The following is a 60,262-nucleotide window of genomic DNA, read 5'->3' as shown; positions in this document are numbered from 1 at the left end:
CTAATCTTTTGATCCTCATTCAGTGAATTCTAGGCGTCACGGTTCACTGGCATTTCAGGTGTGAACAACATTTCGTATCAATTGTAAACGGGAGTCAGACAAAGTTTCAGACACATGAATGTAAAAAAAATTAATTAAAATTAATTAACGGGAATAATAAGATCGCCCAATAACTGGATAGCTGTATATTTTTATATTTTGCATAAGATCACTTTTAATGAATTATGACTTTTGATTACTTTAGTAACGATAAAATACTGAATTATTTTAATTGAAGAATTTATAAATAAAAATAGCCTTCTAAACACGAGTTTATGAACTAAAAATTGTACTATTTCAAATAAGGAACAGCAGCCTTAAATATTTCAAACAGATCATTAACAATTGCAATTATATAATTTAGTCCATCCAAAGTGATCTTTAATTACCTATTTAGGAATTAAACTGCTCATCAAAATATTTTAAATCTCACAACACATGAATACTTCAGATATTTGAAAAAAGATGTTTTAACAGATTGACAGGAAATTAAAGGATCTAATTGGAATGGAATCAACAAATTACGAACAGATATGCTTTTCAAGTGTGAAAAACATCAACAAAATTTATACATAATCGGGAATGTCCTTCTTAAAATACTCTTTGTCTCACATCGTAACTATATAATACTTTAGCTATTCAGATGCCATTGGTGATGAATACCATTACATTTTTAATTGTTCAGCTTTTGATAATTGTAGAAAACAATGCATTGCATTTTACTATAGAAATAGACCAAACTCATTGAAGTTTTATGAATTAATGAATTCTAAAAAATGTACAGAACTAAACAAACTATGTAAACTTATTAAGGAGATAAATAACAAATTAAACTTTTCTGGGTGAACAATTGTGAACGCCTCTATCTACTTTCGTACATTATTTATTTATGTAATTGTAATAATTGTATTGAAATATGTAATTATCTCTATACCTTTGTAATTTGGTTTGTGAGAAATAAAGATATATATATATATATATATATATATATATATATATATATATATATATATATATATATATATATATTGACCAACGATGTATTAAAAAAAAATGAACGAATTAAATGTCATCTTTCCCTATTTTTTAATGTAATTATAAGTCTGTTTCAACTGGCAAGAATACCACTAAAACGGACAAGCAGTTTATTCTTTAAATTGCTGTCATTGAATATCAAGAGAGAATATAAATCCCGAAATTGATTTGAAACTTTGATACTCTATAGTTTTCCTTGAAAATATTCACATCCCTCGGTATAAGTGTACTTCCAGTTGCGTATATATTACATGCATGTCGGAACAATTGTGATGATGGCAAATTTCTTCCTTCTTTCGAGAACAATCTAATTGATATATAAATGTCCATAACTTCGATGAGCCAAATAAAGTTATATATCGACCTGTATTTAAATCTCTTCTTCTTCTTCTTTTGGTATACTATAGTCTATCGTCATTTGATGATTACATACTGTTGGCATACGTGGATTTGTCATTTTACAAAACTTTTACCCCAATTTACGCAAAATGTATGTTTCTTTCTTATGTTCTATGTATACATGTTATTGTATATGTTTTAATTTGCTCTATAGGTCCGTAACTTATAATCCAGGCGTATATACGAATGGTCGACAAGTGCGTACATTTTTTTAAATCAATATTTCTGGCCTTCACCATTGACAACGGGTATATATTACATTTTACCAAATTTACCCTTGGAAAAAATACGTATATAGATTTTTATTTCATCAAATCTGTTTGGGTTTTTTTTGGTATTATTTATATTTTTATAAATAATTTTCTTTTCACCAGAAATGTTATTCATAAACAAGCGTATGAGTTTAGTAATATCACTTTCGGACACGCAAGATAGAGATGTATATTATACACCTAATAGTTCAAAATGGAAAGTTATAAGTTATCGGCCGTGTACACTTATCAACACACTAAGAAGTGAAACGATGCATGAATTTGCAAACTCGACAGGAAATCGCTTGAATACCTGGACGTGTCACCTCACACCCCCTACAATATCTTTGGGAGTAATACCTTTAGCCATGCGGGTGATCAGTGGAGCGAAGATCCTAATTTATTTGAATAAAGTTTATTACATAAAAGAATTATGAACTAATTAGATTTCCGAAAACAATTCAAGTTTCACGGAAGACTTATTTATGATTTGAAATTTTGACTTTTTCACTATTAAATTCCTATATTATCAGTCTAAAAATAACAGATCATGGTTATTTAAAAAGAAAAGAAGAAAATTTTCCGTATCAAGTTAATTAACTAGTTAACTAGTCGGATAAAACAACCGTACGATTGACGAGATATCGACACGCAATTACGACTACATCGGGTTACTGTAGTTTTGGTCCTTAGACATATCGTGACTGCAAATCGGAGAAGGTGACAAAATGGCTGACAGCAGAGAATTGATACTCTTAATTTAAAATCTCTTATCTAGCAGAATAAAACTTTAATATCTATGAATTTGAGCATTTTTATACAGAATAAACATAATATCAATTTTTTATTTTTTTGCGAAGTTTCCCTTTAATATTTGACTGACTATATTTAAATTTCATATACTTAATAGAATACAAATACAGTTATCAAATTTTAACTTGTTCTTTATCAATCATTAACAAAAATCAATTAATCAGCAATACCATAATTCCTGCAAAGAATTCTTCACTTTCTTGAAAAACTGTAGGCACGGAATTTGGAAACAAACGAGCTCTGACTGAACATTTAAGCTGAAAATAAATATTGGAACAAATATATAATCATTATGAATAAAATGATTGCAATCAAACAGATCAAATGAAAGTTTTTTTTCATAATCATAATTGTAGGTTAAAATCGATGTTTTTACTTTTGTTTGTAATGTATATTCTTTGAGCAAGTGGTCTAACATCAATTTTATATTAACAAAATTATGTTACGTTAAAATATTACTTAATTTTTAGCTTAGTATTCTTGATATATTGGTATGCAATTAACTGTTTGTATGAAATGCGTAATTAAAAAAAAATCAGATTGTTTTTTTTTTATTATTATAATTCACTCATCCAGACCGGTTTCCAATATTTTTATTTATTGCACGTCGGATAGATTATGTATTATGATTGGTTTAACGCGCTATGTGTGTCGGGTCATGACCTCACGTTTAATATTGATGGTGTATCAGTGTTGTCTTTGAATTTTTCGAAAAACTAAGGATTTTCTTACCCCAGGAGTAGATTACCTTAGCCGTATTTGGCACAACATTTTTGGAATTTTGGGTCCTCAATGCTCTTCAACTTTGTATTTATTTGGCTTTTTAACTATTTTGATCTGAGCGTCACTGATGAGTCTTATGTAGACGAAACGCACGTCTGGCGTATAAAATTATAATCCTGGTACTTTTGATAACTATTGTATCATAAATCTACAGGAAAAGTCCCGTGTGCGATAAATTCGTTATACGGTTCACTACTGCTCCCTTTCAATACCATAGATATTTACAACAAATCATTGCGGGTATTTGATAGATAACATGTTATACATTATACAAAACTTACTTATTTACAGAGAATCTGTACTCGTCAATGTTCATTATCATTAAGTTAGAAATTGAAAAGTTTTTAGTTTTTATTGCATGATTTTGAAACAGGATTTTATAAAAACTCTGTAAAGAGAATTCTCTTAAACCTTGGTTATTTGTGTGGGGAAGTAAACTGTTTAATTGGTTAAGTTTTATCGTATAAAGATTAATTGCATTTAAAAGATACAAAAACAAATGTAAGATATTTAGTATTAGAAATACCGATAAACAGAATATCATTGGTCATCTCAACGATAATCTATAATAACATTTGTAGATTTGTGTTCGCTTCGATGTTAACCACAGCATGATCATAGGCAATACGTCCGATGATTTTATATATCAGAATGTCAATCGAGAACCGTTTAACAAGTTGTGATACATCACGTCAAATTGTGATATGATGCCTTTTATCTGATCTTCTATATAATCTTTTATTGATGAAAAGTGAACACTTAATAAAGGAATTTCTGTTTTGAATTTTCCTTGGATTCCGGTATGTTTGCTATTTCAATTTTTCGGGAAACCTGTATATTTTATTTAATGTCAGTGGGCTATAGTCAATTTTATACTTTTGTAAAGTGGCTCGTTTTCGTCCCATGTGGAATTTTACTAATCATGTATTAGGTCACAAGTAAATTATGTTACTAAGAATGTTTGAGATCTTTAATAATGTGACCAACAAGTAAAGACATACAAAAATCGGATGACAGATCTTGGGAATCATACTTAAAAGCGTCCTTACATATGGATTTGTATAATCTCCATATTGCATGATTGTGTATTTAAATGTAAGAGAATGTAATCAGCGTACAATTGACAATCAAACAAAAACAAATATGAAGCTTAGAAATGGAAAAATATTAAATACTAAACTCGTTCAAAGGGTATCTACACGTCTCTATCTTCAAAGTCGGTTATCTAAAAATACTACCATCGCTAACATTTTTACCAATAAAAATCGTGGTTACCCTTCTATCGATAAGTGTCATGCCAAATAATTACTTACATGTCCCCGTCTTTCCACCAAAAAATACGATAAGGTCCACGTTTAATGGTCGCACATTTTCTTTAAATTTTGAAACTTATATAACTTGAAAAACAAACAGTATTATTTATTTACTCACATGAAACAAACCGGGATGTGGTATTCAGTACGTAAGTGAAACTGGACGATATTTATCTAAACGCACTCAAGAACATCTGTATCGTTTCAAAAGACCCAATAAATTCAAAAGTATCATTTATCAACACCTTAAGAAGCACAATCATCCTATTAAATATTTAGTAGTTCAACCTTTAAAAGTAGTAAATAAGCAGCCTGATGAATCTCATTCAAAGTTTGTACGATCACGGAAAATAATTGAATTAAATTGGATTAAAAAATTACAGACAGTCTACCCTCTCGGTCTTAATATAATATCATGGGAATGGTAATATAGCAAGAACCGATTCCGTTAACTATTTAGTTTCTAAAACTGTTCCATGTGTTCGTAAAAACCGTTCTCATGGTCGTAGAAAAAATCGCAATCAATGAAAATTTCGGACCAATCATACCAATATTTAGGACCTAATTTCAATTTCAAAAAACAACGGCAGACATTAACTGTTAACAAAGCTTTGTTCATTACCGGTTAATAAGTTAAATAAAATTTTGGAGGATTGCAACACAATTTCATATAGCAGTCCTAGGTATGAAATTGTTCAAATTATTATAGCATATTGTTATTCTAAACTATTTCCCAAAATTGATCGCCCTGAAGATCATAAAAAACATTTTATTAAAATAAAGTATGTCAATGAAGGTTTTGATTTTGTAAATATTGCCGGTATTTTTAACGACCATTCTGTTAAAGAACAAAATCCTGGATATTTTGATAATACTGAGCTCCCTCTTATTTGTTATATTTACAAGAAATCTACCCGGAAATTTGTGTTTAATTATAGCCGATTGTGTAAAGATGTTAATATCAGTGAAAATACACCTACTTCATGTAATTTTATTACTTCCGAATGGACCCATTTCCCATGTTATACCAGGAGATTTCAACATCGTTCAAGACCGAGAGTTAAAATCATTCCTCAGTAAAGGACCTAAATATCGTCCCCCGTCAATTATTAATTGAAATGAGTGTCGTAATATCATCCACGACTCACTCCGTACTTACTGTTTGAAATGGATAAAACGTGAAAAAGCTGACAAAAAATCGTTGGACTCTTTATTTAATTCAGTATTGAACATAGTTGATATACGTATTCAACATCCAAGGAATTTGTTTTTGTCCCCGTCGATAAAGCTGCTAATAATATTATTATTGTTTGACCTAAATTTTACATTGGGGTTCTGTAAAAAAAAAATCACCAATTCACCAACATTCCAACTGACTCCATTTTCAGAAAACGATATCTGTAACAAACATAAACTTTTAGCTACCGCTTTACAAGCAGAACCAAATACAATGAAAGTCCCAACTATGTATTGGCTTCCGAAGCTACACAAAACACCTTACAAATATAGATTTATTTCGTCTTCAAGCAATTGTTCCACTACTAAATTGTCTATTCTTCTTACCAGTATACTTGGTACAATCAAAAACCTGATAATAAAATGTTCAAATAAGGCCTTCGAAAATAGTGAAATAATTACTTTTGGAGTGACAAGAACTCGTTGGAAGTACTTGATAAGTTGCATGCTTATATGTGTGATTTTGAATCTGTTCTAAGTTTAGATTTTTCTACCCTATATACCACATTGCCTCACATTCTCATTAAGAAAAATTCACACACCTAATTAAATGGGCATTTAAAAAGTCAGAATGTGAATATATATGTTCAAACTCTTTTAGGTCATTTTTTAGTAGCAATAAACAAAAAAACTATGTCAATTGGACATGCTTTGATACTATATCTGCCCTTCAATTTTTACTAGAGAACATTTTTGTTCGCTTTGGAGATTTCGTATATCGTCAGGTTATCGAAATTCCAATGGGGACTAACTGTGTACCTCCTATTGCGGACCTGTTTTTGTATTGCTACGAGTTATAATTCATGACAAAAATCAATAAAGACCCATCAAAACAACATCTGATAAACAAATTTAATAATACTTTTAGATATTTGGATGATATTTTGACTCTCAATAATGACGACTTCGGTATGTATATTGAAGAAATTTTTCCTGTTGAACTTACTTTTAATAAAGCTAATACTAACAATGACCACTGCCCTTTCCTCGATCTTGATATCTATATCACTAACGGGAAGCTTAATACTAAAATTTATGATAAAAAAGATGATTTTTCATTTCCTATCGTTAATTATCCATTTTTAGATGGTGACGTTCAATTGTCACCATCTTACGTTGTTTATATATCTCAACTTGTACGATTCGTTCGTGTATGTAATAATGTTTTAGATTTTAACGAGAGAAATTTATGTATTACTGAAAAATTATTACACCAGGGTTTTCGATATCACAAACTAGTAAAAACATTTACTAAATTTTATCTTTATCATCGGTATAAGGACATCGTTCGTAAATATAGCTCAACATGCAGACGTCTTATACGTTCATGTATTTCTCATCCATTTTTTTAATGGAAATATTCTTTATAAAGCACAAAAATGTCAGTATTCACCTCAGAAACTAACAAAACCTTTAAATAGACTTATTAAGAAGGGATATAGTAACGATACGGTTGTCTGGTCATTAAAGATTGCATATTTTGGCGTTAATCTTGATTCACTTATAGGGTCTTTGCATCGGAACTAAACACATTTATTCAAAAACCAGTTGTTGGCATGATACGGGTTATGTTCTTCTCATATATGTTATGATTGTATGATACTAAACCCCTAACGGGAAGAATTGTGCCTGATATTCATATGATGAAATCATAATCTTTCAATCAGTTTAATTGAAGTGTGGAGCTGGCATGTCAGTTAACTGCTAGTAGTCTGTTGTTATTAGTGTATTATTGTCATTTTGTTTATTTTCTTTGGTTACATCTTCTGACATCAGACTCGGACTTCTCTTGAACCGAATTTTAATGTGCGTATTGTGATGCGTTTACTTTTCTACATTGGCTAGAGGTATATATAAGGGAGGGTTGAGATCTCATAAACATGTTTAACCCCGCCGCATGTTTGCGCCTGTCCAAGTCAGAAGCCTCTGGCCTTTGTGAGTATTGTATTATTTTTAATTTTAGTTTCTTGTGTATAATTTGGAGTTTAATATGGCGTTCATTATCACTGAACTTGTATATATTTGGTTTGAGGCCAGCTGAAGGACGCTTCCGGGTGTGGGAATTTCTCGTTACATTGAAGACCTGATGGTGACCTTTTGCTGTTGTCTTTTCTATGGTCGGGTTGTTGTCTCTTTGACACATTCCTCATTTCCATTCACAATTTTACCTCATTACCCATAATTTTACAGGTTGTTTTTTTATTACATATACCTTGAATCCCATTGTAGTTTGGTTTTCACGTTTTAAATCATCTGCTGTCAGTACAGCTTGTTGAATAAAGTCCTCCTCCTTTATGTTTGTTGTATTTGTATCATTTGCGAGAATTGTTTTTCCATTCAAATCCCACTTCAGGTCAAAGACATGTCCTTTGTTTTCGACTGGAATATTGACATTGCATCTGAATTTAAGCATGTGCTCATCGTTAGAATAAACATCGTGGTTTGGTTCTATTGGTTGTACTCGAGCAATGCCTTTAAATGTAATATTAATAGCTGTAAAAGAAAAGTAACAGTAAAATATTATTTCTTATATCTATCATCATGTCAAAAATGAAAATTGAAATTAAAAAGGATATTACTTTAACGATCTGTATAAGATTCATCAGAGGCATGTGAATCAGAAAAATCAAAAGTCAAAGTCAAGTGCAAAGTTGTATAGCAGTTTAAAACATCGTTTATGTAAATGTTTTTAGTATTATGTGCAAAAACTTTTTTTCATATAAATATGACTACACGTTTAGTTTTTGTTTTTATCAGTTGTTCAAAGTTTGTATAATGATTTTAATATTTTTGACTCAATGCCAACTTTTAAAACAGGTATTATTACTTTTTTAGGGGTTTAATTCTTGATCAAACCTTTCCAAACTTGTTTACGATTTGTTCTTATGACTTATGCAGTTACATCAATGTATCATGTAAGGGAAAGATGGAGGAGAACTTGCATAAGGATTAACCACGCCACCTTATGTATATGTCTTTCCCAAGTCAGGTGACCATCATTCTCCGGTTTTCGATTGTTGTTGTATATCACATTTTATTTTCGTTTATTACAAAAAATCAGACTGTTTGTTTTATCAGTTAATCTGTATAGTTTTTTTTTCATTTTTGTAAAACCGAAGCATTATATGAAGTAACTTACGTTCACGTTATTTGGTATCTTGTTGATAGTTGCCTCAATGGTGATTAAACTGCTGGTTTTTTCTTCAATTTCACATTAATTTTCTAAATGCGTATCGTTTGTATAGTATACAAAATGGTGAAGGAACAAAAGTTTACTTACGTTGGCAATTTGGCTCATATCCAGTTCTAGAACTTTCACCTAGAGGACAACGTATGCGCTCAGCTAAAATTGAGTTAAATGATGAATTGATAAGAGCAATTCGCATCGGATCAGCATGCAAGAAACCAAATAATATGCCCTGAAGAGCTCACGGTGTGAATTATGAAAAAAGAATCCCGAAACTTCAACTCATATATAAAATATCATACGCTGCATGGATATCATGTACAAAACGTTAAAAGTATAAGTCAAAACTGCAATCATAAACAACTAACGCAGAACAAGCTATTTCGCCTAATATTGCAAAAGATATATTTCATGTTACAGATGATGTTCTTAGAAAATTGCCAAAATATCAATATTTGCTTCCTTTAATTCATCATTTGCATTTGACCTATAGCTAGATTTTAAAAGATCTTTTAATTGAATGAGATGGTGAGTATATCTTCAACAACTATACAAAAATTTTAACACCAAATGCATGGACATAAATCAAAACAAATCTGAATATTAAACAAAATTTCCTAGCTTTACTATATTTTGTTCTATTAGGCAATACGAAAACTGTTTGGCGTCCTCTTCAAACATTTTACTCGATATTTCCTGCTTTCTATTTCACATACTTCGCGACAATAACATTTCTTATAAAAATGTTGCTTCGTTGATTGAATTAAAGATGGAAGTAAATAGCCTTACCAACACAGTATCTGGCATTGCATGTATCAACAGGTTTAAGCAGATAGACGTTGTATGTTCCACAATTTTTCAACTGAATTTGTGTCCTCTTTTCACAACAATCCATAAATCCTCTATAGCAAACATCCAAGGAAACGACGTCATTCTCTATCTCAGGTAATGTCCCTGTAATTTGTATAAATATAGGCGGCTGTAGAAAACGTTTACGATTTCATCATACAGATAAAATTGACAAATGTTTCGCCATTAAGAAACCATTTACACTTGGTCTGTTTCAGGGTGGTTTTTTTACATGTTTTAAGAAACCTTCAATTTTTCCAAAATAATAAAAAATAAGAGAAATCATTTTCTTTTCTTTGACGAAAAATTCATGGCAGTATATCAATGTCGATGTATGTGCATTAAACTTAAATGTGTATGTATTTCTCTGCAACATATTTAATCATATATAGTGTTCTATTCCAAAACAAATTACAAATACTAGTAAAAGAGGAAATCCTGAATAATCATAGGTCTGTCCTATGTTCCTTTAGAATTTCAACCAAAGATGAAGAATTGGATTTCCCATCAGTGTATTGGATACAAAACTACATAAGTGTTCTTACAAAAAACGGTATAGTGCTGGCCGGGTTTTCCAAGTGCACCACGTAACCTCTGTCTTAATTAACCTTAATTATTAACATTAATTTCATCAGCAATCAAACTTCATACAGGAACTAAATAATTCAAAATTTGGGGACTATGTTGAACGCATCTATCCCATCGAACTAGAAATAAAGAATACAACAGATACAGTCAAGCCTATCTCATATCCTGACTTACATCTATAAATTGACAATGAGGGTCGATTTTAAGCAAACTTTACGACAAAAGAGATGAAATCAGCTTCTTAATTGTGAACTTTCCATTTCTATGTAGCAACATTCCAGCAGCACCTGCATACGGAGTATATATCCCCCAATTGATAACCAGACACAAGTTGTTTCCTTTTTCCTTTTTCCTTTTTCGATATTCAAATTTTGAAAAATATTTTAAGTCCAAACTGAAACACAAAATTTTTTTTCCTCAAATTTTTTTTTCCTCAAAATTTTTTTTTCTCCCAAATTTTTTTTTCCTCAAATTTTTTTTTTGTCCAAATTTTTTTTCACCTCAATTTTTTTCCCCTCATTTCTTATTTGGTTTTTGTTTCCTAATTCGATTTTCATTTCCTTATTCGGTTTCTATTTCCTTATTCGATTTTCATTTCCTTATTCGCTTTCTATTTCCTTATTGGGTTTTCATTTCGTTATTCACTTTCTATTTCCTTATTCGATTTTCATTTCCTTATTTGGTTTCTATTTCCTTATTCGATTTTCATTTTCTTATTCCGTTTCTATTTCCTTATTGGGTTTCTCCTATTTTCTTATTCGGTTTCTATTTCCTTATTCAATTTTCATTTCCTTATTCGGTTTCTTTTTCCTTATTCGATTTTTATTTCTTTATTCGGTTTCTATTTCCTTATTCGATTTTCATTTTCTTATTCGGTTTCTATTTCCTTATTCGGTTTCTGTTTCCTTATTCAGTTTCTATTTCCTTATTCAATTTTCATTTCCTTATTCGGTTTCTATTTCTTTATTCGATTTTTATTTCCTTATTCGGTTTCTATTTCCTTATTCAATTTTCATTTCCTTATTCGTTTTCTATTTCCTTTTTTCGATTTTCATTTCCTTATTCGGTTTCTTTTTCCTTTTTCCTTTTCATTTCCTTATTCAATGTTCATTAATTTCCTTATTCGGTTTCTATTTTCTTATTCGATTTTCATTTCCTTATTCGTTTTCTATTTCCTTTTTCGATTTTCATTTCCTTATTCGGTTTCTTTTTCCTTAGTTGGTTTCTATTTCCTTATTCGGTTTCTGTTTCCTTATTCAGTTTCTATTTCCTTATTCAATTTTCATTTCCTTATTCGGTTTCTATTTCCTTATTCGATTTTTATTTCCTTATTCGGTTTCTATTTCCTTATTCAATTTTCATTTTCTTATTCGTTTTCTATTTCCTTTTTCGATTTTCATTTCCTTATTCGGTTTCTTTTTCCTTTTTCCTTTATTATTTCCTTATTCAATGTTCATTAATTTCCTTATTCGGTTTCTATTTTCTTATTCGATTTTCATTTCCTTATTCGTTCTCTATTTCCTTTTTCGATTTTCATTTCCTTATTCGGTTTCTTTTTCCTTAGTCGGTTTCTTTTTTCTTTATTTGGTTTCTATTTCCTTATTCGATTTTCATTTCCTTATTCGGGTTCTGTTTCCTTATTCGGTTTCTATTTCAATAGGCTGGTCAGACAGTCCCGGATCCCAAAAAAATATTGATGTGGGACATAGCTTGTGTCAATCCCTTTCAAAGGCATTGACATAAGCTATTTCCCACTGAAATATTTCTTTGGGATCCGGGCCTGTCTGGTCACCACAGATGTTCCAAGTTGTCCATTTACGTATTTTCCATTTCGACCACACATTCAGTACTCTTTTAGCATATTCCTACGGAAAAGTTTTGAACTAGACTTAGCTCATTTCAAAGGTATTGACCCATGCTATTTCCCACTTAAATATTTTTCTGGGGTCCGGGCCTGTCTGGCCACCACAGAGGTTCATGTTACCCTTAACGTAATTTTCTGTATTAACCACACATTCGGTACTACTCGGCATGTCTCTACGTCAAAGTTCTGAACCGGATCTATCTCATTTCAAAGGTACATGTATTAACTCAGGCTATTACCCACTTAGATATTTTTCTGAGATGTGTCTGGCACCACATAGGTTCAAAGTTGCCCTTTATGTAATAGATGTGTTTTGATGTGCCTGATTAATTCCCCTTAATTTGGACAGGTTAATTATTTAGTATTTAAATGCTTATTTCAAGTTAAATTTGATTAAAACATGTGGAGATAAAAGTAAGGATTGTTAATTTAACCAAGGATTTGTATAGTAAGATCTAACTATACAAATCCTTGATTTAACTGTTTTAGTATTTAACTTTTGATGTTTTTATAATGTTTAAAAAATATTCATTTATTCAATTTGTCTTCAATACCTTTTCTGTTAAAGTCAGCCTGATTAATGACAAGTTTAGAATATCATTTAGATCCGACCGTGCGATGGCTGTATAGCCAGTCAAGGTCGTTAAACACTTCCGTTTGTTGTTGACAATCAGTCGTAGTCGGCCTTGCACAGGCCTCCAAATACTCGCCGGACTCATCAGTCAACCCGAGTTCAGAGTTAGTCACCATTTCGGTGCAATTCGCCAGAGATTGACACCCCTTTTTTGGTGCATTTTCACTACTTTAATAACACAACGGGAAGCAAATTTAATTAACTTTTAAGACTAACTCTGGGAACACTTTATTTTTCATTTTACATTTGAAATTACTCTATATTTGAACTCCATTTAAGAAAGTTTTCTGACTCCTGTTTATTTCCGACTTTGTTTAATACATGCAATTATTGTACATTTGTGAATAAAATATAGTTTCATTTGATTTATTGTCTGTTGTTCAGCCATAATCTGGTATCAGGTATTCCGAGGATCGAATAAGGGGCGAAGTACTGGCCACTACACGTCCCGGGAGGTGTCGTCTCTGACCCCCTCCGTTACATTTAACATAAATACAATACCCAGAACCCAAGTTCCTTTTTAATCACGTTTGTATCTACATCCATTTGGTATAAATTTTAAATAATACAAAGTCTATTATTTCGTCGAATTTTGAACATTTAAAGACCGGGGGTTCTCAACATCAGCTAAGCGGTCTACAGTAGGGTTTCGCTGTATATTTCTTTTTTTGGCTTTCCATAAATATTTCTATTTATGTTTCTAAATATCACTGGAGTGATCGGTATTTGATTTTGTTTTAGATATCATATATTAAATTACATCTTTGATGTCGTTTTTATTTATAAAATTCTATATTACATATTAAAGACAAATATTGAACTTATATAAGGGTTATCATTCGAGGTCAACGAGAATTCACGACAGCTTGAAGAGGTCATAAAACGATTTCAGGCGTATCTTTTCACTTTTCTTAATTATGAAGATCATGCTTTTAATGTAATCATTTTTTTTTTATGATTTTCAACTAAATTTGAATATTGAACCAACTCAACTGCTTGCAGCAGGTTGAATATTAAAAATTGAATATCAATAATCGAAAAACGAACCGGCTGCTGACTATACATGCATATTAAAACGGAATGGAATGCTTTTAAAATCAGTACAAGCAGTGAAATTGCCGAATTCCACTGATAAATTATATTTAACTTAGATTGAGCGATTTTTTTTTTTTGAACTTTTGAGTCTCATGCAGTTTTTGGTTTTTAGACACAAAATTAGCTGCTGAAAAAAGTGACTGCTATTTTGATCGGCTGCTAATAGGCTTTAATTTGGTGTATACTTTTTACTTTAATTTTGAGCTGATGGGTTAAAGCGGTCCGTTCAATCATTCAAAATAAGCCATTCATCAAAATTCATGCGTATTTCGATATTTAAGTCCGTCGGTACTATTCTAATATACGTTGCGGAACATATTGACTATATACCTTTTGTTCCTCTCTTAATACGCTTTCGAATGAGGTATAAAGTTTATCTGTAATTACGGACTGAAGGGTCACAGCAGTCAATTCAATTATTCAAAATATACATTCCATTATTCAAAATTGACCTATTCTTACGTGTGTTTTGGCATTTAGGTCCTCCGTAACCCCTCGAATGGTCATTGCAGCACATATTGTTTATTCTCAGTGTATTCCTCTATCAAAAAGCTTGAATTTAATGTATAATTTTTTCCTTAATTAGGAGCTGACGGGTTGTAGCAGTCAGTTCCATTATTAAAATTAAGCTATTTCTCAATGTTCACGCGTATTTCGACATTTTAGTCCGTCGGTACTCCTCTAATATGCGTTGCAGAACATATTGACTATATACCTTTTGTTTCTCTCTTAATAAGCTTTCGACTAAGGTATAAGCTAAGGTTTATCTGTAATTACGGGCTGAAGGGTCATAGCAGTCCATTTCCATTGTTCAAAACATCCATTTCAATTTTCAAAATTGGCTATTTCTTCATTTTCACGCGTGTTTTGGCATTTAGGTCCTCCGTAACCCCTCTAATGGTCAATCCTGCAGAATCAACTTGTTATATCTTTAATCAGAGGATGGAGAATAGCAAAGGTCCAGGGAAAATCAAAGAAAGACAACGTAGAGTATTTTAATTTTGATATATATGTTTTGGTATTGAGGTTGTCTATACATGGAATTTCTTTTTAAAATAGTTAGGGAAAAGCCATTAGTTTATCCACCGAAACTAAATAAATAAATGAAATTAAAGATTTACAGAGTGTTTTTTATAATAATTTGAATGTTCGTTTGATAACACTTAAATGACGAATTTAGAAATACGGAATTTAGTTATAATATTGTAAAGGACACATCTCCATTAATTCTTAGGGAGTGTACATGGATCCGCTGTACCCTTGCAGTCAATCAAGGGGTCTATACTGGCGGAATCTCGAAGTACATACATACAGTGTCAGTTATTTTTTAATTTTTTTATTTCACTATTCACCGCTCCAACTTGAATAATGAAACCTAAACTATTTCATCATTCATTACTTTACATTGAATAGTGAATAGTGAACTATTTCATTATTCATTATAATTAAATTTTGAATAATGAAAAATGAATAATGGACGTTCTTCAGCGCGGTAAAAATGACATGTATGATGGATTTTTTTCTGTGCTCGGTAAAAAGACCACCGACATAATGTAGTGTACTAGTACCTCACTTTCCAAATCTATGGACAAACCGACAGGCAGGACGGAACACACTTAGTTAATCATATATAAATACCTGCTGAAACTTCATTTTTGAGGGATTATATTTATATATATACAACCTCTAGTAACTTACCCTGTATTAGTCGGGCAATATATGACATATTTGTTAGCCTTTCTTTGCCAGCTGTTCATATTAAATTGTCCATATTGCCTCGCATATGTGTGTCTTCTATGCCATGTACAACTATGACAATATTGACTTTAGCAAACAATTCTGCTCAAACCGGTGCTAGGGGCTGTCTTTCAGTTTTCATTGAGACGAGAATGATTTCTCTGTATTTTGTCAAGATGAAGAACAGCAATGAAGACGCTGTTTCTTTGCTGCAAATTTATTGTGTATATGTCTTGATTTTGGTGTCGGGCAAACTTATGTAAGAAAACGGAAACAAAAAATTCAGTATTTTTTTTAATTTGTAAGGCGCATAACCCTAGAATGGTATGAATGACGCCACCAAAATTCAAAAGTGATCTGTATTTGTTGTAATACGGATTGTGTATAAGTTTCATAACATTTTGTTGAGGCAAACTCAAGATAAAAGTAAAAGAACGGAAACTAATTTCTTGACGTACGGACACACACAAGGACAAGGCTGGCAAAACTTTATGCCCCCTCCACTCATGATAAGTACTATTTCATTGAGAAACCCGATGCTTTCATCCCTTATTAACGATAATTGCTATCTATATCCTATTTTTTTTATATAAAGTTCCGGAAAAAATGTGCCTAACCGATATTAATCAGAGTCTTAATAACTAAGAAATTCCGATCTATAAATAGAAAATTATTGACCTGGCTAGTGAGGTTGTTATTTGTCGCTTAAAATTCTGTAAAAGAAGTAAAAAAACGGGGCATGTGAATTCCAAAATCGGGAATACGCTGGCATTTCATAATCTACCATGTATTGTTTCGTAGGGGACATTTGTTCTTACGAAACAGCTTTAGGGGCGGTTCCAGCCATTTTAAAGGGGCCGGTCCCAACCCAGGATAAAGGGGGGTCCAACTATATGTCCCCATTCAAATGCATTGATCGGCCGAAAAAAGGGGGGTTCCAATCCCCGGAACCGCCCTTCTGGATCCGCCACTGTTATGTCATTTTGATGTCTCATAACTGAGACTTTCCAGTTCGTTTTTCATTGTATACTAGAAAGATCTTTTTTTTCTGAATTAAAGAACCATCAGTTTTTAACGATAAAGATTAGGCAGTACATTACATAAGAAGAAACAACTCAGTCTCGTGCTACTTAGTGGACATTTTGATGAGTTTAGTAGTTTACAAAACCGTTTCGTAGTGGACAAATTGTGTCGAAGTCGAAAATCGAATAAGGAAATAGAAACCGAATAAGGAAATAGAAATCGAAAAAGGAAATAGAAAACGAGTAAGGAAATGAAAATCGAATAAGGAAATAGAAACCGAATAAGGAAATGAAAATTGAATAAGGAAATAGAAACTGAATAAGGAAATAGAAACCCAATAAGGAAAAAGAAACCGAATAAGGAAATGAAAATCGAATAAGGAAATAGAAACCGAATAAGGAAATAGAAATCGAAAAAGGAAATAGAAAACGAATAAGGAAATGAAAATCGAATAAGGAAATAGAAACCGAATAAGGAAATAAAAATCGAATAAGGAAATAGAAACCGAATAAGGAAATGAAAATTGAATAAGGAAATAGAAACTGAATAAGGAAATAGAAACCCAATAAGGGAATAGAAACCCAATAAGGAAATAGAAACCGAATAAGGGAATGAAAATCGAATAAGCAAATAGAAACCGAATAAGGAAATGAAAATCGAATAAGGAAATAGAAAGCGAATAAGGAAATGAAAACCCAATAAGGAAATAGAAAGCGAATAAGGAAATGAAAATCGAATAAGGAAATAGAAACCGAATAAGGAAATGAAAATCGAATTAGGAAACAGAAACCGAATAAGAAATGAGGGGGAAAAAAATTGGTGGAAAAAAATTTTGAGGAAAACAAATTTTTGAGGAAAAAAATTTTGAGAAAAAAAAATTTTGAGTGAAAAAAAATTTTGATGAAAAAAAATTTTGAGGAAAAAAAATTTTTGGAGACGAACAAATTTTGTGTTTGAGTTTGGACTTAAAATATTTTTTCAAAATTTAAAAATCAAATAAGGAAATAGAAACCGAATAAGAAAATAGAAACCGAATAAGGAAATAGAAACCGAATTAGGAAATGAAAATAGAATAAGGAAATAGAAACCCAATAAGGAAATAAAAATCGAATAAGGAAATAGAAACCGAATAAGAAAATAGAAACAGAATAAGGAAATGAAAATCGAATAAGGAAATAGAAACCGAATAAGGAAATAAAAATCGAATAAGGAAATAGAAACCGAATAAGGAAATGAAAATCGAATAAGGAAATAGAAACCGAATAAGAAAATAGGGGAAACCAATAAGGAAATAGAAAGCGAATAAGGAAATGAAAATCAAATATGGAAATAGAAAGCGAATAAGGAAATGAAAATCGAATAAGGAAAAAGAAACTGAATAAGGAAATAGAAACCCAATAAGGAAATAGAAACCGAATAAGAAAATGAAAATCGAATAAGGAAATAGAAACCAAATAAGGAAAATGAAAATCGAATAAGGAAATAGAAACCAAATAAGGAAATGAAAACCCAATAAGGAAATATAAAGCGAATAAGGAAATGAAAATCGAATAAGGAAATAGAAACTGAATAAGGAAATGAAAATCGAATTAGGAAACAGAAACCAAATAAGAAATGAGAGGAAAAAAATTGAGGTGAAAAAAAATTTGGACAAAAAAAAATTTTGGTGGAAAAACATTTTGAGGAAGAAAAAAATTTTGAGGAAAAAAAAATTTGTGGAGAGAAAAAAATTTTGTGTTTCAGTTTGGACTTAAAATATTTTTCAAAATTTGAATATCGAAAAAGGAAAAAGGAAAAAGGAAACAACTTGTGTTTGGTCAATTAATACAATATTCCCGGGCTTGTATTTCATAAAATGATTTTCGTGATATAGGCTTGCTTCTAACAAGGAAGCTATCAAACCAAGTTCGAAATGGTGAAATTGAAATCATCCACTCGTAAATGTATGTTACAGATGCCATCACCAGTTGGTTGACCGTTACGAGATATCCGTTTCATAGATGATATCGGATATGTTCCTTATACCGTTACTACAATCCCCTTCCCTTTTCACGACTATGACCTACCGAATTAGACTTTTTACCGGGTTTGTAATAACATGAGCAACACGACGGGTGCCGCATGTGGAGCAGCATCTGCTGATCCTTCCGGAGCATTTGAGATCACCTCTAGTTTGTGGTGGGGTTCGTGTTGCTAAGTTTTATTTTCGATCTATGAGTTTGAATGTCCCTCTGGTATCTTTAGTCTAACTTTTACTGATAAATGAATATGTCAACATCTTCGAAAATATATTGTATATCAGATTCTTATATCAAATGTCTATTCACAATAAGGAATATATGAAATTTACCTACCATTTAACCATATTGGCATTGACGATCCACACCGGAACACGTCGATGCATGATGTTGGCATGTCTGCATCAGTTTTGTTAATTTTTAATCTAACCCAACCGTGAATTGTCGTATCGCATTTTTCTGCTTCATTAGATCCGAGAAAACGTGAAGCAGATCGTGTAATGTCATCTACAAGTATTGTTGTATTACATGGTTCCAATGCATCCACTGAAGAAATAAGAATAAAATATTAATATTAGAAAAGAACAATTTTCCTATATCACTTTTCAAATAGACACTCAGATTTGTTTTTCTTTACCTTTTAATGTTGAAACAAATATGATGATTGCAAAAGCTTTTACAAGAATCATTTTATTCATTCTCCTATTTTTAAATGATTGCTTTAACGCAGGTTTGATCCTATATATATTTCATTAACTTATTTAAACAAATGGTTTTCAATTTCATATTAATAAGGAATATGTCTTTGAAAAGGTTAAAAAAGCGATAGCCTTTCTTAAAATAAATTATATTTGATAAACTAGAAAGATTTAAAAAAATTAACAAAATACAAGCATCAAGTTTTCAATTGTATATCATTTACTTGATTACAGAAAGGAATAGTTTTGGCACGATAACACACTGCATACTAGTATTTGAAATAAACTTTACCGATAAGAACTTCGAACTCTAAAGTCGCATATTTATTAAATGTAGAAACCGTCAAAGAATATGCTGTTTTAAGGCCTCAGAAGAACTTTATCATTTTATAGATATAGTTAACTAGTTTTTCTGTCAACAAATGTGTAGCTGTATTTTAATAAAATTAACCTATTATCTTTAATCAAGAATGTAAGTCTATTAGTTTGCTTGAATTCCATACATTGAGTGAAATTATTTGTGATGTGCAGAAAAGGAATATATGAATAGAATTTTGAAAAATTGATTACGCTTTCATTTACGACTTAAAAGTGATGAATATTTCTAATTCTAATGCAATTATTTTGTAACAATTGTTCTGATTGGATGACAGCAAGCGTAAAATTCTCTATCTCCTTGTCTGTAACTAAGGAAGCCGACATTTTGAATTTCGGAATGTGTTGACATGTTATTTCTACAATAATAAACAAAAAAACTCACTTGTTGCGCCTAAAAATTTTCTTTTTATCAAAATTTATTACATTTTGAAGCGGCAGAGAAGCCAGAAAACGCCCGGTGTTTATGTTTGACGCCGGAAGCATACCTATGACGTCACCTAGTGTAGGGACCAAAGAAGATAACATCTTTTCGCGGAATTTTCTTTAATGAAGATTTTACACTGAAATCATGATTGAAATTTAATTATGAACTTGTTTTGCATTAGAATAGAGATAACTGTATTGTATTTGAAGCTTTGCGGATGTCCATCGGTAGTTTTACTGTCGCAAATACCCGTTTACCTGTCTCCGCTCCGCGTCGCCAGGTAAACTAAATTTGCGACAGTAAAACTACCGATGGACGTCCTTAAAGCTTCAAATACAATACAGTTATCTCTTAAATGCACTTGACATGCTTGAAGATTTTTAGTTCTTTTAGACTATGACTGATACATTTGTTATCGATTTTTCATATTTTGATGTTCCTTCACATTATATACTCATTCACTACTAGAGTTTATTCAAAATCGCTCCGGGCAGTGATCTGCCTTTAAAACTGTCGTAAGATTTATAATAAGGCAAACTTGTTTACGCGACTTCATATTCGATTTGTTATATTCAAGTCAGCGTCAACAAAAATCCTTCTATTCTTTTCATCTGTAATTTGTCTTCATAAACAATTTCAGAGTAGAATTTAAAATATATTAACACCTCATGTTAGAATCCTGGGTTTTGATTGGTTGATAGCCAGTGTTTTTTCACCAATTTACTGTTATCAAATGAATATCGTTAATTTTTTTAACGCCGCCGGTGTATTTGCAAAAAGGATATGCCTTTTTTACCCTCTCTGCCGTGGTATTTGCCAATAAATACTCTATCATACTGGACGCTTGTAAGGGAGCTACCATTTAATTTTTAGGGGGGGGGGGGGGGGGGCGGCTAGGATGAAAAATTTTGTCCTGCATTTTTTTTTAGCTGTAATCTCTGTCCTGCCTTTTTATTTTTCACTCTGTTTGGTCCTGCTTTTTTTTTTTAGTTTATCCTGACTTTTTTTTACCTAAATTGTCGTCCTGACTTTTTTTTTTTGGCAATTGTCTCATCCTACCTTTTTTTTTACTCAAAACTCCTGTCCTGCCTATTTTTTTCAAATTTCATCCTAGCCCCCCCCCCCCCCCCCCCCCCCCCCCCATAAAAATCAAATGGTAGCTCCCTAACGTCACGATCATCAATGTGTTTTTGAACGTTAACATTCGGTGAAATCAGAGACATATATACACATGTGTATATGTGTATATATGTCTCTGGTGTAATTAAACATAAATAGCATGTTCTTGAGGGGTATTTGTGAAAAATATCAGTCTTGAGAATGAATTTCCCTCGCCTTACGGCTCGTGAAATTTTACATTCTCTCGACTGGTATTTTTCGCAAATACCCCTCCTTAACATGATATATCTGCTCAAGATATTTGAAGTAAACAATGTATTTTACTAGAACAAAAGATTACGATTGTTGAGATATGAATGTCCTCGGGTGAATATCATCGATAAATGATAAATATGTGCATATTTACAGGAAAAACATGACCTTGCTGCATTGTAACGTGGTTCATTGCCTATTATTTTTTACCATCAGATACTGTTCGCGATTTTAAAAGTTTAGGCAGTAGGATAGACGGAAAGTGTACACATTGATATGTTTATATTTATAAATTTACTGTTTACAATTTAGAATTTTTTGAAATACTAAGGCTTTTCTACCTGAGGCATAGGTTACCTTAGCTGAATTTGGCAACACTTTTAGGAATTTTGGTCCTCAATGCTCTTCAACTGCGTACTTTATTTGGCCTTTTTAACTTTTTTGGATTCGAGCGTCACTGATGAGTCTTTAGTAGACGAAACGCGCGTCTGGCGTATATACAAAATTTAGGAATGGTATCTATGATGAGTTTATTTGCAAAACGCATATTAAAACAAGATAGAATGTGAAAGTTTGTGTTGTTTATTCCTTAGTTTTCTATGTTGTGCCATGTGTACTATTGTTTGTCTATTTGTCCTTTTTCATTTTTAGCCAGGGCGTTGTGAGTTTATTTTCGATTCATGAGTTTGACTGTCCCTCTGGTATCTTTTTGTCCCTCTTTTCGAAATGAAAGACTTTTCCAGACTCAAGGGAAGGTTCGAATAAATCGTGTATATAAAAACGATACCGATGAAACGAAATAGATGTTCTCAACTGATTAATACAGTTTGTACATGTGCTGTTATACTCAAGAGAAATGTAAGAGGAAGTGCAAACACCCTTTATCTCCCCGTTCCAAGTTGGAAGCCCGTAACTTGGTGATTATTGTTGGTTACTGTCTGTCTTATTATTCAATGATTTTAGTCATATTATCATCGAGGTATATCTTTGATTGATCATCCTTTTTACCATTTACAATTTCTATCCAAGTTGTGTGTGGGTTTTCAGATGATTGGCACAACCAAACATTATACTAAAATCATTGTGCTTTTTTATTTTTCCAATATTTGTGTTGTTTCTACCGTTTTTCTGATAAATTTCAAGTAAAGGGTTCAAAAATTAACCTGACCGATGATTTACAACTTTGCTGATGTCTTATATTGTAAGGCTGATACTCCTTGCTGTTTATCGTTACTACCTATCTGTTATCATTTTCAACTAGGTCGAAATCTCATTTTAGGTAAATTACTACAATCAGGAGTCATCCAATGGTCACTTGATTTGCTGTAATTGTAATAGTTCTGATTTGGTTATGCTTTGACAATCTCTATACTACATTGAATTGACAAAAGCACAAAATGTTGATAACAACGAAAGTATGTAGATCTTTACATTCTCATCATTTTGGCCTTACATATACTTTTAGTATTTAAAATCATGGTTTTCATGATGTAAGACAATTAATTAATTTTGGCCCCATGAGGTAGACGGCAATGTTTTTAGACTGTCCGGGATAAAATATAAACACAAATTATACAAAGTGTTTGGTTGTAATTGGTTCAGTATCTACAGGGGATCTGTATTATCATGATTATAACTGTATGACCCATGACTGACAGATAACTAGCAATGCCACATGACCGAGAATGACGAATGCCATTTTACATGGAACAGACTAATGATATTTGTATGTTTTATATCAATATCTAGAAAGAAAACACCAAACACGTACTTTACCAATTTGTATGAATATTTTTTCTGCAATTGCATACATGTACGCTCAAAAGTTTGATTCTTTAACAGGCTGACAATAGTCTGATTGTACTGGACTTAGTCTACAAGAACTTCGGACTATTTCTGCATTTGAAAATGCCTGTAGCAAGTCAGGAATGTGATAATTGTTGAGCTTTTGATTTTGCCATTTGATTAAGGACTTACCTTTTTGAATTTTCCTGGGAGTTCAGTATTTTTATGATTTTACTTTTTGTTTGAGTTAAATAAGCATTCGACATGAAGCCATAACAATGATTGAATGAAGTTTATCAGTATGTTACACAACCAACTGACAACCTTTCCAGATAATAACTAGCAACGACCTAAAAGATAAAGGAGTAGGTCCAGTAAGTTTCGATTATGGCCTCAAATTTCAGGTTCATCTGATGAAAGATTTTAAACACTTTTTAAACACTCAAGTGTCTACTACAGTCGATTAAATTATTTTATATAAAAGATTTGAACTGAATTGGTCATTTAAGACGCTCAAATTCAGCTTAAATATGAAAAATCTATCAAATATGCCATAATAAGTCATTTTTCAGATGTTTTTTGTCAAAAATGAAAGTGCTGCATATGTGTTCATCTTAAATTACCAAATCAGTTCAAATCTTTCACATAAACTAATTAAATCGACTGAAGTAGACACTTAAGTGTTTGAAAAGTGTCCAAAATCTTTCATCAGATGAACCTGAAATGTGTGGCCAAAATCAGCCCTAACCAGACCTACTCCTTTGCAAAGTTTGATATTTCAAGGGAAATAACTCCAAATCGGGTCTTCTGATTGATCTAAAAAATCTGCAGAATTGGTGATAATTTTTTCCCAATTAGATTTACTCTTACTTCCTTAGTCTTTGAGGTATCAGCCAAAAACTTAGAAATTACCCGGTACTGCAAATTAATTTTTATTATCAAGTTTGATTTTTAAAATTGGCTTTACAGTTGACCTAAATGTGGAAAGTTTACCAAATGATTGACAAAAGATGTGGAGTAATGACAATAGCTCTAAAAGTGGTTTTAATTGACCAGATGAGGTAAAAATAACATTGGATGTACAATTTATTCAAAAAACACATTATTCTATCATCTTTCATGAGTTATCTACTTGTTGATGTCTGTAGTAAGTCATTAGCACTTTGGTTTCTTTGATTAAAGTCAAGTTTCCAACTTTCTGATTTTTCACCAAATTGTAATGGTTTCGCATCGAGTGAAATGTTCATTAATTTTGACAATGCATCCTTGGCAGCCATTTCTTCTGCTATTGGTAATGTCTCACCTGGTGCTGAAATGAAACAAATTTGATTTATGTATGATAGATATGTGGAATGTTACATTTGAGCTTCTTCAGATAGAAAATCAACCTTATGTAAATGCTTATATACGTGTACAATTAACATTTGGATTATTCAAATAGGAAATGAAAGATGGTTATCGGTCGATTTTGAAGGGTTCATGTATCGCCTAATTTTCAAATACAGATTTTGCAGAGATTTTTTCAACCCAAAATAGGTTAAACAATGTAATGATAATCATTTCCATCTGACGTAGCTCATTTGTTAATTAAAACAGTTGTCATTGTTAACATATATTAATTAACGTTGGTTTTTGAGAAATATGGAACATGTCAAAATAAATACTTTCAATTAATATCTTTCTAAATGTTAGGCCAATTAAAATTAATTGATAGATTTTCATCCCCGCCCGCCCCTATGAAATCGGCCCGCCCCGAATTTTTTTATTTTATAAAATTTACGATTTCCGGATTTTGTTTATTTCCGTTACCGGTAACCGTAAAATATTTCGTTTCAATCAAAGCTTCCTGTTTCAAATTTCGGTTTTGTACCTCGAGTAAATCTAACCAAAATGATTGAGTCGACATATTCTGATGCTCTCATGATGACAACATCATCTTCCGAGAGTAAAGATTGATTACGAGAATATATCAAAATATTCGTGTTACGAGAAACACTCTGTTTCCAAGACCGCAAATCGCGGTATGTCACAAATTTCTGTGATGATTTAGAAAACTGTGGATTTTTTTATTTATGCAATGGCTTTGTGTCAGGAAATTTAAACCGTGAATTATACCCAAAGCGCAAGAATCGTGGAAACCATTGATACAGAAAACAGGACTGGATTAAAGATATTGAAACACCAGCACGAACTTGTTAGATTTATGACTGTATTTTGAATTTAAAAAATCGACAAACATACGCATTTTATTTTTATGTTGACAAACAGCAAATGTCCCAATACACACAAAAGAGTCATTGAACAACATCTTTTTTTTTTTTTATTAAGTTCATATTTTACATGATAATTATATTTTCATCTTGCATATAAGTACCAACCCTATTATTTCAACACTGTTCGAGTTTTCATTTTATTCTGTACTCATAATAAATGTGTTGCATACCAATGCATTTGCTTCATTTTATGGGAATACAAACCATCGTTTAGAAATCCAAATACATTTGGTGAAGGTAGTCCAACTGAAGAGAACATTTCTCACACGTTTGTGTTGTTTAGTTTTTAAAGCCTCAATTAGATAGTATAATTTATTTATGGATTTGAAAAATTATGTAAGATTCCTCATACTTGTGTATACATGATATAAGCTTATCATTACACTTGCATATATATATGAAGAACTCGTCACAAAAGGGTTTCATATGAAATAAAATTTAAAAAATAAAATCCTCCCACCCGCCCCATTTTTTTCAAAAATTTGGATGAAAATCTACTAATTAATTTTAGTTGGCCTTAAAATACTGCAAACTATTTATATGGAGATTTTTTTTCAGGTACAAATCATGAAAACAAAGTCCTCACAATAAAAAAAAATACAATAAATAAAAAAAATAATAACCATAACAGACATGGTCATGTGGTCTGTGTAAACAATATCAATGGTGAATTTAAATAAGACAGATTTCCTGATGCTAAAAAACTATAAAGCATCATTTTATTTCCAGTCAGGAACCTGATGTTCATTGGTTGTCGTTTATTGATGTGGTTCAAAAAGTGGTTTTCGTTACTGTTTTTCTTTATATAGATTAGACCAATAGTTTTCCTGTTTTTCTTTATATAAATTAGACCAATAGTTTTCCTGTTTGAATAGTTTTACACTTGTCATGTTTTAGGCCCTTTATAGCTTGCTGTTCAGTGTGAGCCAAGGCTCCATGTTGAAGACTGTACTTGGCCTATAATGGCCTACTTTTACAAATTGTGACTTGGATGGAGAGTTATCTCATTGGTACACCTATTTCAAAACAATCCATTAGCAATACTGTATACACTTACATCTTCCAACCAGCTTTTTATCACTATAAATTCCAACATGATACAAAGACAACATTGTGGCTGAAGCTGACTGCCATAGTAATCTAAAATAACGAAGTATAAATGCAATAGTATGACAGACATATAATTTAGTTTTATTTATTATCAGTGTTCATTTTCATCTTATTGGTTATACCCAATGGTAATGAAAGAATTATGTAACACCAAATCTCTATATCCTCGTACAAAACATTTATTCTACTATCAGTTTAACCTTTCTTTAATATTAATGATGTATTGTTCAGTGTCTTGTATAGTCATGTTTTTGTCAAAGAACTTAGGGGTTCCAAGATCCTCAATCTCCTAACTGCCATAATGGCAGACACTTGATGAGCAAGATTGTTTAAGAGGCAATAATGCATTAATATATTGCTGTTTTTTTTACACATAATGTTTAATTAGACATAAATAGTCAACAGCAGCCTCGTGACTGTGCCTTTACTTTAGTATATATGATGATTATAGCTCTTCATCTTTTATATAAGCTTTGGATTTCAGAGGCGGATTTAGAGGGGGGCCCAGGGGGCCCGGGCCCCCCCTTTTTGGGAAAAAATTTGGTTGCTTATATAGGGAATCACTGAAGCGTGACTGAAGCGGGCCCCCTCTTAGGTCAGTTAGTGGGCCCCCACTTATGAAAATTTCTGGATCCGCCACTGGATTTCAAATATTTTGGCCACGAGCATCACTGAAGAGACATGTTTTGTCGAAATGCGCATCTGGTGCAACAAATTTGGTACCGTTAATTTTATTGCCTTTGTTTTCCAATTTTCAGCAAAGTTTATAAAAGAATGTACAACTTTTCAACTCCTAATATAGTGATCAACCAAGATCCCTAAGACATGTTGAAGTTATGCATCTGCTGTTATGTTATTGTTTTAAGGTTTTTCTTATTTTTCCAGACTTGGGAACTAAGTTGTTTTACAGCAAAATTACAGTCATAATGTAATATCATTGATAACATTCTACATTGATTAGTCATTATTATTGCAACCTGAACATTGAGATTTTGACTTATTTTTTTATGTATAAGCCATTCAAATGGTATACTTTCAATCATTGGTTTCAAACCAAACTGCTAATTTTTAATCAAATTAGACTGAATATATGATTCTAAAAATCAGAAATAAGTTGAAATATATTCAATATTAGGGTCAGTCTTGTCCCAAATTGTATCTTCTCTTTTCTTGTGTTCTTGTTGCTAATGTATAGAAAAGATTCAGGTTTATATTTGAACTAGAAGTCTATACAGTGATGTATAAAAGCTTTTGAAAATACCTTGGTTCTGGTGGACCTCTGCCCTGCATAGACAATACAGATGACAACAATCCCATAGGATTTGTCACATCCCAGATTTCCATCAAATTTTTACCAGCTAACTGAGAAACTACAAAATCTCTGACAAACAGCCCTGCCCTCTCTTCATTCTAAAAAACACAGAACATCAAATTGAACACTGAAGGAAAGACAGTATCTACACTTCAAAGAAACATTAAATATTAATTATCAAAAGAGAAATTTAGAAATTAATAGAGATGGAGGCATTTGTCAATGAAACACTTACAGTAGCATACCGACAAATAATCTAGAAGAAATATCTAAGTGAATACATCTCTTTAGTCTATTGTGTTTAAAATATGTTAAGCTGTCAATCTCTGCATGTCTCATGGACTATCAACACTAAATTAGAACAGTATAACATGACAAAAGGCATCTCTACATGGAAAAACTAACTAGTCTGATAAGAAAAATTACTATTACAATCAGATATATTATAATATACTATTACACGACTACTATTATCTATCAATGTTACCTGACTTTCAGCAAGAGCACCTATAACTGCTTTAAACACAGTACAGTATGTGTGGTCTTCTGGTGGGTAATTCTGAAATATAAAGGATATGAAATATATATCCAATTCTATACAATACTGTAATTTTGCTCTTTCTTATACATTGTTCTTATACTACTGTGTTTTGGATTCTGTTTATGAATATTCAATAAAAATCTTAGATCTACACTATAGTTATTTTCAAATCTTGGTCATCTTGTATTTAGGATAAGCACTTAAAACCTAAAAACAGAAACAATACAGTGTGGTTATATAGAAAATATATTGCCTACAATGGTCTTCCCTGTGTCAAATTATATTCCATATTGAAATCAATTTTCATATCAAAATTGTTGTCATTTCTGTCATCACCTGATCAATCATGAACTGGTGAAATCAATGAACATTATTGCAACCTTACTAAACACCCACCTTTTGGATAACTTCAAATTTAGCCTTTAAACATGCATCCTCTCCAATACAAAGCAACATATACATGTAATCAAATACAAATACATTCTAAGGAAAATAACCCAAAATTATAAAACAGTAAAACAAAAACATATGAAATGTGAACAATATAAATACTAACTGTTGACATTATCAGGTCTGTCAAACCAAAGTTACTGGCTATATGGTATATCATCTGGTCATCCATTAGATAATCATGTACAGCTCTGAAAAATGGAAAATATGTAAAACATAATGAGACTTTTACAATTAAAGGATTATTTTATTATATAAATCAATAAACAAAAAGGATAAAGTGATAACCATATCCTTACTCTTCATTCAAAATATTAAAAAAACAGGAAGCAGGTGTCTGACAGATCCAAATATTGCTTGAATATTACAACTTATCATTGTTGAGCAATTGACCAATTATGAAGTCATTCTAAACAATAGTTATGGAGACAGGTGTAAAGAAATTTGTTATGTTCATTCAATGTATTGAAAATTCAAAAGTATTCGTAAACAGATAGTAGGTATTTCACAGATTGGGAAATGTGCTACACATTCCACAAGTGGAAAAAGACAAACTCACATGTATACATTTAATACCTCAAAAATAGATAAAAGAAAACTTAAAGGTACTTTAAAATTGCCTTGTTTACGGCAAGTTTTTTATTTTTATGATAATCTGTATCTTGATTGCTTTTTAAGAATTATGTTTCATATAGTTCAACCATTCACTCAATTTACTACCTTTTGCCTCATCTGAATAAATAGGTCCCCCTTTTTTTATGACCCTCGACTACCCTTTCCCTCAACTAAATAAATAGGACTGAGACCCCCTTTTTCATGCCCCTCAAATAAATAATCTTACTGAATGCCTTCTTCTAACATCATTGGATAGCTATGTCTAAGATAAGCTTTGATGTATCTGGATGCTATTTGTTCACCTAAAAAGACAATATATATAACATTATAAGTCACAGTATAGTGGTATCATTCATATCCTCATTTTACTATATATTGAACATGATGAACAGTTTCATAGGTTTACAAGAACTTAAATTTAAATTCAAAAGTAAATACTTGATTTGGGATGAAAATATGGAAGTACTCCATATCTTTCAAATTTTCGAAATAATTAAAAAAGAAAAATTTAAGAAGACACAAAACAGGTTTTAAAAAAATATAGATTGTCATATTTCTTTTTTACTTATTGTTTTGCTGAAAATCAGGCAGTAGCATTTCTCATTTGATTTCTTTCACATTTTGTTAATTTTTTTAAAAGTTTCAATAAGAGTTTTTCGCATTGTTGAAAGCCATACAGTGACCTGTAGTTGAATAAATCCAATAGTACCTGGTGAATGATTGTCATATAACATCCCTTTATTTTCATAATAAAAAAAAATAGTTCTTCACCTTTCTGTGCTAATTCAGAGTTGTCGACCACACCTACTGGGACTGATTCAAGATCAATACCAAGCTGTCGTCTGCTCTCTTCTTCAGCCTGACGATAGTCACTGAAAAAAATGTTAAAAAAATAATAGATATTTCATGTATATACAGATAAGTGAAAAATAATACGTATCATGTATTAATTTTATAAAATTTGTATTGGGAAAACTTAATTTAGAGAACAGAAATTAATTTTTTGGAAAGTACACACTTACAATGGGCTTTGTTGCCGCTGGGGCATAAAAATCCCAACCCACTATATGTGGAACAATATCAGAAAATTCAAACCAGATTTATCTCTGACTTACCTAGTAATAAAAGCTTTCCTTATGAGGCTCTCATCAAATTCTTCTCCGTATCTTTTTCCAAATGCATATACCTCTGAATTGTAATTCCTTAAAAGTAAGATATTGCAAAAAGTTGTAAATGATTAATTCACAAGTTACATGTGTTAACTGCAACAATGAGTTTCTTCTTATTCTACAAAATATGACATAGCTTGTCTTACCTGGCCTATTTACCACCAAACAAACGGTCAACTGTGATTACAGGACCAACAAGAACAATGTAACTATAAATCAATTTTGCAGTTTTTTTATCAGTTGTTTTAAAAAATACCTCTTGGATTTTTCATGTACAATGTACAGAAATATGATAATTTTGGTAAACGCCTTTTAAACATCAGTTGTCCTATTATCAGTTTCTTTTTGGCCATGGCATTATCAGTTTCTCTCTCGACTTATGATTTGTAAAATGTCCTCTTTGTGTCTTCAGCCCTTCATTTTATCAAATTGTATACTTTTATATGCTTATTTTAAGTTGAAGGGCTAGCTGTTCAAAGCTGCTTTGGCTTGCGGGATTTTTCTCTATGTTGAAGATTCATTGGGGCCTTTGGCTGTTTTATGCTGTTTAAGTCTTCGGCAAATTCCCCATTTCCGTTCTCAATTTTATTATAACAGATTGGCAAGAGGTTAAAAGAAGTTAAACAAATTAAAAACTCCTATAAAATTATTACCAGCATCCTCCATCTGAGGGATGAAGCTCAGGTTCTGGTCCAGCCTTGATTCGTCTTTTATATAACTCTCTCAGCATAGGTGTATATTTTCTGGAATTATTTAATCCCCTTCTTACTATACATCCTAGATTACAAATCATCATTTATATTAGAAATAAAAATCATAAGAAATATTAATACAGAATTTAATGTATTAACCTTCAGGTAGCTGAGGTGTTTAAATGTTTGAGGGCAGATTTTTCTTTCTTCTTTTTTTCAATCAGAAAAATAGACATGAATAGACACAGACTTTTAAAAACACTGAAACAAGTGATTAGAAAATTAATAATGTAAACACTTCAGTAAGTTAGTCAAGGGTATTACTGTACAAGTCATTTTTATTTACTCGAAAAGGTGAAAAAATATACTTATATAAGTTAATTATAATGTTTGAATAATCTCCCCTTAATTTTCTCAAAAATTCATTTGTATTTACAAGTGAATTGCTTTTACAATCCCAAAAAAATTCTCAAGTTTTGAGAAGTAAAAACATGCCTTTAATGATTTTTCTCAGGATAGCTCATAATTTTTTTTAATAAAGTTCAATGTTTCATCTCATTAATTCAACAAAGAAACTAGTTGTGCAAAGATCTTCAGAAATTGCTCCGTGGGGGCTTGTAAATGAGCAATGTTCTGAAGATAATGTTCAGACTAATGAGATTTTCATTGTTCATGAAATTACACTTAAATGATAAGTAACGACATCTGCAAAGGGCAGACGAATTGAAAATTCTACTAGAGCAAAGAAATCCTAAGAATTCAAGAAAAGAAAATATGACTTTTTCGATTACACAAGTAAAAAAATCTGAATGTATTATGGACATATTAACCAAGCTAATTTTTTTTTTACCTACAATGTATGAATTATACAAGTAAATAAAATTCACTTGTATAAGTATCCGAGAAATTTACTTATATAAGTATATTAGTATTACTTTTTCAAGTAAATAAAAATTACTTGTACAAGTAGCCTACCCCTGACTGTAAGTGTTCATAACATCTTCTTGATATTCTTTCCACACACTAGATTTTTTTGTTGGTTAAAACAGAGACATATATACACAGAGATTGGCAACTCCGTGAAATCCCGTGAAAGATCGCGGCCTGGGATGAGATTCTCGTCGATAAATATTAGAACATGTAATCAAGTCAGGGATGAAAAACCTCGATAGATCATCAAGAAAAGCAAAGGGAAAATTATTTCAGATCATCTTATAATTTCTTTTTTTTTTAAAAATACTTGAAATCGTTATATTCATTTTTATGTATTTAGGCCAACTAAAATTAATTAGTAGATTTTCATCCAAATTTTTGAAAAAAATGGGGCGGGTGGGAGGATTTTATTTTTTAAATTTTATTTCATATGAAACCCTTTTGCATGTTTTGTGACGAGTTATTCATATATGCAAGTGAAATAATAAGCTTATAGCATGTATTGTTAAGGCCGTACAGTGACTAATAGTTGTTAATGTCTGTGTCATTTTGGTCTTTTGTGGATACATGTAGTTGTCTCATTGGCAATCATACCACATCTTCTTTTTTATATACACAAGTATGAGGAATCTTACATAATTTTTCCAATCCTTAAATGAATATATCTAATTGCGGCTTTAAAAACTTAAGAACAAAAACGTGTGAGAAATACTCTCTTCAGTTAGACTACCTACACCAAATGTATTTGGGTTTCTAAACAATGGTTTGTATTCCCATAAAATGAAGCATATGCATTGGTATGCAACACAATTATTATGAGTACAGAATAAAATGAAAACTCAGAGAGTGTTGAAAATAATAGGGTTGGTACTTTATATGCAAGATGAAAATATAATTATCATGTAAAACATGAACTTTATAATAAAAAAAAGTTGTTGTTTATTGACTCTTTTTGGGTGTATTGGGACATTTGTTGTTTGTCAACATAAAAAGACAGCCATGGGTGAAATCAAAGGGCTTGCATAAATAAAATGCATATGTTAGTCGACTTTTTAAATTCAATAAACGGTCATAAATCTGACAAGTTTGTGCTTGTGTTTCAATATCTTTAATCCAGTCATGTTTTCTGTATCAATGGTTTCCACGAATCTTGCGCTTTGGGTATCATTTACAGTTTAAATTTCCTGAGACAAAGTCATTGCATAAATAAAAAAGTCCGCAGTTTTCCGTAATCACAGAAATTTGTGACATACCGCGATTTGCAGTCTTGGAAACAGCGTGTTTCTCGTAACACTAATATTTCACGTCATTCTCGTTATCAATCTTTACTCTCGGAAGATGATGTTGTCATCATAGAGCAGCGGAAAGGTCGACTTAATCATTTTTGTTAGATTTACTTGAGGTACAAAACCGAAATTTGAAACAGGAAGCTTTGAGGATGAAACGAAATTTTAACGGTTACCGGTAACGGGAATGAACGAAATCCGGAAATCGTAAATTTTATAAAATAAAAAAATTTGGGGCGGGACGATTTCAGAGGGGCGGGCGGGGATGAAAATCTATCAATTAATTTTAATTGGCCTTATTGAGAAAAATATTTTTTTCTGCATTTCATATAATTTAAAAATTCAAATCTGGTAATGATCAATTGTTATTACAAGAAACTTTTCTTTACCGCATATCTTTGCAATAGTTTGCTCCTTAATTACACAGTGAAATTATGTGTGTCCGAATTTTCGGTAATTAGTCCCTTAGAGTTGTGACTGTTGATTCACAGGTGTGCGATTACGCAATTTATTGCCCTGCGATCACCTGAATTTTGTCGGAGGTGAAGTTCTATGGAAGTTCTATATGGATTATTACTTGGTAATTGTTTTTAAAACTTAACAAATTCTGACATATTATTTTAACCATGACCAGAACTTTATTTTAACAGAAGCACTGGCCAATACTTTAGTATTCAATCAGGAAAACAAAAAGTCTTTTAACATGTCAAAAAAAGAAATGAAGCAACTTTTTCATATATAAAAAATATGTAGCCAGTAGAATTTTGTATCGTGAGAAACTGATTTTATATCTGTTTTAATTTAATTTTAATTTTTAATTGTCAATTTGACCTAGAATAAAATTATTTATGGAACCTTTGCATAAATTTGATTTTCCTAAAGGCACATACATTATAGTGTTGTCGAAATCACTATTTTTGCTGCCATGAAATATTGAATATGAATCTGTCATTATTTGTAGTTTTTTTAAGACTTGATATCACAGACTCTGATTAAAAACAATTTGTATCATAAGTACATAAAAATGCCCTGCTGAACTGTAGAATTTTAATGTTTTGTTTCATAGATCACCGGAGTACTACTACATTCTTATCTTTACTCTTTCCTATCGGTTAGTGAAACTTGAGTTTGAAATTAGAAAGATTTAAAATTGTGCACGATCTTTTGTGAGTTTATGTTGTTCAAGGTAATTTTCGGTGCAGTTATTTTCTTTTCATTTGTTATTTTTTTCCTTCAGTGTTACACGACCTTGTACTTTTTGTATTACCCCTTGACATCTCCTGCTTCTGTTTAAACCTTTTCCACCAATATATTTTATTTAAAACATATGTCATCTGTTTTAAATAAAATAGTCTCATTCCCGGAATTTGTTATACAGTTATTCATTTTAATATCAGCTTTTTTATAAGCATATAAACTGCTTGGTCTCTTCACACAACTTATGTTTAGGACGGAATGCAGAAATAGGTACATACATGTACCAGGTTATGGATATATAAGTACATGTTATGTGCTTTTGACCTTCACACAAATTCTCAAACATTCATAGATGTGCAAAGAATATTGTTGTCGTTGGGTTGTTGTCTCATTGACATATACCTCACATTTCTGTTTAGCATTTGTGCCTTTTCAATTTATTGCAGAAAATATTAGCATAAACATTTTTTTCAAAACAGGAGAGGTGAAATAGTGATCACAGAATGAGAACATGTTATATTATAAAGAAGAAAACTGAAACAGATAAATATAAATAAGCACCATTGACAATTTGTTAAAGGACTGAAACAAACATAGATGGTGACCAATGTAGGCGACTAGTGTACAGTAGTAGAGTGGACATTTCTTGCTTCTTTTTCTACACATTTTGTCATTTCATGTAAACAATTAAATATGTTACTTTCCATGGAGAGGAAGGAATTTGTGAAACGAAATATTTTGCTATTTAGTACTGTCAAGATATATCACAGGGGTGTTGTAAGATAAATGAACAGTTTCTCTTTTTTTACATTATGCTACAAGGGTAGCATTTTCCATTCTCATGATGTACAAAGATATTATATAGTGGCCTTCCAATGATAGTCATACATGTAAATCATTGTCTCATTAGCAATCATACTACATCATCATATTGTTATACATGTACATGTATGTAAAAACTATGTACATGTATACTTTGTAAACATAAAGAAGACAAATGAAGTTGAACACAAGATATTTATTTGCTTTTTTATCCATCTGCACAACTGCCTGCTTCAAATTCAATAGATTGAATGCAGAGTCTTGTATTTGTTTTAAGTTCAATGGTCTCGCCATCAATTGCACAAAAATCGCATACACATGTACATCAAGTTTGGCATATGAACTACAATAGTATGGTGTTTTTACAGTCAGGATAAGCACATGTAATTTTCCCTCTTACAAAACCATTGTTAAGTATCACATTGATAGTAGTAATCAGTCCACTACATGACAGTGCCGTCACAGTCGGATAAAGTCATCACTAATAGTTGTTCCTGTTTGCCAGGGATTCTTAATTTCAATCAGAAAGACTTGGGAGTCCTACATTCAGCACATGTATGATATTTTATCTCTTGTATGCTGCACTGTTAGGTAAATTTGATCAACATCTTTGTTCTTTTATAACGTGCAGGATCCTGTTAAAAAAAAAAAGCTGTCAGATACTGAATGTGAATATATATATAAAATTGTAAATGTCATCAAAGTGGTGGAAATAATGAAAAAAACAATTTTTATACCCAAATCCAGTATTAGTATGTCTTGTGAAATTAAATCATGTGATGGTTACAATTTTTCTCTAAAGATGGACAAGTTTATAACCTGTAGCCATGGACAGGGGTCTGTCTTTATATTGAAGAAAATTAACATGACCGACAGCTTGAGTACTGATTTTTAATTGTAAATTGCATCAAAGTGGTTGAAAATATGAAAAAAACAACCTATATACACAAATCCAGTATGTCATAGGAAAGTAATGCAAGTACTGGGTACAATAATTCTCTGAAGATGGAAAAGTTTATAAAGTGTAAACAGACAGGGGTCTGTCTTGATATTGAAGCAAAACACCATGGCCTACAGCTTTAATACTGATTTTTAACTGTAAATTGCATCAAAGTGGTTGAAAATATGAAAAAAAACAACCTCTATATACCAATCCAGTATGTCATAGGAAAGTAATGCATGTGCTGGGTACAATAATTCTCTGAAAACGGAAAAGTTTATAAAGTGTAAACAGACAGGGGTCTGTCTTGATATTGAAGCAAAAAAAAAAACATGGCCGCTATAATACTGATTTTTAATTGTAAATTGCATCAAAGTGGTTGAAAATATGAAAAAAACAACCTCTATATACCAATCCAGTATGTCATAGGAAAGTAATGCATGTGCTGGGTACAATAATTCTCTGAAGACGGAAAAGTTTATAAAGTGTAAACAGACAGGGGCCTGTCTTGATATTGAAGCAAAAAAAAAAACATGGCCGCTATAATACTGATTTTTAATTGTAAATTGCATCAAAGTGGTTGAAAATATGAAAAAAACAACTTCTATATACCAATCCAGTATGTCATAGGAAAGTAATTATAATGCATGTGCTGGGTACAATAATTCTCTGAAAACGGAAAAGTTTATAAAGTGTAAACAGACAGGGGTCTGTCTTGATATTGAAGCAAAAAAAAAAAACATGGCCGCTATAATACTGATTTTTAATTGTAAATTGCATCAAAGTGGTTGAAAATATGAAAAAAACAACCTCTATATACCAATCCAGTATGTCATAGGAAAGTAATGCATGTGCTGGGTACATTAATTCTCTGAAGACGGAAAAGTTTATAAAGTGTAAACAGACAGGGGCCTGTCTTGATATTGAAGCAAAAAAAAAAACATGGCCGCTATAATACTGATTTTTAATTGTAAATTGCATCAAAGTGGTTGAAAATATGAAAAAAACAACTTCTATATACCAATCCATTATGTCATAGGAAAGTAATGCATGTGCTGGGTACAATAATTCTCTGAAGACGGAAAAGTTTATAAAGTGTAAACAGACAGGGGCCTGTCTTGATATTGAAGCAAAAAAAAAACATGGCCGCTATAATACTGATTTTTAATTGTAAATTGCATCAAAGTGGTTGAAAATATGAATAAAACAACCTATATATACCAATCCAGTTTGTCATAGGAAAGTAATGCATGTGCTGGGTACAATATTTCTCTGAAGACGGAAAAGTTCATAAAGTGTAAACAGACAGGGGTTAAAAAATTTCATAACGTGCATGTCGGCCAAGCTTCCTTTATTATATACTGCAATTAAACGTTAATCGTCGCAATATTTTAACTAATAACTACTACAAACTGAATAAAACAAGGTAATTCATATACGAAATTGAAATATGTACTTACATTATGCTGTTTTGAAATGCTTGATGTAAAATAAAAATTGAAGCGAGGTGGTGTACTTGTCGTGATAGAATAAAAATGGCGATCTCGCGTGATGCGATGTTTGGATTAGATTTCGCTGACCACTGTTACAGTTGCCAATTTCTGTGTATATATGTCTCTGGTTAAAAGATGAGGATTTCATTTAAAAACAACTTTTTGCATGGATGCAGAAAGGATCTTTTACTTTCAAGATGAGCCTGTCAGTTTTTACAGTTCATTTGAAATATCCATATTCCATAAAGCAGAAATAATTTTCAAATCATGGATACAGGTGTTAGACATGTTAGATAATGAAATACATGTTAGTCAGTTGAACTACCATATGTCGAAATGACTTTAGAAAGTTGCCGATTTGACTTTTTCTACAGGTGCCGAATTGACCTGTTGCGATTTGACTTGTTCCGAAGACCCTCCCCCTTTTTCATATGAATCCCCAAAACAGACACTTCCATGTTTAAATGCTCTATTCTGTTACGTGCAAACTGATATATTATAAAAATACAAGTATATGTGAAACCTTGAAAGCTTGTAAGATGAGAAGAAATGCTATTATTATTGCAAAATCGTGATAAAATTCTGCAGTGGCTGATCAATCGAATGGAGGCGGCCATTTTTGTTACAACTGGTACCTATTTTTTATTCCAAAATGAAGAGCGAAGTGAAAGAATCATTCCGGTTTAAGGCAACAGTAGAAAAAGTAGAGGTCGAAGCAAGTATGAAATGAAAGAATAAAATGCAGCTTACTCGAGTTGTATTTCGATTTTTTAAGAGATACAAGAAAGTTCCTGGATTGTTATATGGAGGGTAATAGAACATATAAGATAAGAGACCGATTATTGCACATTTTGCAATGCTTTTTATAAAGAATTAAAAATAGAAACCAGAGACACATGTTCCTAAACCAAGCTTACCTTTTATAAATTAGATGATGTAACTTTATTCCTCATCCTAGATATTATCACCCCGCTGGTAAAATATGATATCACTTTATGATTGGTTTAGCACCATCACATGGTGACCCCTTATGAATCTGTATCACCGTGTATCATCGTACAGCGGATATAGGTACTAACCAAGCGGGCGTGAGCGATTTTGATCTTACATGGTGACGAAAATCTTTGTTTTGTTCACATAATATCAATATATACTTCAATTTAAACATAATTGCTGTTTTAAGAAATGATTTGGTCGTAGGTTGATGATTAGAGATGTCTTATTATTTTCCCAAAACAAGAGGGATTATTAAAACATTGTAAAAGCATGTTCAAATATATACTTGTCAAAGAAATTGGCCCTCGTCTCATCCGATATAATTCTATATGTATTGCAACTCTTTTTCTGATAGAAGGTCAATGTGTGTGTGTAAGAAGTATAGCTGTTTCAATAATTGGCATTGAAATCTTTCATACATATGTTATTTTTCGATATTTTATCACTAAAGAAACGTTGTGTACAGTGTTTAGCTGACCTCATAAATCCTTATGTACGGTGCATAGTTAAGTTGTTGTACACCGTACACAAAAACTTTATTTTCATACTCGTTTATTACCCAAAAAGTTCCAAGGAATGAGTAATCACAGGTAGGTTTATGATTGGTAACTATTACTTTTGCCCTGTAGTAGGTTTCTTTCAGATAAAACATGTAAATGTCTCAACAACTGTATCGAAATTGAAAGTTGGTGTTGACATTCACAACTATTTGCACATGTACAAGTTAATTGTTCTTATTAGAATATCAAAGTTGTTTTATGAATAGGAAAAAATCGATGCGAAAATTATTTGGGAGCAGGAATTTCACTGTTGAGAAATGTAAATTGAATATTGATAAACATGATAAAGCAAAACAAAGATTTTCATTACCGTGTAAGGTCAAAATCGATCATGCCCGCTTGGGTAGTACCTATATCCGGTGTACTGATGATACACGGTGTGTATTGGGTTAGCAAAATTTTATAGGAAGTTCTAGTCCAAATAATTATGACGTCTGGTAAGGCTATTTTTTTCTGGGACGCCTTCCTGCATCAATGTGGGATAAAAAAAAGTAAAAATCTAATAAAAATTCCCACAGCAGACGTCATGATTATCTGGACTAAGGAAGTTCATGACGTCACATCCTACTGTTAATGGTGACGTTGTCCGGGTTTTTTTTTTTTTTTTTTTTTTTTTTTTTTTTTTTTTTTTTAAATTTATCATATTTTATTGAAATCTGTACATTTGTTAGTTTAAAACATCAAGTACCGGTACCTTTTCCCGGCCTCTTTAACATTAGTAAACATCATATTTATACAGTTGTTAGTATTTGTTAGTATTATACATTCAATTTTCAATATTTGGAAAAAAATAAAAAAATATACCATGTCAGTAATTTCAAAAAGAAAGAAGTTTACTATTAAGATTTTCAAACATAATTATCTGTATAACAAATGCACAGGTTTAGAAAAAATATATATATATATTGTTTTTTGTATTAAATTTCTTTTTTTCTTATTTGCACATAAACAAAATAAGTTACACACTTTTGTATGCATAATAGTTATATACATTAAAAAGAAGATATATAATATATTATTTAATAGACACAGCAGTTTTAGTTTGTTACATTGCAGATAATGATTTTAAGACAGAGGTTGTTTGGATATGAAATATATACATTATATGTGGAGTCTATTTGGTTTTTGTTTTTTGTTTTTATGATAATAAAGGAGTCCAGGGGTTCCAGCAGTTTTCTGCCCTACTGAGTAATTTATTTTTATAGAATATATTTTTTTCTATTAATAAGTTTTCCTTTAAATAATTTTTAAGTGCTATTATATTGGTTTGTTCCATAGCTAATTTGCTTCTATAAATGTAGAATTTTGTTAACAGAAGTATTATGTTTCTTATATCATTTTTATCGGTTTTTGTTAAAATACCAAATAAAACCAAATCAATATTTAAAGTTAGTTCTATTTCTGTCTTCTCAAATATCCAGGAGTCAAGGTCTTCCCATAATTTTGATATATATGGACAAGTCCAGAATATATGTTCTATTGTTTCGACCCCTCCGCACCCAAAACTACAAATATTTGTATCTTTAATTTTTATTTTAAGGAGAAGTTCATTGGTGCCTAAAATTCGATGTATTATTCTGTATTGAAACCACTGCAATTTCGAATTTTTTGTAATATAAAAGGGTAATACATGGATATTTTTCCAATTGAAGTTCGCATTGAGAATTAATGACCATTTTTGTTCACATTTTTGTTTAGGATTTGACTTTTTACCATTCAAAATATTATACATATCTTTTGAACCTTTCTGGGATTTAAAAAAAACCTTTAATACTGAGGGCAAAACTGGACCGTTTTCTCTCTTTAAGTCATTTGGACATATTTGATATTCTTTTAAATACTTTTTTATTGACAAAATTAGGCCTTGATATGTGAGAAAATTAGTTTTAATATTGTATACATTATTAAAGTGATCAAAAGTCATAAAGTTTCCATCTTCCTGTAAATATAACAAGTCATTGATCAGCCAAACCCCTTTTTTTGTCCAATCTTTATATAATACTGAATGGTTACCAATCTTTATTCCATCATTCTTCCATAAAGGGCATGTTTTAATTTGAGAGTTATTTTGTACATTTTGAAGATTTTGCCAAGCATCAAATACTTCTTTCCAAAATGGATTATTCAACTTTTTATAAGGACCAAGAAATTGCATTTCCAAAAAATTCAGATTTTCTGAAAAGAGGAATAGTTTTACTAGTTTTGAATTATTTCTATTTATTCTTCTTATCCAGGTTAGTTTAAGACCTTTTATGTAGTTTTCAATATTAATCATTTTTAGTCCTCCTAAACAGTGCGGTTTGGATAAGGTGTCTCTATTGACTTTATCTGGTTTATTATCCCAAATAAAGGAAAATATTTTTTCAGTAAAATGTTTAAGCTTTGTGCTATTTGGACTAGGTATGGACAGGAATAGATGGTTTAATTTTGATATTATAAGTGTTTTTATCACTGTTATTTTTCCAATTGGTGAGAGTATTTGATTAGTCCAAGTTTTTATAATGTTTTCAATTTCTTTCAACCTGGGGTTATAGTTTAAATTTTCAATTTCACTAATATCCACTGAGAAATTTATCCCAAGAAGTGTAAATCTGCTGGAACCCCATTCCAATCCCCACTTAACACACATAGTTTCTTGGCTAAACTTTTTCTTCCCAATCCAAACAACCTTGGTCTTGTCTAAGTTTATATTAAGACCTGATAATTCTGCATATTTATCTAGAGTATGGAGAGATGCATCCAAAGATTCAGGTGATCCATCAAGTATAAGAGAGGTATCATCTGCATATTGTGAGATGAGATACTCTGAGTCATCTATAGTGATTCCTTTAACTTTGTCATTATTTCGTATAAGTATACCAAGTATTTCTGCGCATAGTAAAAATATATAAGGTGATAGGGGATCCCCTTGTCGGCAGCCCCTCTGAATCTCAAAAAAATCTGAGAGATGGCAATTTTGAGTTACTGCAGATTGAGTTTTGGTATAAAAAGTAGTGATCCAATGTTTAATAGAAGGTCCAAAATTAAAAAAGTCTAAAACACTTTCAATAAAACTCCAAGAAATTGAATCAAATGCCTTTTCAAAATCAATAAGGAGGAGAATACCAGGTATATCATGTTCTTCTGTATACAATAAAATATCATAAATTAGTCTAGTATTTTCACCAATGTATCTTCCAGGAATGAACCCTGTTTGATCATTATTTATTAGAAGTGATAAAATAGACTTCAAACGCTCTGCTATACAGCTAGACCCGAGTTTATATATTGTGTTTAAAAGACTTATTGGTCGCCAGTTTTTCATATATTGTCTTGGTTTATCTCCCTTTGGTATACAAGTAATTATCCCTCTTTTTTGGGATACTGACATTTCACCCATATTATACCCATAGTTGATTGATCTAAGAACAAATTTACCTAAATCTATCCAAAAGAATTTAAAAAACTCACTGGTGTATCCATCAGATCCTGGGCTTTTGTTACTTTTCATTCTTTTAATAGCAGCTGTTAATTCTGAATAGGAGATTTTTCCCTCAAGGGTATCCCTTATTTCATTTAATAACTTGGGAACGTCTAAAAATGTAAATGAGAGTCAACATCTTCCTAGGTTTATAGCTTTAATAATAAGGATGACTGATACAGTACCTGAAATGAATACACAGTATATTAGTAAATGATTAGTTATCTCCTCCCCCGGGGACAAGTTTTTTTTGTATACGAGAAAAAAAAAAAACTTAAACAATTAAAGTCAAGTCTATTAGAAAATATATCTTCAGGAATGTTCTGTTAAAGTCATCTGGAAGCGAACAAGATTAAACGTAGGTTGTCCTTTTACAATTTTAAACATATGGTGTCCTTTCACAATTTTAAATGTATGGTGTCCTTTCACAATTTTAAACGTATGGTGTCCTCTCACAATTTGAAACATATGGTGTCCTTTCACAATTTTAAATGTATGGTGTCCTTTCACAATTTTAAACTCAAAGTCTCTAGATTCACTTATCAATGTCTTTGCATATATATTTCATTAATCAGTTCCTGATTCATCAACGTTATGTTCTGTTGTGTTGCGGCGGCTCGGTCTTCGTGGTGTCAATAGTTCCTTTTCTCCAGCTTTATTATGTGGCTGAAGACGGGATAGAGCACGTGGTATTCTAGACGTTGAAGGTACATCTGGTTCAGGGGTCTGGTGGAATGACTGGTTCAAATCTATTTGTGAAGGCTGTTGAATTGTCTGAGTCTGCGTCGCCTGTTTTTGAGTGGGGACTATAATTGGTGTCTCATTCAATGCAGCTGGTTGACTTAAGATTCTTGTTGGTGATAAAGACACTGGAATCTTGGGCACTTGTGGCTGTGTCGTCTTGGATGTAGATGGAGAGCTCAAGATCACTTCTTGATGTTGAACTGCAGTAGGTGCCATCAAAGTACCTTGTGTTTGGTTGGTTTGAAAAGGAGTGAACTTTCGAAGGTGTTGGCGGTTGCGGATAGTTACTCGGCCTGTGCCATCTACACGTATAACATACTGGTGGTATTGGCGTACTTCAACAACTGTTCCTGTACGTTCCCATCTCCTGGGATGGTTGCCTACCAAGTTTTGTATGTATACATGATCTCCAACCTGTAGTGTTGGCAGGTGATGAGTGTGTTCATTCCACCGTTCATGTTCCCTTGAATGACGTTTGGCAAGAGCCATCTCTCGATGAGACATTAACTCAGTCCATGTTTCATGTGGAGAATATCTACCCATCAGTATGGGAATGGCATCACGAATGGGTCGTCCAAACAGAATCAATGCTGGTTATGCTTTTGTCTCTGGGTCAATAGAATTTCTGTACATTAGTAAGGCTCTCTGGAATTTGTCAACATCCAGAGATCCAACAGCAGTAATGTTGTCCACCAGCATGCGTTTTACTGTTTTTACCGCTATCTCAGCCCTGCAGTTAGCGTGTGGGTTTGCAACTGATGACAGTCTATGACGAACTCCCCATGCCTTTAAAAACTCTTGAGTCTTCCCTGCTGTGAACTGTGGACCTCCATCAGACGTCAACTCTTCTGGGATTCCAAATGTCACGAACGTCTCACGAAGTCTCTTGACAAGTCCTTCTGCACCTGATTCAGACTTGTATACCATTGGCCAGTTTGAATACCTGTCAACAATAACTACATAGTCATTACTGTTATATGTGAAGTAGTCACTGCAAATCATCTGGAATGGATAATCTGGAGGTGTTATGTCAGATGGTGGCTGCATAGGGTTTGACTTAGCCATCTGATGGCAGTGAACACACTGGTCTCTCACCCGGGCAATATCTACTGTGATCTCAGGCCAATATACAGAGTCCATGGCCCTCGCACGCATAGCGCTGACTCCTTGGTGGGCTGCGTGTAAAGCATTGAGTACTGGTTTGCGAAGAGCTGGAGGTATAACAATTCGTTGGCCCATAAGAACTACACCATCCACGGTGCATAAACTGGATGCAAAGCGATGGTAAGGACGCAAGTCTGTTGGTAGCTCCTTGTAGTCTTCTGGGAACCCTGCTTCCAGCTGCCTGATTAGATTTACAAATGTAGGGTCTGATGCAGTGGCCTCACGAACCATGTTCCAAGTAACAACTGTAATAACAGCATTCAAGGCACAAGTGGCAGCAGCGACTGTTGAGGCGTCATTAGCTGTATCATTATCCTCTGTATGTAGACATAGACTGGTAAGTGTATCATGATAATGAGTAGTCATTTTAACTAGGGAATCAAGTTCAGGTGCTTCACCAGGTAAGTTCAGACGATCTGGTGGTCCAACAGGATACCGTGACGCTGCATCTGGCCCAAGGTTCTTTCTGCCTGGTACATGAAGAATTGTGAATCTGTACCCTAAAGTTTTCTCTTTGAGGTTGAGAAGTCGTCTGTTGTTGATGTCTGTGAGTGATCGATCGTTCAGAATCTGTAGTAGTGGCTTGTGGTCAGTTGCAACAAGAAGGTCTTTGCAACCAAGAACATAGTAGCGTGTTTGGTGAAGTGCATACACAACAGCCAAGGCCTCACCTTCAATAGGAGCATATCTACTTTCTGCTGGATGTGTGAATCTGCTGCCAACTAGACATAGTTTCCAACCGTCATTACAGCAGGTAGGGGTTTTACTTGAGCACTGACAGTACTTCTGCATCAAAAAGAATCCAATTCCGTCAACAGACCAGTCGGTAGCTAGGCATGTCATACGAGCAGGGTCAAAAAGACGAACACCTTCCTTCATCTCCTGAATAATGATCTCTTTGGATTTGTGAAATACTTCATCTAATTCATTTGTCCAGCAGAATGTGGTGGATGGTTTCAATAGAGCACGAAAAGGTTTCATTTGTCTTGCCATGGCAAATGCATATGCTCCTTGGTTTATTAGCCCAAACCAAGCTCTTGCACCAGTAATGTCAGTTGGTGTTGGGAAGTTGCTAATTGCATCTAGGAACTTAGTACTTGGTCGTATGTTTGTTGGGGTGATTGTAAGTCCTGCAAAATTGACAGTGTCTTGAGCAAATTGAAACTTCTTTGGGTTTAATGTAATGCCGTTACGAGCACACAGGTCGAGCCATTCACATGCCTGAAAAAATGCTGCTTCAATGGAGTTCGCCCACATACATGTGTCATCCACACATTTAACCTTGTCGTTGAAGTTTGAAATTATAGCATCAAATCGTTGATTGTAAGCGTCACCGCTGGCCATAAATCCCTGTGGAGCAACCTTGTACCTGTAGCGCCCCCATGGTGTGATGAACGTTGTGAAATGGCGATCTTCTTCACGAATAGGCACTGAGTGGTACCCATTCCAAGCGTCTGTCACTGTTTTTTTCATACCTTGAGGGACGCGGTCAGCTAGATGAAAAGGACTTGGGACATGATGTGTTTGCCGAACAGAATGTCGATTTTGTGGTTGTAGGTCTACTGTCCGCCTTGGAGTGCCATCAGCCTTGCTGGTTACAACCATTCTTGAGCACCAAGTTGTAGGTGTGTTTTGACTTACTTGTTCCAGTACACCAATGCGAACATCCCTCTCAAGATCAGCATAAACTTTATCCTGCCAATGGATAGGAACAAGTGCTGGTTTGTGGACGGCTACCGGTGTGGCATTAGGATCAACATGGAGTTGAAGAGGCTCACAATTCATAAGTGGTAGAGGTTGATGTTCACATACATTAAATGTTGTAGCACCATAGTAATCAAGAAGCCACTCTTTTAGTGACTCTACATGTTCCTCTGTGGCCTTCAGACCGGGTGGTAAAGATGTGGGAACAGGTGGTGGTGAAGGTCGACGTCTAGGACAAGAGCAGGTTACATCTTCAGAGTTTTCCATAGATGCAGCAATGTTTGGAGATGTGACTGTTGATACATTAGGAAAGTTAGTGTGAATAATTCCCAGAGATATGAGTGCTTCTCTGCAAATGAAAGCTTTTTCCATGGTATCAGAGACGTAACACAATAAACGTGTTGACATGGCACTGCTAGTAGTGTCTTTTGTTGTAACACTTACTGCGACTGCTCCAATTACACCGAGGTCTTCCTTTATAGCTCCACGCATCACAAGTTTTACTGGAATGAGATCCTTTTCTGTTATTCCAAGACTGTTTGCTGATTGTAAAGGTATGATTGAACTCTGGCATCCTGTATCAGCCACCATGGACATAGTGATTGTCTTAAGCTGAGAGGTGTCTTGAATGGGATGTCCAAACGATGAATGGTCCTCAGGTAGGGGTGTCATGTTCACCAGGAGCATTGGATGTGGTTTTGAGGGTCTAGCCACCCAGTGTCCATCAAATATGTGATGTTCAAGACGTGATACTTGGTTTGTCTGTTCAGATGTAGTGCACAGCTGCTCAAAGATATAACCAACTTGTTCTTGTTCTTGGTCTTTGGTTGATTTCCCTTGATTGGGCGGGTTCCTGTGGCCCTTACCTTGAGTGCAGATTCTAGAAGATGCATCACGGTGGCCCCATACGCCACAGGTAGTGCACTTGCTGCATGATTTGGTGTAATGACCTTTGACTGTACATTTAGAACATGTGAATGTCCAAGCTTCGCAGTATCTAGACCTGGCCTTGCGATCATTCCTCTCTCCATGAGCAGGACCACCACAAGCCCAACATTTGGCTCCAGCTGCTTGTGGTCGCTTCTGAGTATTACATGTGGCACTCATAGCACTAGCTGAATCTCCTACTGCACTCCTTGTGACTTTACCCTGCTCTTTCTGAGCAATAAATGATACAGTCTCTTCTAATGTTCTATCTGTCTTGGAGTCACCTAGCAGGTCAGACATAATTTCTGGGTCTGCAATACCTCTTACTAAATTGTCTTTTATTATCTCATCACTATAGTCAAATATATGGTTGCAACCTAATTCTTTACACGTTGCTTTATACTGGCACAGTGATGCTTGGCCTCTGAGACTGGCCAAAAAAGTTCTGATATTTGAACCAGGTGATTGAGTCATCCTGTTCAATTTTATGCGTTGGACAAGTGTGCTTTCTTCTTTGACAGCCAGCCTTTTGATTGCCTTTAAAAGATCTGTCTCTAGCATACTAGCAACATCACCTTGAAGGTCACGCATAATATCTGTACGCAGATTAGTGTCACAGCAGTAGAAAAGGGCTGTAGGCAAGACATTGTCTGTGATCGCCATCCCTGTTTTATACATCTTCCACTGTCTGGTGAATGCAGACCATTGATCTGGATCACATCCTGTGGCTATAGAAGGTGGGTCTAATTTTAACTTGTGCGTTGATGGTTGAGCCAGAGGTGGGTGGACGGTTCTGTCATGAATCTGTAGAGCAGTGGTTAGAGCAGCAGCAAATGCTTCATCCAGGTCCTGAGATTTCCAATTACAGCCGTCTATAGGGCACTGTAGAACTGGCATTGTGAATTCAATGTGGTTAAGCTGTTAGTTGTGTATCAGTCATAAATGAGAGTCAACATCTTCCTAGCAGTCAGAGCTCAGACATAAACAAGTCGATTTCTGTTTTTGACTTAAAGAAGTCAAAACATGTATTTATTATAAAAATGTGTTTTCAATTTTAGACTTATCTAAGTCACAAAATGACAGACTTGTTTAGGTCTATTTATGTTGATGAAAAAACCTAATTTGACTTGGGGGCTAAAGTACACCACCTATGACAGCAAAAACCTGTCTGAGAGTTCACAAGGACTTGAGCAATCTATATTTAATTATCTTATTGAACATCCTTACTAAACACAGATGTTATACCTCATTAAGTGTGGTTCCAGGTGCTTGCATTGTAAGGTTAATAAACATTATCTCCGATTTTTTAGACTCTCATTCATATTTTTCTTTAGAAGACAAAGCATTGGCTTTCAATGGTGTCATTATTTGATTTAGATGCATGACCTTTTTATAAATATGCGTGGGTCTTGAAGTTAACCAATTTTGGTAACTTATGGACTTGTAGGAGTCGATATTTGCAACTTTTTGAATATGGTCAATTATTTCATGCTTAACAATATTTGACTTAATAAAGTCATATTTTGTCTTGCATTAAAGGGAGACAAATCCTAAAACTTACAAATTTAGACCTCTATGAGTCAAAAGCAGATTCAGACTTATTTATGTCTGAGCTCTGACTGCCTAGGTTTATAGCTTTAATAATAAGGATGACTGATACAGTACCTGAAATGAATACACAGTATATTAGTAAATGATTAGTTAAAATGGAATTTCCTTATTGAGATCAACACTATTTATTGTATCTTTCTTTGAATATAAATTTTTATAAAAGTTTTTAGCTTCCAATAAAATATGTTCTTGTTTGTTTATTAAACAGCCTTCATTATTGACTAGTCTTGGAATTGTTTTATTAACAAAGTTCTTAGTTTCTAAGTTGAGAAAATATTTTGAGGATCTTTCTCCTTCTTCTATCCATTGCATTTTTGAGCGAACATAATGACCACGCATTTTTTCTTGTCTTAAAATTTGTAATTTAGATTTCTTTTGGTTGAGATCTTCAAGAGCTTCTGTTGTTTGTATATTTTCTTCTAATTTTTGAATTTCATTTACTAAAGCATTTTCCAATTTATTTTTTTCTTTCTTTTTATATGATGCAAAGGAAATTGTTTTACCCCTAATTTCTGTCATTAATGTTTCTAAGAACAGCTGATCATTTATTGTAAATTGAATATCTAAGCAATCAATCTGGTCTAGTGAGTCTCTATTGTATACTAAAGTTGCATATTGATCTTTTACTTGTTTTATTTTTTCTTTAACAGATTTAACATATTCTATATCATATAATAAACTATTATTAAATTTCCACAAACCCTTCCCAATATTGAAATCACTTATTTTAAAATGTAGAACTATTGGTGAATGGTCAGATCTATAGCTGTTTTGAATTTCTACTTCTTTTACATTTTGATAGAAACTCCGAGATATAAGAAAAAAATCAAGCCTAGCTTGCTTCAGAGGATTAACTTTTCTCCATGTAAATCGTTTCTTGTCTGGGTAGTATTCTCGAAAGGGATCAATTAGATCATAAGTTTCAATAAGTTCAAAGATTTTTTCTCTTGCTCTTGGATTATTTATATTTAGATAGTTATATGTATCTAATGCCTGATTTTGAACTAAGTTAAAATCTCCTGTCAGAATAACTTGTTGGTAATTAAAGTTTTCTATTATTTCATTAACTTTATTATAAAAAGATGGCGAGTCATTATTTGGTCCATATAAATTAACAAGTGTTATATTTTTACCAACAATTGTAATATCTACACCAAGAAAATTTCCATTATCATCTTTCTTTATCTTATTTATTTTATATTCAAGATTATTTGCAAATAAAATGGCAACTCCTCTTTGATTTGAAGCAAAAGAATTAAAAATGCATTCTCCTCCCCATTGGTTTCTAATAAATGATTCATCTTTTTCAGTAAAGTGTGTGTCTTGCAGACAGTAAATATGACAGAGCTTTGATTTCAAGTATTCGAACACATCTCTCCGTTTCTCTCTAGAATTTAAACCTTGACAGTTGTATGAGAAAATTTTTAATGAATCCTTAGTCATTTAAATAGCTTAGATAAAGCATAAACATTCCATTTATGATTTTCATTCCTTTAATTACACCTTGACTCATACAACTGTCAATGAAAACACAAAGCTGTAATATTATATATGAATAAACAAGTTGGTATATAAATCTACTTTCATGCATAAATAAATCTTTATAAAACATTGTGCAAACATCATAAGAATTGAAATAAATAAAAAAAGCAAGAGTAACAACAATCATGATTGTCATATTATGATATGTTTTCTGATTTTTGTTTATAAATAAAAACAAATGTGGGATTACCTGTTTCCAAAAAAAGGGGTTAATGGAGAAAAAAACTAACAAATGTATACCCACTCAAACTAAATTTCAACAATCAAAGAGAGATAATCCAAAATATTATCTCCCCTTAATTGTAAGATTGCAAACATGTATGTTTCAGTCAAGGTTTTAGTCAGTATAGTAATTCTATGGCTATTATCAAAGTCTTATTTTGAATGTTATATAATTATTCTAGTAATTTCTAGGGTATTATTTTTTTTCTCAATTTTTCACTATTGTCCAAAGAAAGACATTTGTCTCATAACCATACAATGGACACATATTTTGACACTGTAAAATGTTTTCCTTTTATATGTCATGTATGTTGGTCATTTATAAGGAGGATGCAAATTTCTTGTACAAAATGTACTACAATAACAAAATAAATAACCAACTAATTGAACAAAGCAGCACAAAAAAAGCCCAATTTAGCATAAAGTAGCATGCACTTTCATATAAATGAACACAAGCAATTGCAAACATGTTTAAACCGTTACAAAAGTAAGCATGTCAAGCCTAAAGCAAATAAAACAAAATGGCTGTAGTTGATAAGTACAACTTGGGTTCAACCCTAAACTATAACTATTCTCTCAGGATTAATTTATCAATTAAGACATTAAAAATTTCAGCCCGTGGTTAAATATCCACATGAAAAATAAATATATAAATGTATATTTAGAAAGTTGTCTGAAAAAGAGAACTGATTCCCTTTTCATTTTTTTTTCTTCAAATTTTTGTTTTTGTTTCATTGATTCATGAATATTTAAATATTATTTAAAAGTAATTTGAGCGAGATATTCTATATTTTAGATTATTTAAATGAGAGATACATGTAGGTTTATAGTTTTAGGATTGAATCCATTGCTCATTTGCATGATTTTTAACAAATGCCAGCTCATAAACTAAAAGCACATAGAAGCACATGTAAGAACAATTCAACACACATATACTTACACTCATTGTAGTATTCTAAAATGTATAAAAGAAATAATAAATACATCAGAAATGGTAGATATATGTACAAATATGCAAGCATAGTACAAAAAATGTATATATATATGTATTTTACTGGAGACAAGTTCATTTCTGGCTTCCTTCATGCATGGAGGCAGATCGTCTACAATACGGATATTCTTTCCGGCTAAATGTGACCCATGAGATAAGAATAGCTCTTTATCGGCATAATGTATAAATCTAATTATTATGGGATTTGGTCGTTTTTTCTCTCCTGAATTCTGCCTAGCTGGTATTCTATGAGCGTTTGCAAATGGGAAACTTTCTGCTTTAGGTTTTTCCATTTTCAAATAATTAATCATTAGGTCATCAATAACTTTCCAGATGTTTTCATCACTCTTTTCAGGCATGCCATACACTAAAGCGTTATATTTGCGGTCATGTTTTTCAAGTAGTAACTGCTTCTCTTTTAAATTTTTCATGTCAGTCTCAAAACTCTGCCTCATTGACTCAAACTTCTCTACCTCTAGAGATTGCACATTGAGTTCCATAGCCTCAACCCCTCTTTGTAACTCATCGTGATCTTGCCTTAATTCTTTTAATGCTTGACCTGTTTCTGAGACCTCTAACTTAACTTGTTTTACATCTTGTTTTACCTCCAGCACTAGATTTGAAAATTTATTTTCAATTGTATCTAATTTCTCATTAAATTTATTTACTTTTGAGTCTACTGCCAAAATAAGGGTTTTCAGATCTTCCATAGTTGTATTTGAAGGACTTGCCATGATGATATCAGTAAATTGTGTGTCAATTTCAATGTTACCTTTATGAATGACATGTACATGTATGACGTAACATGTAAACAAAAATATCAACGATGAAGCGATGAAACTATGTCACAATACCACGATTGAAAATTGCGTTATAAATGTCTTTGAACTAACTAAAACCTCTAGACGATGTTTTGTTTATGATATTTGCAATCTTTTAAGTATTTCTATTACATATTCATTAAGTATTTTGTTGTCTATTGATGTTGTTGTATTTTATTTTTTTTCTTCTCCAAAACGCAGCGGGAAATGCCCTGCGTGCGATCAATTTGTTATACGGTTCACCACTGACCCCCTACAAATCTGATTTGTCAGAAGTCTCAAATAATTATCGGTACTGTTATTTTTGGATTTTTTTTAATGTGATTCGTCAAAAACATTTGATTTTTTTATCGTTTAAAAGAAAGTGCATATTTTATCGTCATATACCAAAAATTACTGTTATATAAACATCATTTGGTAGGAATTTTTACTGTCATTTGTCATGAAGATACCCCCATTACCATCCTATTTGATATAGTTAAACACTGTATCACTAAATTTGGAAATACGTCTGAGATTACTCTGACAGCAAAACAGCCTTTGCACGTCAAGAGTAATCTCAGACTATTTAGAAATCTGCCAAAGGTGGCTTGGTTTTTTTTCTATTTCTAAACATCATTTTTACTGTTATAACGTACAGTAATAAGACTTTCCATCAGGTATATTTGTTTTCGTTGGTATCAATTTTCGTGGTTTGAGGACATCTAATGATGGTGGATATTTGATTTCATGGTTTTGTCAATATTCGCATACAACATTGTCTATCATGATCATGATGATTGTACAATGTTGAGGAAAGCATATAATTTGTTGAACATTTGAATTTGTTGATTATCTGTACCCATGAAAACCAAGAAAGTTGGGATCCAAGAAGGAATAATAATGAATCCACAGTATACTTTTACTATTTTCAAAATATATAGTTTTGAGCACTTAACTTTAACACCTTGCTTAACATGCTTAAATTTTATATTTTTTTTACAGCAAAAACAAAATAATACCAAAGATTTACCCTCAACACAAGGAGAGAGCTCTGAAATGGTTCTTGATGAATGAAGAAAATGAAAGGATTTTGTCTGAACCATACCTGACAGAAGTAAGTACAATGTACCAGTTTTTTCAATCAAATGTGTATTTAACTGAACATCATGAACATGTTTAAAAGAGGGGTGAAAGATACCAGAGGGACAATAAAAACTCAAAGATTGAAAGCAATCTGACAACACCATGGCTATATGGACCATAATTTGCTATTGGTCTCGCTTCCTATAACGATAGAAAAGTGATAAAAATGTGTATTTCTGTAAGAAAAGTTGTAACTACATCTAAAGATGCCTTTATTTTTATCAACATACAAGTGTATGCTACTCTTCCCTAGAAAAAAAATTGAAATTAACAAATTTCAAAGATTATACGACCGTATTTTTGTGTCGTTTCTCGCGTTACTTTTCGCTTCCGAAGTGCATAATGCTGACTGATTTATAGATAATCGTCACCGGCAAATTCGTAACTTTTGCTTTCAAATAATAAAGAACATCGACCAATAAGAATAGTCAGAAGAAAATGCCGAGAACTATAAGTATTTCTGTAGCAGGTGTAAGAACACTGGCGTTACTTTCGTTTCCAATTTCGTAACGCAAATTTTAAATGATGTAATCTGCTTTGTTGTAACAGAATTCTTTATATCAATATGCAAATATGAACTCTCGCGAGATGTTCAAACAGGTAAATCAGAGATGATTTACATTCTAGTTTTGTTCTTCGTAATAATTAAGTTAGAAAATGACGTTATCGTTATGCGTTACATTTCACACGAAACAGAAGTCCAGTTATTTCCTTTTTTTTTATTAAAATTGTTTTTGTCGCTAAGTTCTAGTCATTTCCGGTCATACGTGAAACATGTGACTAACATGTGATCACGCCCTTACGGCCGGATATACGAAATACTAGGTCTAAACATTGTTTTTGTTTCCAACGGGATGTTAGCAAACATAATCTGTAGACTTGTTTCGTCTTGTTACAAAAAGGAAAATACAATTTTCAAAGAGATTGGGCCGGGGGTCTATTATTTTTCCTATGTGCATAATGTTACATACGATCTTGTGTGAAAATAAATGCCCAATGACTTGACAAAATCGATTTCAGATTTGACAATGTTATAACACACTTCGTTTCCGGATAACGATGTAAAGGGTCCTTGGAAAATTCAATCGAAATTACGTCTCTTATCATTGTGACGATGCTCGTTGGATTGATTTTGCTTCAGCAGTAAATATTACTGAATATTTTAGGTGAATTAAGATAATTTAATAAAAAATACATGTTAATATACCGTTACACTTGGAATGTACAAATTTGGTATCTTTGTCACAATTTTTAATTATTTTTTTTATTCATGTTCTGCAAACACTTTTCAGAAATGCAATAAACTTGTCAAATTAGAAGTAAACTTTTACCATGCATGACTTGAAAGGAAGTACTTTATTGATTTTAGCCCACTTAAGTAGGTTAAAATGTGGAAACCATGTAGATATATATCAAATGGTGCCTATTTTAAAGATTTTAATTCCAAGTTCAAAGTTTTTTTCTTTACTGGATTTAAAGAATTTTACATTGCCAATGATTTGGAATAAATTGTATATAACTGGAATTTCAAAATCAAATATAAATACATTTTTTTGGCTAAAACATCAAGATACAACAATTATGGTATCCTGTATCAAATGAAGAAAATATGGAAATTTCTGAAAAAATTGTACTAATTGTTTTCAAAACAAGCACATATTTAGGAGTTTTATAATACTGCTACATTTAAGATGGATTTTAAGAAAAAGTATACTGTTCAGATTATTTTAAGCAGATTTTGCAATAAAATAAAACTAAAAAAATGCTTTCGGTTTCTTATGGTTTCCTGTTGCGTTTAAAAAAAACTTTAATCTAACATCGAAAATAGATTTTAAATATAAACATGAAGCAAGTAACACTAGTAATGGTGTTCATTTATGTCTTTTGAAATATATTGCGCAAAATAAAGAAAATAAAGATTGGTTTCCTGTTTGGTTTCCTGTCACGTAAACGGTGAATCAAAATGTATTATTTTTTTCTTGAAAAACTCAATTGTTCCATTAATACTATTCTAACACCAACACAACCCACAGAATAAAAGTTAAAGTTTTAGAACTTATAAAAAAGGATACAAAAAGAAACCAAAGACCGAATACCAAATTATGGTCCATATAACAAAGAAATAGGCAAACAAACAAAAATTACTACACAAGACACAACATAGAAAAATTAGACTATGCAACACGATCCCCACCAAAAACTGGGGGTGATCTCAGGTGCTGCAGAAGGGTTAGCAGATCCTGCTCCACTTATGGCTTCTGCCGTGCTCATATTATTACAAAGCCGGTCAGTAGTCTAATTCGGTAGGTTATATTCGTGAACTGAACATTTAAACTGAACATTGCTGGATGTAAATTTAAATATTTTAATTAATTGCTGTGTTTGCATTTTTCACTCTAAAAGATAACTGTATTGTAGTTTTGCATGGCCTATAGCTATAAGCAAGATAAGTGAACCACAAATACAAACATTTAGCCAAATGTTATGTTAGTCTCCAATTATGAATACTAGGTTGGTATGCAGTCAGTATTTAAAGAAAATTGTGAAAATACATGTACACAGTCATTGACAGTATGCTGATGAGAAACAATGCATCAAAATTTGAGAACTATACAGTATACTGTAAAAAGATTTGAACATACCTCCATTTGTTCTATCCTATACATCATAGGTCACAAAGTTTGTTTAATGTAGAGTAAGACAATTTTTGAACAGCTTTGCTCATTGTTGAAGGCACTACAGCGACCTGTAGCTGTTGATTTCTATGTCATTTGGTCTCTTATGGAGAGTTTTCTCATCGGCAATCATACCACATCTTTTTTATATTGTCATACATATCTGTGTCAGATCCACTACCATGATCATCACATTTTTTTCAAAATTTTGGCCATAATTATAAAGTAGGGATATCTTAAATATCATCCTAAATTGATACTTTCAGAAAGAGGAAGAGGGCCACATGGAATCATTAGGTTTTACAAATGAGGCAAGAATTCTTGGAGAAGTGGAGAAAGCTGCACTAGAAAGATGGAATAAACCAAAAGATAGAAGAATCCATTATCTGGAAGAACATTATAAACATTTAAATATAAAAAAATCATGGGAATGAAGATAGTTTATATTGATTATTTTCATACAATTGAATAAAAATAATGTGTAACCATTTTTTGGACATTTTTATACCGGTACATCTTCAATATCTGATGGATAGTTGTCTTCTTGGCAATCATATCACAGCTTCTTATTTAATTATTAGTAATCAATTTGATGAAACTTTGGTATTTAGTTTCAAGTTGATGTGTTTTTGTATGGCTTTAACAGGTCTAGTTAGGACAAGTCCATTACAATTGTAAGAGGGTAGAAAGGAAAGTTTCATTCTTGGACATGGACCATTTACACAATGATTTATTGTAGTTTTACTATAACCTACAGATATTGCAAAAAAGTAGGTGTTTGTCTGATTTTGGTAATAATATTAAATCCTAGTCGATTGGTCATTTTCATCAAATAATTTTTTTAAACTCTCATTTCCTCTTATTAAATGTTAGCTGATGAATTTGAAATAAAAGTTGGTCTGAATTGTCTAGTTATAAGACATTCGAAATTCTGTATAAAAATTCTGTTTCTAGTTCGACCAGCATGACTAATATCCGAAAAACTTTTATTATTGAAAAAGAGAACTTAGTACAAAAGTGTTTTCTCTCAAAATGATAGAGGTTATTGGACATAAATAGATGAATTTATGGATGTTTTATGTCCAGTTGCATATATTGCAAACATATAATTTTTATTCAGAAAGTCTAAAATGAGCAATAGAACTGGATTTTTTAACATAAGGAAAATGTGGTGTGAGTGCCAATGAGACAACTCTCAATCCAAATAACAATTTATAAAAGTAAACCATTATAGGTCAATGTACGGCCTTTAACACAGAGCCTTGGCTCACACCTAGCAATAAGCTATAAATTGCCCTAAAATTACTAGTATAAAACCATTTAAACGGGAAAACCAAGTCTAATCTATATTAAAAAATCTATATATGCTTGTTCACAAGGTAAAGTTCTGCAAGAGGTATGTCATCATGTCTCTTCAAAATAAATCTACCAACTCAAAGCCCGTACAACAAACTTGCACTGTAGATTGGCTTTTGTTTTATGATTCAATAATTTCTTGGGTGCACTCATAGGCGTGTCATATTTAACATAGATCTGTTTCCGTAATTTTCCCTATTCTTATATCCAATTTGATACTGTTAGGCCTTGATTACAGTGAATAATGGTTTTCTCGCTTAGAAGGTTTTGATTTGGAGAGCGAGATGAAAGATACCAAAGGGACATACAAACTCATAAGTCTAAAATAAACTGAAAATGCCATGGCTAAACATGTAAAAGACCAATAGACAAATAAAATAATACACAAAACACAACAAAGAAAACTAAGACTGAGCAAAAATAACCCCTACCAAAAACTAATGATGTTGGCAGGTGCTCAAGAAGGGTAAGCAGATTATGGTCCACATCTGTCACCCCTCATGTTGCTCATGTTAGGGAGCTACCATTTGATTTTTATGGGGGGTTTGGGGGGGGGGGGGGGGGGGGGGGGGGGGGCTAGGATGAAACTTGAAGGCAGGACCGAACAGAGTGAAAAATAAAAAGGCAGGGCAGAGATTACAATTAAAAAATGCAGGACGAAATTTTTCTTCCTAGCCCAACCCCCCAAAAATAAAATGGTAGCTCCTTTAGTACATGTATAAACCCAGTTACTGTGGATTCATTTATTTTCTATGTTCCAATTTTTGTGGTTTGAGGAAAACTTGCATATTTGTGGATATATAAATTCATGGTTTTGTCAAAGTCTGCATACATTCCCTTAGGAAATTTGTTATTTGTTGAACATTACAATTCGTTTTTTCTATCCCACGAAAATTGGTACTCAACAAAATTAATATTAATGAATCCACAGTATAAGTCTTAATTCTGTAGATCACGTTTGGGAAGAAATCTTTTAAAACACCTGATATTTATTACGTTGTATTCAGTTCATATTACTCAAGCTTTTGTTTTTAATGTTCCCTCAAGTGAGGAGCTTGCAATGGTTGTTTGTTTTAAACGTCTTGCAACTAAAAATGCGTTCTTCAAGTGACTGCCCTTTTTAAGGAGTCTTTTATTCAAACGTTGCTTTTTATGCACTGGGAGTGGCAGAGGGGACATAAAGTGTTGCAGTTGGTTGTCCGTCTGTACCAAAATTAGTTTCTGTTTTCTTTCTTACTTTAGTCTTTCTCAACCAAATGTTATAAAACTTGTACACAATGTTTATATATTATACTACAAAACTTAGATCAAGTTCAATTTTGGGTGGAGTCAATTTTACCGTTCACTGACAGGTTATGCCCATTTAATCCACCATTTTCTACATTTGAAAATGCCTGTACCAAGTCAGGAATATGACAGTTCTTGTCCATTCATTTTTTATGAGTTTTTTTGTCATTTGATTTCGCTATGTGATTATGGACTTTCTGACTAGATTTTCCTCTGAGTACAGTATTTTTGTGATTTTTCTTTTTATAAGGCTAAATCTGAAAGATTGCTGATTTTTTTTCAGCTCTCTAACTTAAGTTAGTGTCAACAATGCTTATTACCATAAAACATAGAATTCAGGTGACATCAATTTTACTATTCTCTAGTTATGTCCCTTTATAACATTATATGCAAGCGGAGCATCACCTGTTTCCCATAGACAAATTCTCCACTTTTTTGTCTTCAACTGAAACACATTATTTATTATGGGTCTGCCACAAGTCAAGAGCCTGTTCTCCAGTGGTTGTTTGTTTTGAATGTATTGCAAACAAAAACTCATTCTCTGTGTGACTGCACCAAGTCAGACGTCTGTTTTCAAATGGGTGTAATTGGATGCTTTTTGCTTTAATTGTTTATAGTTTAATCTTTTAAGCATAATCCAGGCCGTCAGTTTTATAATTTGCATTCTTTCACATATTGTAATGCCAGAGTCTCTTAAACTTACTATATGGTTTGGACTTGGCTT

At 32.3% G+C, this 60,262-nt stretch overlaps 3 protein-coding genes across 3 annotated transcripts; 1 reads left to right on the top strand and 2 right to left on the bottom strand.

Moving 5' to 3' along the window:
* Positions 1–2,664: 2,664 nt before the first annotated feature.
* On the bottom strand, positions 2,665–19,406 carry LOC143076590 (pancreatic secretory granule membrane major glycoprotein GP2-like). Its single transcript, XM_076252412.1, has 5 exons — positions 19,201–19,406; positions 9,846–10,010; positions 9,150–9,212; positions 8,082–8,362; positions 2,665–2,794 (listed from the first exon to the last, which is right to left on the bottom strand). Exons 1-5 carry the CDS (start codon positions 19,259–19,261, stop codon positions 2,690–2,692), a joined length of 675 nt encoding a protein of 224 aa, XP_076108527.1. The 5' UTR covers positions 19,262–19,406; the 3' UTR covers positions 2,665–2,689.
* A 5,182-nt stretch (positions 19,407–24,588) lies between these two features.
* Positions 24,589–38,999, bottom strand: LOC143076588 (large ribosomal subunit protein mL44-like). Its single transcript, XM_076252410.1, has 10 exons — positions 38,877–38,999; positions 31,644–31,767; positions 30,937–31,023; positions 30,593–30,693; positions 30,048–30,123; positions 29,313–29,397; positions 28,703–28,774; positions 28,165–28,313; positions 26,851–26,933; positions 24,589–24,829 (listed from the first exon to the last, which is right to left on the bottom strand). The coding sequence occupies exons 1-10, from the start codon at positions 38,968–38,970 to the stop codon at positions 24,645–24,647; spliced, it is 1,056 nt and encodes a 351-aa protein (XP_076108525.1). The 5' UTR covers positions 38,971–38,999; the 3' UTR covers positions 24,589–24,644.
* Positions 39,000–39,010: 11 nt separating this feature from the next.
* LOC143076589 (uncharacterized) lies at positions 39,011–57,384 on the top strand. The gene is made up of 3 exons (XM_076252411.1): positions 39,011–39,163; positions 54,080–54,191; positions 57,162–57,384. Exons 1-3 carry the CDS (start codon positions 39,093–39,095, stop codon positions 57,327–57,329), a joined length of 351 nt encoding a protein of 116 aa, XP_076108526.1. The 5' UTR covers positions 39,011–39,092; the 3' UTR covers positions 57,330–57,384.
* Positions 57,385–60,262: the final 2,878 nt, after the last annotated feature.

This window comes from Mytilus galloprovincialis, chromosome 5 (genome assembly GCF_965363235.1).
Source record: "Mytilus galloprovincialis chromosome 5, xbMytGall1.hap1.1, whole genome shotgun sequence".
Taxonomy (NCBI): domain Eukaryota; kingdom Metazoa; phylum Mollusca; class Bivalvia; order Mytilida; family Mytilidae; genus Mytilus; species Mytilus galloprovincialis.
This window is presented reverse-complemented; position numbering and strand designations above follow the sequence as displayed.

Excerpts from the sequence above, each read along its gene's own strand:
- LOC143076590 (XM_076252412.1), bottom strand. The coding sequence starts at position 19,261 with ATGCCAACATCATGCATCGACGTGTTCCGGTGTGGATCGTCAATGCCA. Across the intron at positions 9,213-9,845 it reads CAATGCCAGATACTGTGTTG|CTGAGCGCATACGTTGTCCT; the intron begins GTAAGGCTATTT and ends ACTCAATTTTAG. Across the intron at positions 2,795-8,081 it reads AAACTACAATGGGATTCAAG|CTTAAATGTTCAGTCAGAGC; the intron begins GTATATGTAATA and ends ATTTATTTTCAG.
- LOC143076588 (XM_076252410.1), bottom strand. The coding sequence starts at position 38,970 with ATGGCCGCCTCCATTCGATTGATCAGCCACTGCAGAATTTTATCACGA. Across the intron at positions 29,398-30,047 it reads ATGTTAGAAGAAGGCATTCA|AGCTGTACATGATTATCTAA; the intron begins GTAAGATTATTT and ends TCCATTTTTCAG. Across the intron at positions 28,775-29,312 it reads CAGACCTGATAATGTCAACA|AATTACCCACCAGAAGACCA; the intron begins GTTAGTATTTAT and ends TTTATATTTCAG.
- LOC143076589 (XM_076252411.1), top strand. The coding sequence starts at position 39,093 with ATGCAGCTTACTCGAGTTGTATTTCGATTTTTTAAGAGATACAAGAAA. Across the intron at positions 39,164-54,079 it reads CCTGGATTGTTATATGGAGG|CAAAAACAAAATAATACCAA; the intron begins GTAATAGAACAT and ends TTTTTTTTACAG. Across the intron at positions 54,192-57,161 it reads CTGAACCATACCTGACAGAA|AAAGAGGAAGAGGGCCACAT; the intron begins GTAAGTACAATG and ends TGATACTTTCAG.